Here is a 59524-nt window from a genome sequence, read left to right as displayed (position 1 = left end):
ATTGGGAGCTGGATATTGACATAATGAATAGGCCAGAGGTTCTCAAACATGGCCCTCAAGCCACCCAAATGGTCCAGATGTAAGTTTATCCATACTTGGTCACAGGTGACTTAATTAGTACCTCAGTCAATTTGAATGAACCATCTGTGCTGAGCCATGGATATACCTAAAACCTGGACCGTTGGGGTGCCTTGAGGACCACGTTTGAGAACCTATGGAATAGGCCCCTACATGAGCTATAAAAATGACCAACATTAGTTTACAAATCAATTCAGGAACATTTTAGTATTGCCCTATGTAACAAGTACAAAAGACACAGACAAAAGGAAAGAAAGCTAGGCAATAAAAAAGACAGAATTATCTGTTAGTTATTTTATTTGTTTTTTAATCCATTTTACATATTCTTTAGTGAGACGGGTATAGACATCCGCTCCGTTGGGAGTTCCACACAGAATTGATCCAAAAGAAATGATGGCCTTTTGGAATCCTCCACAAATTAGAGGCCCTCCAACATCACCCTGCAATGAACAGATTCTTATTAGTCACACACACATATACAGTATATATACAGTATATATATATATATACACTGCTCAAGAAAATAAAGGGAACACTAAAATAACACATCCTAGATGTGAATGAATGAAATATTCTTATTAAATACTTTGTTCTTTACATAGTTGAATGTGCTGACAATAAAATCACACAAAAATGATCAATGGAAATCAAATTTATTAACCCATGGAGGTCTGGATTTGGAGTCACCCTCAAAATTAAAGTGGAAAAACACTACAGGCTGATCCAACTTTGATGTAATGTCCTTAAAACAAGTCAAAATGAGGCTCAGTAGTGTGTGTGGCCTCCACGTGCCTGTATGACCTCCCTACAACCCACACAAGTGGCTCAGGTAGTGCAGCTCATCCAGGATGGCACATCAATGCGAGCTGTGGCAAGAAGGTTTGCTGTGTCTGTCAGCGTAGTGTCCAGAGCATGGAGGCGCTACCAGGAGACAGGCCAGTACATCAGGAGACGTGGAGGAGGCCGTAGGAGGGCAACAACCCAGCAGCAGGACCGCTACCTCTGCCTTTGTGCAAGGAGGAACAGAAGGAACACTGCCAGAACCCTGCAAAATGACCTCCAGCAAGCCACAAATGTGCATGTGTCTACTCAAATGATCAGAAACAGACTCCATGAGGGTGATATGAGGGCCCGACGCCCACAGGTGGGGGTTGTGCTTACAGCCCAACACCGTGCAGGACGTTTGGCATTTGCCAGAGAACATCAAGATTGGCAAATTCGCCACTGGCGCCCTGTGCTCTTCACAGATGAAAGCAGGTTCTCACTGAGCACATGTGACAGACGTGACAGAGTCTGGAGACGCCAAGGAGAACGTTCTGCAGCCTGCAACATCCTCCAGCATGACCGGTTTGGCAGTGGGTCAGTAATGGTGTGGGGTGGCATTTCTTTGGGGGCCGCACAGCCCTCCATGTGCTCGTCAGAGGTATCCTGACTGCCATTAGGTACCGAGATGAGATCCTCAGACCCCTTGTGAGACCATATGCTGGTGCGGTTGGCCCTGGGTTCCTCCTAATGCAAGACAATGCTAGACCTCATGTGCAGGAATGTGTCAGCAGTTCCTGCAAGACGAAGGCATTGATGCTATGGACTGGCCCGCCCGTTCCCCAGACCGGAATCCAATTGAGCACATCTGGGACATCATGTCTCGCTCCATCCACCAATGCACCAAGTTCAAGTTCAATTTATTGTCATCAGCCAAACAATTTGACAGACGAAATTACAATAGTACATAGCATCAAGTAGCAGGCGACATCATCAAAACTAACAAAACATACAATCATACATTTAACATGCGTACTGCAGATGGAATAAAACTGATCCTAAAACGACTGGTTCGGGTTAACAAAGCATGAAACCTCTTTCGGGAGGGAAGTTTGACAAAGAACTCACTAAAAGGATGCTCGCTTTCCGATAAAATACACCTAGCTTTGCTTAAAACCCTACACCTATACAACTCGTCAAAGCTAGGCAATGGCATGCCAATGATTTTACTGGCAGTTTTCCTGATTCTCTCTAATGCACACCGATCTTTTAAAGTGCAACCACCATACCATGCCACAATACCATAACTAAGGATGCTCTCTACCGAGCACCTATAGAAGTTTAACATGGTCTGAGCACCAACACCAGCCGCCCTTAAACGTCGCAGGAAAAAAAGTCATTGTTGTGCCTTTTTTACTGTAACTAACAGGTGCTCTGACCATGTCAAACATGACGAAATCTGAATGCCCAAAAAGCGGAACGAAATAACCATTTCGACAGCCTGATCACAAACAAACACTGGCGTTTTCTGCGACTGTCTTCTCCTAAAGTCCACAACCAGTTCTTTAGTCTTCCCGCTATTTAAAAACAAATTATTTTCATTGCTCCAATCGACTAACTTCGCAACTTCCGCCCTGTAAGCTAACTCGTCATCATCCCTAATTAACCCTACTACAGCAATATCATCCGCAAATGTAATCATTTTGACAGATGCATCTGCTGACACACAATCATAAGTGAACAACGAATATAGAAAAGGGCTGAGAACACAGCCCTGGGGTACACCTGTATTTATCTGCGCCTCCCCGGACCGAATGCTACCCATTTTAAAAGTCTGAGGACGATTAGTCAAAAATTCTAAAACCCAATTACAAAGTAAAACTATCAATGCCTAGCGCAGATAGTTTGTTTATCAAAGATACCGGAATCACTGTGTTAAAAGCAGAACTAAAATCAACAAATAATATCCTGGCATAAACAGTCCTCTCTTCCAAAGGAGACAAAATAGAATGCAACAATAAAATAATCGCATCATCAGTACACCGATTCCGTCTATAAGCGAACTGGAACAGATCAAACCCAGTGGTGAAGAAGGATTTAATATGATTCAATACCAGTCTCTCAAAGCATTTCATTATGAGAGATGTTAATGCTATAGGCCGGTAGTCATTAAGACACCACAGACTGTCCAGGACTTGGCGGATGCTTTAGTCCAGGTCTGGGAGGAGATCCCTCAGGAGACCATCCGCCACCTCATCAGGAACATGCCCAGGCATTGTAGGGAGGTCATACAGGCACGTGGAGGCCACACACACTACTGAGCCTCATTTTGACTTTTTTTAAGGACATTACATCAAAGTTGGATCAGCCTGTAGTGTGTTTTTCCACTTTAATTTTGAGGGTGACTCCAAATCCAGACCTCCATGGGTTAATAAATTTGATTTCCATTGATAATTTTTGTGTGATTTTGTTGTCAGCACATTCAACTATGTAAAGAACAAAGTATTTAATAAGAATATTTCATTCATTCATTCAGATCTAGGATGTGTTATTTTAGTGTTCCCTTTATTTTTTTGAGCAGTGATATATATATATATATATATATATATATTGGAAATAGTGTTGCGCTCAATCCTGTTGCCTTAATTAATTGATTAATGATCTTAATGATACCCCTTAATTTAAATGAATTAATTGATGTAGTGGATATCTCATTAAGCAATATGCAGAGCAAGCAAATAATGTGTGGTCCTCTGTTGGACAGAAACAATGATTAGAAACATATGACAAATTAAAGAGTAAACAGGTACTAACTGGTACAGTTAGTACCTGTTTACTGTTTAATTTGTCATATGTTTCTAATCATTGTTTCTGTCCAACAGAGGACCACACATTATTTGCTTGCTCTGCATATTGCTTAATGAGATATCCACTACATCAATTAATTCATTTAAATTAAGGGGTATCATTAAGATCATTAATCAATTAATTAAGGCAACAGGATTGAGCGCAACACTATTTCCAATATTTCTGTAGCTTGAATCAGGTTGGTCACCTGAAAGTGTAGCAGCTCGTCCGCGTAATAGATCCCGATGCGCAGATAATTCCATAGTGTATATATATATTTACACATACACACATACACACACACACACACAGGTTGAGTATCCCATATCCAAAATGCTTGGGACCAGAGGTATTTTGGATATGGGATTTTTCCGTATTTTGGAATAATTGCATACCATAATGAGAGATCATAGCGATGAGACCCAAGTCTAAGCACAGAATGTATTTATGTTTCATATACACCTTATACACACAGCCTTAAGGTCATTTTAGTTAATATTTTTTAAACTTTGTGCAATAAACAAAGTTTGTGTACATACACACAATTAATTTATCTTCCATGCACAGCTTATTATACACAAAGCATGAAGGTCATTTAATACAATATTTTTAATACTTTTGTGTATTAAACAAAGTTTGTGTACATTGAGCCATCAGAAAACAAAGGTTTCACTATCTCACTCTGACTCAAGATATTCTATATTTTGGAATATTCTGTATTTCGGAATATTTGGATATGGGATACTCAACTTGAATATTATTTTTGCCAATGTTTTGTACAGTCTGATACAGAAGTTTGGCTCTCCGGTCAACTTGCATTCTTCTGTAAGGGGATATTTATCTAAATAAATTGCAAAAATGAGGCATCCCTGTGATGCATGTACTGTAGGGGGGCCGCAGCATAACTGTATTCGGCTAAATGAATAGCAATACATGGACACCTTGATGGTAATCTGATTTTATACACGTTTCCAATTCTGAACTTTATATTGCACGTACACTTTCTATTTTCAATATTTCACAGATACTGTTAATGAAGGACAACCATCCCCCTTTTTACTAATTCAATTATTAAAAGCTATGTTTTAATAAATGGAAGGACATCTAGAAATGGAATATTACTTATTAAAATAATATCAGAAATGTTATCATTACTCACTCCTGAAGTGACCCTAGAATACTCCGTCTATTTCTTACAAAGAATTGCCATATAACATACAGATCTACACACACACACACACACACACACACACACACACACACGTACGGATTGCAGGCGGCACTCACGGTCTTATATCAAATAAATGACCCGGACACTCCTGGGTTCAATACAACGTTTCGGTTTTTATAAACCTTCGTCAGGTATGAAAGAAATACAAAGAGTAAGCTTACCTTTATACACAAACTGAAACACCAAGTGAGAAACTCGTGCAGTACCACTTCCCATGCTTCCGCTGACGTCATCACTTACAGACGGCGCCAATGCGGTGACTGGGACAAAATTAAAGTGAAGCCGTCACCATGGATACATCTACATAATGTCAGTATTATACATATCACACAGTTGATCTTAACATAATCACTAGGATCATAAAAGCATGACGTTCACAGGAAACAGTTAAAGGAAATCATTTCATTTAATCCATGCGGGGAAACGGTATTCAATAAGTGAATCCACTTGATCTCAAGTTGCAAGAGGATTCCCCCTCTGCCCCCCCCCCCCCCCCTAATATCTTCCTTTACATGGTCCACCATCATGTAACGAAGTGAAGAAAGGCTATGTTTGCAAGCTTTGAAATGTTTAGCAACGGGCTGATCTACATTCTTCCCCTCTAGTATCTGCTTGATGGCACTACGATGCTGTGCCATCCGTTCTTTAAACTGGCATACCGTCTTGCCTATATAGTATAAACTACAGGGGCACCTGATGCAGTAAATAACATACTTGCTAGTACATGTGAATACGTGTCTTAATTTAATCTGTTTTCCATTATGTGGGTGTCTAATATAATCACCAGTATCTAAGTAAGTACAAGTGGTGCAACCTAAGCATCTGTAATTGCCCGGTTTTCTTGTCATAAAGTGCCCAGGGTGTACGGTTGAAAGATTGGCAATATCAGTGTGCACCACATGATCTCCGATATTCTTTCCGCTTGTGTAACAAGGGAGTAAAGCCCGATCGGACAATTCTGAAAGATCTGGGTCAGTTTGCACTACTGGCCAGACCCTTTTAGCAGTATTGACAATTTTCTTAGTTGATACTGTGTAATTGTTTACCCAAATCATAGTAGTATCCATCTTATTGAACTTGTTACTAATGTTGTCCTTCACTTTAGGTGCTGCAATTGCCTTCGTTCTAGCTAGTTGCAAATCTTTATTGCTATATCCCCTTTCCAAGATTTTTTTTGTCATTATGTCCATCTTACTCACTTCATCCGCGGGATCAATGCAAATGCGGTGAACACGCAGATACTGTGAGTAAGGGAGACCTCTTTTAAGCGAGCTGGGGTGATGACTGGAAGCATGAAGCATATTGTTACAGTCAGTGGGTTTTTGGTAAATGGATGTAATGAAATCCGCACCACTAATTTTCACTTCTACATCAAGAAAATGTATACTCTCCTTGTGGATATTCCAAGTAAACTTGATGTGCTGATCCATGGTGTTAACCTGTAACATCATGACTTTAAATATCTCCTCAGTGCCCCTCCACAGGAGGAACACGTCATCTATGTATCTCGTATACAGGGGTATAAGGTGAGCAAATTCCTGCCTACCAAAAAACAATTGATTCTCAACTGAGAACATAAAAGCATTCGCATAGGTTGGTGCGACACAAGCTCCCATCGCACAACCACGGGTCTGCAAAAAAATTCATTATTAAAGATGAAATAATTCCTTTCTAAAACCAATCTCAATAGTTGCAAAAAAAATTCCACATCAGGACCATTATAAAGAGTATTATCAGTGATCAAATGTTGTACAGCCTCCAGCCCTCTATCATGGGGGATGTTCGTATACAGGCTTACGACATCAGCAGTGCACAACCAGCAATCTTCTGGAATGGCACCAAAATAACTCAATTTATGCAGAAACATGGTCGTATCCTTAAGGTATGTACTTCTATCTTGCACCACCGGCTGAAGGTAGTAATCAAGATATTTGGAAACTTGATAGTATAAGGAGTCCCTGGCAGACACTATGGGTCTGCCAGGCGGCTTCTCACTATTCTTGTGCAACTTGGGAAGCAAATTGAAGATTGGTACCCGGGGGTGTTCACAACACAGAGCTTTTTTCACAGACTCTGTTATGTGACCAGCCTCCACAGCAGACAACAAAACATCCTCAAGCTCCCTTTGATAGACAGCCGTAGGATCATTCTCCAATTTAACATACACATATTCATCACATAACTGCCTGTAAGCCTCATCTTTATAATTACTTATATCTTGCATCACAATACCCCCACCTTTGTCGGCAGGGCGTATCGTTATGTCTTTGCAAATAGAAAGATAACGCAAAGCCTTCCATTCTGCTGATGATAAATTCCTATTACAACTGACATTTTCTCTATCACATGAGTCAATACAATTAGTAATCGTTCTAGTGAAAGCTTTAATAGCTATATTAGAAGAATAAGGGTCGAAATTAGATTTCAATCTGACAGGACATACTGGTTTTTCAAATCTCACCAAAGACTTATCAGAGTCATTCTTACTAAAAAACTCTTTCAGTCTCAGTTGCCTGTTCAGGCGACTCAAATCGATTTTGCTATTGAGACCATTATGGGGATTCGTTGGGACAAAGTTGAGACCTCTGCTCAGTACCGCAATCTCACAGTCAGAAAGTGGGCGTGATGACAAATTATAAATCATTTTTTGTTTGTTTTTGCAGCTCGCTTTGATCTCCCTTTCACATTGGCCGCCTCTTCGGGTTCTTTGTCTCCTCCTCCGTCCACCTTGGCTCTCGTTTTCACCCCTAAAAGGGATCGGCCCCTCGGTTTAGCACGACTAGTGCTCGGTAGTTCGGATTCACTGTATGAAGTTCCACTGGAGGTATCAGTCTCTTGGGATGATCGTCCTGCTTGTTTGTTGAATTTATTAAACCTCTTACGGTATGGTCTCCGCCCACCAGTTTGTGGGTTAGCCCAGTAATAAACCCGGTTTTCATCATAATCTCTGTTTACAGTAGCTAATTTCTTAGTTTTAAATTTAATTAATTCGGATTTATATTTTTCCACCTCTGTGTTTAACTTAGAGACCCAATCTACAGATGTATCTGAGATCAAAATGTCCAAGCTGTTCTGCTCCAAGATTTTAATTCTCTCTCTAGTCACAGTCAGCTCCCTCGTGGCCTCCTCTATAACGAGCAACATCAAATCAAACGAGGCTTTGTTAAGTACAGCTGCCCATTTCTGACAGAAGTCGGGGTTATAACGCCCAATCGTGGGCATGTTTTTTATGCGGAAACCCCTTGGAATTTTTTTGTCCCGAAAATAATCAGATAAACATACTCCATGTAGATAAAAGTCAGTTTCCCTGTTCCTGAGTCTCAGAAAATCAGTGTAAATTTGTTCATTAGTTGCGGCCCCAGTAGTCTGTGCCAGTCTGTCCGTTACCAGAATACGATTTGCATCAATATCGGATAAGGACAGAGTTTCCCCCGTCGGTAGTGTGGTGGCTCTGTATCCTATATTATCCTCTGAGATCGTATCCATGGTGCACAGCCAAGTGAAAATTTAAAAACAGTCAAAAGAAAGTACTGACCCACGTGGTTCTAGTGGGCGCGGGTGCCCTAGTAATGGTATGGATATGGCAGTCCAACCTGTAACAAGGTAGCAGATACACTCGGCACTCCGCTGTCACAATCAAAGCATCTTGCCCGGTGCCCTCCTTCTGTGTGAAGTACAAGTACGGATTGCAGGCGGCACTCACGGTCTTATATCAAATAAATGACCCGGACACTCCTGGGTTCAATACAACGTTTCGGTTTTTATAAACCTTCGTCAGGTATGAAAGAAATACAAAGAGTAAGCTTACCTTTATACACAAACTGAAACACCAAGTGAGAAACTCGTGCAGTACCACTTCCCATGCTTCCGCTGACGTCATCACTTACAGACGGCGCCAATGCGGTGACTGGGACAAAATTAAAGTGAAGCCGTCACCATGGATACATCTACATAATGTCAGTATTATACATATCACACAGTTGATCTTAACATAATCACTAGGATCATAAAAGCATGACGTTCACAGGAAACAGTTAAAGGAAATCATTTCATTTAATCCATGCGGGGAAACGGTATTCAATAAGTGAATCCACTTGATCTCAAGTTGCAAGAGGATTCTCCCTCTGTCCCCCGCCAGATTAAATTAAGACACATATTCACATGTTCTAGCAAGTATGTTATTTACTGCATCAGGTGCCCCTGTAGTTTATACTATATAGGCAAGACGGTATGCCAGTTTAAAGAACGGATGGCACAGCATCGTAGTGCCATCAAGCAGATACTAGAGGGGAAGAATGTAGATCAGCCCGTTGCTAAACATTTCAAAGCTTGCAAACATAGCCTTTCTTCACTTCGTTACATGATGGTGGACCATGTAAAGGAAGATATTAGGGGGGGGGGGACAGAGGGAGAATCCTCTTGCAACTTGAGATCAAGTGGATTCACTTATTGAATACCGTTTCCCCGCATGGATTAAATGAAATGATTTCCTTTAACTGTTTCCTGTGAACGTCATGCTTTTATGATCCTAGTGATTATGTTAAGATCAACTGTGTGATATGTATAATACTGACATTATGTAGATGTATCCATGGTGACGGCTTCACTTTAATTTTGTCCCAGTCACCGCATTGGCGCCGTCTGTAAGTGATGACGTCAGCGGAAGCATGGGAAGTGGTACTGCACGAGTTTCTCACTTGGTGTTTCAGTTTGTGTATAAAGGTAAGCTTACTCTTTGTATTTCTTTCATACCTGACGAAGGTTTATAAAAACCGAAACGTTGTATTGAACCCAGGAGTGTCCGGGTCATTTATTTGATATAAGACCGTGAGTTCCGCCTGCAATCCGTACTTGTACTTCACACAGAAGGAGGGCACCGGGCAAGATGCTTTGATTGTGACAGCGGAGTGCCGAGTGTATCTGCTACCTTGTTACAGGTTGGACTGCCATATCCATACCATTACTAGGGCACCCGCGCCCACTAGAACCACGTGGGTCAGTACTTTCTTTTGACTGTTTTTAAATTTTCACTTGGCTGTGCACCATGGATACGATCTCAGAGGATAATATAGGATACAGAGCCACCACACTACCGACGGGGGAAACTCTGTCCTTATCCGATATTGATGCAAATCGTATTCTGGTAACGGACAGACTGGCACAGACTACTGGGGCCGCAACTAATGAACAAATTTACACTGATTTTCTGAGACTCAGGAACAGGGAAACTGACTTTTATCTACATGGAGTATGTTTATCTGATTATTTTCGGGACAAAAAAATTCCAAGGGGTTTCCGCATAAACAACATGCCCACGATTGGGCGTTATAACCCCGACTTCTGTCGGAAATGGGCAGCTGTACTTAACAAAGCCTCGTTTGATTTGATGTTGCTCGTTATAGAGGAGGCCACGAGGGAGCTGACTGTGACTAGAGAGAGAATTAAAATCTTGGAGCAGAACAGCTTGGACATTTTGATCTCAGATACATCTGTAGATTGGGTCTCTAAATTAAACACAGAGGTGGAAAAATATAAATCCGAATTAATTAAATTTAAAACTAAGAAATTAGCTACTGTAAACAGAGATTATGATGAAAACCGGGTTTATTACTGGGCTAACCCACAAACTGGTGGGCGGAGACCATACCGTAAGAGGTTTAATAAATTCAACAAACAAGCAGGACGATCATCCCAAGAGACTGATACCTCCAGTGGAACTTCATACAGTGAATCCGAACTACCGAGCACTAGTCGTGCTAAACCGAGGGCCGATCCCCTTTAGGGGTGAAAACGAGAGCCAAGGTGGACGGAGGAGGAGACAAAGAACCCGAAGAGGCGGCCAATGTGAAAGGGAGATCAAAGCGAGCTGCAAAAACAAAACAAAAATGATTTATAATTTGTCATCACGCCCACTTTCTGACTGTGAGATTGCGGTACTGAGCAGAGGTCTCAACTTTGTCCCAACGAATCCCCATAATAGTCTCAATAGCAAAATCGATTTGAGTCTCCTGAACAGGCAACTGAGACTGAAAGAGTTTTTTAGTAAGAATGACTCTGATAAGTCTTTGGTGAGATTTGAAAAACCAGTATGTCCTGTCAGATTGAAATCTAATTTCGACCCTTATTCTTCTAATATAGCTATTAAAGCTTTCACTAGAACGATTACTAATTGTATTGACTCATGTGATAGAGAAAATGTCAGTTGTAATAGGAATTTATCATCAGCAGAATGGAAGGCTTTGCGTTATCTTTCTATTTGCAAAGACATAACGATACGCCCTGCCGACAAAGGTGGGGGTATTGTGGTGCAAGATATAAGTGATTATAAAGATGAGGCTTACAGGCAGTTATGTGATGAATATGTGTATGTTAAATTGGAGAATGATCCTACGGCTGTCTATCAAAGGGAGCTTGAGGATGTTTTGTTGTCTGCTGTGGAGGCTGGTCACATAACAGAGTCTGTGAAAAAAGCTCTGTGTTGTGAACACCCCCGGGTACCAATCTTCAATTTGCTTCCCAAGTTGCACAAGAATAGTGAGAAGCCGCCTGGCAGACCCATAGTGTCTGCCAGGGACTCCTTATACTATCAAGTTTCCAAATATCTTGATTACTACCTTCAGCCGGTGGTGCAAGATAGAAGTACATACCTTAAGGATACGACCATGTTTCTGCATAAATTGAGTTATTTTGGTGCCATTCCAGAAGATTGCTGGTTGTGCACTGCTGATGTCGTAAGCCTGTATACGAACATCCCCCATGATAGAGGGCTGGAGGCTGTACAACATTTGATCACTGATAATACTCTTTATAATGGTCCTGATGTGGAATTTTTTTTGCAACTATTGAGATTGGTTTTAGAAAGGAATTATTTCATCTTTAATAATGAATTTTTTTGCAGACCCGTGGTTGTGCGATGGGAGCTTGTGTCTCACCAACCTATGCGAATGCTTTTATGTTCTCAGTTGAGAATCAATTGTTTTTTGGTAGGCAGGAATTTGCTCACCTTATACCCCTGCATACGAGATACATAGATGACGTGTTCCTCCTGTGGAGGGGCACTGAGGAGATATTTAAAGTCATGATGTTACAGGTTAACACCAGGGATCAGCACATCAAGTTTACTTGGAATATCCAGAAGGAGAGTATACATTTTCTTGATGTAGAAGTGAAAATTAGTGGTGCGGATTTCATTACATCCATTTACCAAAAACCCACTGACTGTAACAATATGCTTCATGCTTCCAGTCATCACCCCAGCTCGCTTAAAAGAGGTCTCCCTTACTCACAGTATCTGCGTGTTCACCGCATTTGCATTGATCCCGCGGATGAAGTGAGTAAGATGGACATAATGACAAAAAAATTCTTGGAAAGGGGATATAGCAATAAAGATTTGCGACTAGCTAGAACGAAGGCAATTGCAGCACCTAAAGTGAAGGACAACATTAGTAACAAGTTCAATAAGATGGATACTACTATGATTTGGGTAAACAATTACACAGTATCAACTAAGAAAATTGTCAATACTGCTAAAAGGGTCTGGCCAGTAGTGCAAACTGACCCAGATCTTTCAGAATTGTCCGATCGGGCTTTACTCCCTTGTTACACAAGCGGAAAGAATATCGGAGATCATGTGGTGCACACTGATATTGCCAATCTTTCAACCGTACACCCTGGGCACTTTATGACAAGAAAACCGGGCAATTACAGATGCTTAGGTTGCACCACTTGTACTTACTTAGATACTGGTGATTATATTAGACACCCACATAATGGAAAACAGATTAAATTAAGACACGTATTCACATGTACTAGCAAGTATGTTATTTACTGCATCAGGTGCCCCTGTAGTTTATACTATATAGGCAAGACGGTATGCCAGTTTAAAGAACGGATGGCACAGCATCGTAGTGCCATCAAGCAGATACTAGAGGGGAAGAATGTAGATCAGCCCGTTGCTAAACATTTCACAGCTTGCAAACATAGCCTTTCTTCACTTCGTTACATGATGGTGGACCATGTAAAGGAAGATATTAGGGGGGGGGGGGGACAGAGGGAGAATCCTCTTGCAACTTGAGATCAAGTGGATTCACTTATTGAATACCGTTTCCCCGCATGGATTAAATGAAATGATTTCCTTTAACTGTTTCCTGTGAACGTCATGCTTTTATGATCCTAGTGATTATGTTAAGATCAACTGTGTGATATGTTTAATACTGACATTATGTAGATGTATCCATGGTGACGGCTTCACTTTAATTTTGTCCCAGTCACCGCATTGGCGCCGTCTGTAAGTGATGACGTCAGCGGAAGCATGGGAAGTGGTACTGCACGAGTTTCTCACTTGGTGTTTCAGTTTGTGTATAAAGGTAAGCTTACTCTTTGTATTTCTTTCATACCTGACGAAGGTTTATAAAAACCGAAACGTTGTATTGAACCCAGGAGTGTCGGGGTCATTTATTTGATATAAGACCGTGAGTGCCGCCTGCAATCCGTACTTGTACTTCACACAGAAGGAGGGCACCGGGCAAGGTGGTTTGATTGAGACAGCGGAGTGCCGAGTGTATCTGCTACCATATTATATATATATATATATATATATATATATATATATATATATATATATATAAGAGTGATGTGCACCAGAAATTTTTCGGGTTTTGTGCTTTGGTTTTGGATTCAGTTCCGTGGCCGTGTTTTGGATTCGGACGCATTTTAGCAAAACCTCCCTGAAAATATTTTGTCGGATTCGGGTGTGTTTTGGATTCGGGTGTTTTGCTTTACAAAAAACCCTCAAAAACCGCTTAAATCATAGAATTTGGGGGTCATTTTGATCCCATAGTATTATTAACCTCAATAACCATAATTTCCACTCATTTCCAGTCTATTCTGAACACCTCACACCTCACAATATTACTTTTAGTACTAAAATTTGCACCGAGGTCGCTGGATGGCTAAGCTAAGCGACCCAAGTGGCCGACACAAACACCTGGCCCATCTAGGAGTGGCACTGCAGTGTCAGACAGAATGGCAGATTTAAAAAATAGTCCCCAAACAGCACATAATGCAAAGAAAAAAAGAGGTGCAATGAGGTAGCTGTGTGACTAAGCTAAGCGACCCAAGTGGCCGACACAAACACCTGGCCCATCTAGGAGTTGCACTACAGTGTCAGACAGGATGGCAGATTTAAAAAATAGTCCCCAAACAGCACATGATGCAAAGAAAAAAAGAGGTGCACCAAGGTCGCTGGATGGCTAAGCTAAGCGACCCAAGTGGCCGGCACAAACACCTGGCCCATCTAGGAGTGGCACTGCAGTGTCAGACAGGATGGCAGATTTAAAAAATAGTCCCCAAACAGCACATGATGCAAAGAAAAAAAGAGGTGCATTGAGGTAGCTGTGTGACTAAGCTAAGCGACGCAAGTGGCCGACACAAACACCTGGCCCATCTAGACAGAATGGCAGATTTAAAAAATAGTCCCCAAACAGCACATGATGCAAAGAAAAAAAGAAGTGCAACAAGGTCGCTGGATGGCTAAGTTAAGCGACCCAAGTGGCCAACACAAACACCTGGTCCAACTAGGAGTGGCACTGCAGTTTTCTAGCGAGAGGATGAGTGCTTCCATCCTCATGTGAATTTGAACCACTAGCCATGAACATAGGCCAGGGCCTCAGCCGTCCCTTGCCACTCCGTGTCGTAAATGGCATATTGGCAAGTTTACGCTTCTCATCAGACGCTTTTAATTTTGATTTTTGGGTCATTTTACTGAACTTTTGTAGTATACTTGACGACACAGAGGTAGAGCAGTGGACTACTGTACCGTACTGCTATATATATACTGGTGGTCAGCAAAATTCTGCACTGTCCTCCTACTATATACTGCGCACAACTAAAATGCAGCACAGGTATGGATGCATAGTAAACTTGACGACACAGAGGTAGAGCAGTGGACTACTGTACCGTACTGCTATATATATACTGGTGGTCAGCAAAATTCTGCACTGTCCTCCTACTATATACTGTGCACAACTAAAATGCAGCACAGGTATGGATTCATAGTATACTTGACGACACAGAGGTAGAGCAGTGGACTATTGTATCGTACTGCTATATATATATATATATATACTGGTGGTCAGCAAAATTCTGCACTGTCCTCCTACTAGTATATACTGCTCACAACTAAAATGCAGCACAGGTATGGATGGATAGTATACTTGACGACACAGAGGTAGAGCAATGGACTACTGTACCGTATTGCTATATATATACTGGTGGTCACAGCAAAATTCTGCACTGTCCTCCTACTATATACTACAATGCAGCACAGATATGGAGCGTTTTTCAGGCAGAGAACGTAGATATTTTCAGCACACTGAGCACAGATATTTGCAAGCAAACTGAGCACAGATATTTGCAGCACACTGAGCACAGATATTTGCAGCACACTGAACACAGAAACTGAGAGAACGCAGCCATGTCCTCTTGCTATCATCTCCAAAGCACGAGTGAAAATGGCGGCGATGCGCGGCTCCTTATATAGAATCCGAATCTTGCGAGAATCCGACAGCGGGATGATGACGTTCGGGCGCGCCCGGGTTAACCGAGCAAGGCGGGAAGATCCGAGTCTGCCTCGGAACCGTGTAAAATGGGTGAAGTTCGGGGGGGTTCAGATCCCGAGGAACCGAACCCGCTCATCACTAATATATATATATATATATATATATATATATATATATATATATATATATATATATATATATATATATATATATAGGTTCACTACGATATGCCGGGGGTCGGGCTCCCGGCGACCAGCAAACCGGTGCCGGGAGCCCGACCGCCGGCTTACCGACAGTGTGGCGAGTGCAAATGAGCCCCTTGCGGGCTCGCTGTGCTCGCCACGCTACGGGCACGTTGGCGCGATTCTCCCTCCAGGGGGGTCGTGGACCCCCACTAGGGAGAATAAGTGTCGGTATGCCGGCTGTCGGGATCCCGGCGCCGGTATATTGTGCGCCGGGATCCCGTCAGTTGGCATACTGAAGACCACCCATATATATATATATATATATATATATACACATATACACTGCTCAAAAAAATAAAGGGAACACTAAACACATCCTAGATCTGAATGAATGAAATATTCTTATTAAATACTTTGTTCTTTACATAGTTGAATGTGCTGACAACAAAATCACACAAAAATTATCAATGGAAATCAAATTTATTAACCCATGGAGGTCTGGATTTGGAGTTACACTCAAAATTAAAGTGGAAAAACACACTACAGGCTGATCCAACTTTGATGTAATGTCCTTAAAACAAGTCAAAATGAGGCTCAGTAGTGTGTGTGGCCTCCACGTGCCTTTATGACCTCCCTACAATGCCTGGGCATGTTCCTGATGAGGTGGCGGATGGTCTCCTGAGGGATCTCCTCCCAGACCTGGACTAAAGCATCCGCCAACTCCTGGACAGTCTGTGGTGCAATGTGGCGTTGGTAGATGGAGCAAGACATGATGTCCCAGATGTGCTCAATTGGAGTCAGGTCTGGGGAACGGGCGGGCCAGTCCATAGCATCAATGCCTTCGTCTTGCAGGAACTGCTGACACACTCCAGCCACATGAGGTCTAGCATTGTCTTGCATTAGGAGGAACCCAGGGCCAACCGCACCAGCATATGATCTCACAAGGGGTCTGAGGATCTCATCTCGGTACCTAATGGCAGTCAGGATACCTCTGGCGAGCACATGGAGGGCTGTGCGGCCCCCCAAAGAAATGCCACCCCACACCATTACTGACCCACTGCCAAACCGGTCATGCTGGAGGATGTTGCAGGCAGCAGAACGTTCTACTTGGCGTCTCCAGACTCTGTCACATCTGTCACATGTGCTCAGTGAGAACCTGCTTTCATCTGTGAAGAGCACAGGGCGCCAGTTGCGAATTTGCCAATCTTGGTGTTCTTTGGCAAATGCCAAACGTCCTGCACGGTGTTGGGCTGTAAGCACAACCGCCACCTGTGGACATCGGACCCTCATATTACCCTCATGGAGTCTGTTTCTGATCGTTTGAGTAGACACATGCACATTTGTGGCTTGCTGGAGGTCATTTTGCAGGGCTCTGGCAGTGCTCCTCCTGTTCCTCCTTGCACAAAGGCAGAGGTGGCGGTCCTGCTGCTGGGTTGTTGCCCTCCTACGGCCTCCTCCACGTCTCCTGATGTACTGGCCTGTCTTCTGGTAGCGCCTCCATGCTCTGGACACTACGCTGACAGACACAGCAAACCTTCTTGCCACAGCTCGCATTGATGTGCCATCCTGGATGAGCTGCACTACCTGAGCCACTTGTGTGGGTTGTAGACTCCGTCTCATGCTACCACTAGAGTGAAAGCACCGCCAGCTTTCAAAAGGGACCAAAACATCAGCCAGAAAGCATAGGAGCTGAGAAGTGGTCTGTGGTCACCACCTGCAGAACAACTCCCTTATTGGGGGTGTCTTGCTAATTGCCTATAATTTCCACCTGTTGTCTATTCCATTTGCACAACAGCATGTGAAATTGATTGTCAATCAGTGTTGCTTCCTAAGTGTACAGTTTGATTTCACAGAAGTGTAATTGACTTGGAGTTTCATTGTGTTGTTTAAGTGTTCCCTTTATTTTTTTGAGCAGTGTGTATATATATATATATATATATATATATATATATATATATCTATCTTATATGGCTAGACATCAGTAAATGTCACGGATTAGGTAGTGGTGACGTTTAAGGTAAATTATCACTCAGGGCCAAATGTAATAGAGTGAGAGTTTAAAAAGTGAGAGATTTGGTGAAGTTTTTCAGTTTTTTTTTAAAGTGGCAATCATTTACACAGCAAAACCAGGTTGATCTTGACTGCAAAACCTCACCAAATCTCTCACTTTTTGAAACTCTCACTCTATTACATTTGGCCCTGAGTGATAATTTACCTTAAACGTCACCACTACCTAATCCGTGACATTTACTGATGTCTAGCCATATAAGATATATATATATATACACATTTGGCCCTCAGTGTATTGATCAGATACTCACATTACAAAAGCCCCTAGCTGCTTCTTTCCCGCTGGTGCACATCATGTCCTTAGTGATTCTCACTGTTGGCTTCCACTGTGCGGCACACACCTTCCTGTCCAGGACAGTCACTCTGGCCTCCATTAACTTATCTGAAGTGCCAGGCTTTTTGTTGTCCGTCCTCCCCCATCCAATTATATCACAGACACTGCCGGGCTTAGCGTCAGTGAATCTCTCAGGGAACGTGACAGTTTTCACAGTCTTCGTTAAATCTGCCTTACCCGACAGCTATAAAAAATAAAAGCAAAGTTACTTCAGTAAAAATTCTAACGCGACAAGGGTAGGGCTACATTTAGTGTGATATTGGGGGTGCGGAGTGGAAATATACCATCATTTATAGACCACCCTTCCATGCATCTGTTGCTGCCGATAAGGTGGTGCAACAGTCATTATTGGAGGCTTTCCTATACCCCCTAGTAGATGTAATAAATTAATACATGGCCATCTGTGAGTACTCTCATTGTTATGAACATCCTATTTGAGGAACAGGCTTGAAAGTGGGTGAATGTATGCAAATTATATTTGCTTTTTATTATTTTCTAAAAGTAGTTTTACTTATTTTTTGTTGTTGCAAGGGGTTGGGTTCGGGTGACCGGCAGTTGGGAGACCACCAGTCACCGTACTGATGCCGGAAATCCCGGCTGTTAGAAGGCCGGCAGGGACGAGTAGAAAAAAGCCCCTTGCGGGCTCAGTGGTTTGCTGCACTCACCACTGGTTCTATTCCCACTCTATTGGTGTCGTGGACACCCACGAGTGGGAATAGTCCCTGTTGGTCGGTATGCCGACCGGCGGGCTATTCAGCATTCGGGATCCCCGCGTCGGTATTGTGACAGGCAGTCATAACTGCATCCCGTTGCAAGCCCCTGAGTTTGAGCGGATTGTTAGATGTTGATCCTTTGGGTATGGGTCATTAGGTCGACCACACTTAGGTCGACAGTCATTAGGTCGACCACTATTGGCCGACATGCAGTAGGTCGATATGTACTAAGTCGACATGGAAAAAGGTCAACATGAGGTTTTTTTACTGTTTTTGGTGTTGTTTTCTTCGTAAAGTGACGGGGAACCACAATTAGTGCACCGTGTCCCCTCGCATGCCTCGCTATGCTTCGGACAAGGTGCCTCGCTCCACTACCACTGCGCTCGGCACAGGTTTCCGCTCCCAATTGTAGTCCACGTGGATCGGAAAGTAGGAAAAAGTTCAAATTTTTAAAAAAACTCATGTCAACCCTTTCCCATGTCGACCTAGTATATGTCGACCTATTGTCCATGTCGACCTAATGCATGTCGACCAATAGTGGTCGACCTAAGTGCTGTCGACCTAATGACCGTAACCCGATCCTTTGAAGCTTTCTGGTGTCAGAGTGCCATTATTATTCTGAACCCAAAAGTGTCTGTTCACAAGAGAGTGAATTGTATATGTTATTTTTTGAAGACACCAAAAAATCAGGTTCTAGGACCCCACTTATGGTCTTGACCCATAGGTTGCACTCCTCTGCTTGTGTGTTGGGCTACAGGAAATGCCCTAATTACATATATTTATTAAAATTATTGTAGCCAGTTTTAAAGGTCCAAGTCAGGCCCGGCGCTACCCGCTCAGCAAGGTCTGCAAAGCAGGGAGGCACTGTGCTAGAGAGGCGCTCTCCCTGCTCCGCAACCATACTGACGAGCAGCGCCTGTTTCACTGTAATGATGCTGCGCCTCCGGCCGTACAGAGGATCTTAATCTCCTCCTGCAATAGGGCCCTCCCCCCTTCCTGCTCACTCCTCCCTGAAGACACAGCAGAGCAGTCTTCAGCACCGCCCGCTCTCTCCCCTCCCTGTCCGTCACGTGATACACACTGACCTGTGTGTGGTGGAGGAGGAAGCAGCATGAGAAGAGGAGCAGCACTTACAGCCAGCCACACGAAGAGTGGAGGCTCAGGTTAGTGCAGCTGCTGCAGATAAACAAAGGGGGGAGAAGAAACTGTCCTATTACTGTGTGCTGGGATGGGGAGGGGGGACCTATTACTGTGTGCTGGGGAGGATGAGGAGGTCCTATTACTGTGTGCTGGGGAGGGGGGGTGTCCTATTACTGTGTGCTGGGGAGGGGGGGGGGGTCATATTATTGTGTGCTGGGGAGGGGGGGGGTCCTATTACTGTGTGCTGGGGAGGGTTCCGGTATGAATGGTCGACCATGTTATGGTCGACAGTCATTAGGTCGACCACTATGACATGAGTTTTTTTACTTTTTTTGGTGTCGTTTTTTGCGGAAAGTGATGGGGAACCCCAATTAGTGCACCGCGGCCCCTCGCATGGCTCGCTTCGCTCGTCATGCTTCGGGCAAATTACCGTTCCAATCGTAGTCCACGTGGATCATAAAGTATGGAAAAGTTCCACAAAAGAAAAAAAAAAATTGAAAAACTCATGTCGACCTTTCCACGTGTCGACCATTTTCATGTGTCGACCATGTGTCCATGTTGACCATGTCAATTTCGACCAATAGTGGTCGACCTAATGACTGTCGACCATAACATGGTCGACCATCTGAACGGATACCCTGGGGAGGGGGGGGTTCCTATTACTGTGTGCTGGGGAGGGTCCTATTACTGTGTGCTGGGAGGGGGGTCCTATTACTGTGTACTGGGGAGGGTGAGGAGGTCCTATTACTGTGTGCTGGGGAGGGGGGGTTCCTATTATTGTGTGCTGGGGAGGGGGGGGTTCCTATTATTGTGTGCTGGGGAGGGGGGGTCCTATTACTGTGTGCTGGGGAGGGGGGTCCTATTACTGTGTGCTGGGGAGGGGGGATCCTATTACTGTGTGCTGGGGAGGGGGAGGAGGTCCTATTACTGTGTGCTGGGGAGGGGGAGGAGGTCCTATTACTGTGTGCTGTGGAGGTCCTATTACTGTGTGCTGGGGAGGGGTGGGGTCCTATTACTGTGTGCTGGGGAGGGGGGTCCTATTACTGTGTGCTGGGGAGGGGCATCCTATTAATGTGTGCTTGGGGAGGGGGGTCTTATTAATCTGTACTTGGGGAGGGGGGTCCTATTACTCTGCGCTTGGGGAGGGGTGTCCAATTTATCTGTGCTTGGGGGGGGGATCCTATTAATGTGGGAGGTGGAGGGGTGCCCTATTCTGTGCTTGGGGAGGGGGTTCATACTAATGTGTGCTGGCAGAGGGGGGTGTCCTATTAATGTGTGCTTGGGGTTCATATTAATGTGTGCGGGGAGGCAGATGTAGGGTAGCGGCGATGTAGTGTGTGGGGAGTGTGGTTCAGGGTAGCAGCTGCAGTGTAGTATGCATGGAAGGGGGCAGGGGTAGTACCAGGGCCGGTGCTACCCACTCAGCAAGGTCTGCAATGCAGGGAAGCGCTGTGCTGGATAACGGCCAGCAACTATGCCAGCGTCTTGTAATGAGTCAAATTGACTCATTATAAGCCGTCTGTGCTGTGTGCGCCACCGGAGGAGAAGAGGAGCAGCGTCAGGGGAGGACCCGGAGAAGGAGGGATGGGGACTGGAGCCGCAGCATCGCTATGTAATTGGTAGCGGTGCCGCTGCAGCAGTCCCTCTCCTTCCGCATTGGCTGGTCGGCGCTGCTGTGAATGCTAGGATGCGCTTCCCTCATCCCAGCTTTCACAGCGGCGGCGGCCAGCCAATGCGGAAGGAGAGGGACAGCTGCAGCAGCGCCACCACCAATTATACTGCACTGTTGCAGCTCCCTCCTTCCCCTCCCTCCTCCTCCTTCTCCCCTGCCCGGGATCTGCCAGCACCGAGGAGCCTGATTGCCTGAGCCAGCGGGGAGAGATGGTAAGTATCTATCTATCTCCCTATCTCTCTATCTATTCTGTCTGCCGTAATGTGTAAAAAGGGGACTCTGCTGCCGTAATGTGTAAAAAGGGGACGCTGCCTGCCGTAATGTGTAAAAAGGGGGTCGCTGTCTGCCGTAATGTGTAAAAAGGGGGTCGCTGTCTGATGGAATGTGTAAAAAAGGGGGATGCTGTCTGCCGGAATGTGTAAAAAGGGGGATGCTGTCTGCCGTAATGTGTAAAAAGGGGGGCGGTCTGCCATAATGTGTAAAAGGGGGATGCTGTCTGCCATAATGTGTAACAAGGGGGACGCTGTCTGCCGTAATGTGTAAAAAGGGGACGCTGTCTGCCGTAATGTGTAAAAAGGAGACGCTGTCTGCCGTAATGTGTAAAAAGGGGGGCGCTGTCTGCCGTAATGTGTAAAAAGGGGCTGTCACACAAAGTTGCATCCAGCCATTGCCCCTGGACGCACCTGTGTGGTTTGTGGGTCCACCTGAAAATGGTGTAAAGAATGAAAAACAAGTCTGACCTATTCTCACTTTGGGACCTCTTCTTTAGCTGTTAACATTCGGTTGAACTCGATATTGAGAGTAGGGTACATCATGACGTGTTTGCATTGGTGCAGGTATGCGCAGAAATCTGCTTATCAAGTGCAATTGGAAGGTGCAATATACATCTAGTTATTAGTATGGTGATAGGGCCTCTGCCACCTCAAGGGATCAGAGCATTTGTGCAAATACTAGCGCTCAGTTTTGTCGTAAATGACCTTTATTAACTCAGTAATTAATTTTATTGCATCACACTGTGTAATGTGACTGATGGACACTATTGTGTGTTGTAATGTGAATTGGTACTATTATGTGGTCACGCCCCTTCCCCATTAAGCCACACCCCTAAATTTTTGCTGCGCGCCTTTGCCACGCATCTGTCCCTATTACATGTGTGTGAGGAAGGGCGCAAATTCATTTTTTGCAGGAGGGCGCCGAACACCCTAGCACCGGCCCTGGTCCAAGTTTTACTCAGTTACAATACTATCCATCTTACTGCAATTGCATACTGTAGCTTGGTTTTTGTGCATGTATAGCCGCTAAACTGTCATATTAATATAAGAACCAGGAAGGGAACATACAGTTTAAGGTATCCATTCGTAATATACTGCAAACATTATAAAAAGTTATTGGCTTCTTATTTTACTTCAAAATCTATTCAGTAGATTTTAAATTCTCATGAGCAGGGCCCTCCCTTCCACCTCCCCTCTCCTACTCATTAACGTTTTATGTACTTGCAATAAGCATTTGTTGAATTGCTAGCACCTCAGATGTTTAGGGGTATTAAATATACAGTATGTGTGTTTATTGATGACAGAGATGTAGCAAGTATAAATTAAATAGGGCGGGATTTACTAAAAGAAAATTGCTGTAAAATCCCCATTTTCAGGGTTTTTACCGCATTTTCAAATGTACTAAGACCCGTCCAGCTGCTTATCGAAGCAGAGGGTATTGCCAGCTTTTTCTGGTGGAACCCTATAGAAGCCTATTGGCTTCTTACCACATCCCACCTCATCTTGCTGCCCAGTGCCGCTCATGCCGTCCCTGCATACCTGACTACAGGCAGCCTCCCCATCATAGGGGGTAATTCCAAGTTGATCGCAGCAGGATTTTTTATAGCAATTGGGCAAAACCATGTGCACTGCAGGGGAGGCAGATATAACATGTGCAGAGAGAGTTAGATTTGGGTGGGGTGTGTTCAATCTGCAATCTAATTTGCAGTGTAAAATTAAAGCAGCCAGTATTTACCCTGCACAGAAATAAAATAACATGTTATATCTTCCTCCCCTGCAGTGCACATGGTTTTTCCCAATTGCTAACAAAAATCCTGCTGCGATCAACTTGGAATTACCCCCATAGTCCCAGATCCCAGCCTCCTCCTGCCCCATGAACACAGCTGGCTGTACTTCCGGCTGCAGGGAGGAGGAGCCGGGGACTGACTACAGACGACAACTCCTGGGGCTAGGAGGTGACAGAAACCCCAGCAAACCCTCTCCCTCGGCAGCGCAGGTAACACAGGAGACAGCTTTTACCGCATTGCGATACTAACTTAATAGCATATGTTAGTACATATGCGATAAAGTATCAATGCGGAATGTGGCAGAATGTTACCACTGTCTTAGTACATCCCGCCCATACTCTTTATTGATGAGAGTCACACTGCCCTCTAACCTCTGTGTGTTGTAGCTTATTTCAGATTTAGGGCGGGATGTATTAAAATACATTGCCACCCCTCGCTGCCCACCAAAGCGAGGCTAATCGCATATGTACTAATATATGCAAATAACATTGCAATGCGATGACAGAGGCTCTCCACAATACCTGTGAGATGGTATGCGGGGGTCTCCGTCATCTCCCAGGGGTCTCTGTCAACTCCCAGCCCCGGGAGGTGACATCAGCAGTCAGTCTCGGGCTCCTCCTCTTACCTGCAGCCGGAAGGACCTATGGCTGTGTTGCTAGGGGAGGAGGAGTTTAGGTTCTGGGACTACGGACTGCCTGCACACATGCTGGGGGGAAGGGGGGGGGGGGGGGGGGGCGGTGTGATCGGCGTGGGGCGGCGATGGCGGCGGGATGCGGTAAGAAGCCAATAGGCTTCTATAGGATATCGCCATAAAAAGATGCTGATACCCTAGGCGTCGAAGACCCGTTGGCCGGGGGCTAGTACATATGAAAATGCGGTAAAAACCCCCCGAAAATCGGGGCTTTACCGCATTTTCCTCTTAGTACCCTTTTTTGTGTAGTGTTGGGCACAGCGCAGAACAACACATACAGACCCACATTGCCATCTGGCTATGGTACAGAGGAATTCCCCCCTCTCCCCTTCCCACACACATCTGCTTGGATATCAGCAAGCAATTGGACTTACTGTTAAGTGCAATATTGTGTGCAAGACACTGCACACAAACCCACACGCCTGCTCATAGACCTCAGTGGCTAGTTCAAGCTACACAGTAGCTAACAATCAGGGACATATAGCAAAGACACACAAGTCTGGGCTACACGATTAAGGTTCTCCCTGAAGGAGCAACCGAATATCTGCAGCAGGTCCCGTCCCACACACTCAGTGGGTCCCCACCACTTCACCAAAACTGTGATTCTCTTTAAAAAAAAGACTAATTTACATTTCTAACATCTCCATCATCAATAAACACACACCATACACTAAACAACATCTGGTACCACACCAAGGTGCTAGCGCAACTGGTTATCATAGTTACATTACTAGGAGACCTGGCATCTCCAGCTGCTCCAGATATATATATGCAATCCATAACCAACTACAAGAAAACATCGAAGTCCACCACCATGCACCTAGCAGGCGAGCTGAACCACTTTTATTGCAGGTTCGCAAAAGCAGTCCCCTGCGACCCAAACAATCACCTCTACGATGCCCCGAACACCGATGGCCAACTCCAGACACTGCAAGTCGCCCAAGAAGAGGTAGAGGCACCGTTCAAAAGAGCCAAACTCAGGAAAGCTCCGGGTCCTGACGGAGTGTCACCATCTGCCCTGAGAGCATGTGCGGGTCAGCTTGCCCCCATATTCACCAAGATCTTCAACAAATCGCTGTCCCTTCCTGCCTCAAAAAGTCCACTATCGTGCCGGTCCCCAAGAAACCCTCTAACACGAACCTGAACGACTAAAGGCCGATAGCACTGACGTCTGTGGTCATGAAAACGTTCAAGCGTCTGGTTTGGAATCACCTAAAAACTGTGACTGGTCCCCAACTGGACCCCCTACAGTTTGCCTATCGATCGAATCAATATGTCGAGGATGCAGTAAACTTGGGCCTGCACTACATTCTACAGCACCTAGACATTCCCGGTACCTATGCGAGGATCCTATTTGTCGATTTCAGCTTGGCCTTCAATACAATCGTCCCCAGCATCCTCAACCACAAATTACTTCGGCTAGGGGTCCCTGAAGCTACCTGTTCCTGGATAGTAGACTTCCTGACAGATAGGACACAGGTGGTGAAAGCGGGGGAATTCACATCTCAAGCGCAGTCCATTAGTACAGGGCCCCCTCTGCTGTGTCCTCTCACCCCTATTCTTCTCCCTGTACACAAATGACTGCACCTCAGATGTGCAATCAGTAAAGTTCATCAAATTCGCCGACGACACCACCATCATCGGCCTCATCAAGGACAGGGACGAATCGACCTATAGACGGGAAGTAGACTGGTTGGCCCAGTGATGCAGCCACAACAACCTTGAGCTCAACCCCCTCAAAGCTGTCGAGATGATAGTGGTATCGCTAGTGGACTTCTTCAAGTTCCTGGGGACCACAATCTCCCAGGACCATAAATGGGGGTCCAATGCTGATGCCACTGTCAGGAAACGCAGCAGAGGTTGTTCTTCCTCAGGCAACTAAGGAAGTTCAACATCCCACAGAGCTCCTGCTCCTCTTCTACTCAGTGATTGTGTAGTCGGTACTATGCTCCTCGATACTGGTATGGTATGGCTCTGCCAGCGCAAGGGACAGATGCAGGCTCCAAAAGGTGGTCAGAACCACAGAGAAGATCATCGGGCCGACCTTCCCTCAGTCCAGGACCTGTACTTGTCCAGAGCTAAAAAGCAGGCCACGGAGATAGTAAAGGACCAGCTACACCCCGGCCACAGCATGTTTAACTTGCTTCCTTCAGGCAGGTGTTACAGGGTCATCCCTGCCGGGTCCACCAGAAGCCTCAAAAGTTTCTTTCCCCAAGCGTCCCTGCTGAACTCCTGAACATTGACTGACTAGACGTACATGTAACTCACTTGCGTCCCTATCTGACTGACTTTACTCCACCCCCACCTGCTTATCTGTTACCTACTTGACTGTTGTATAGCAAACCGAAGACAAATCACTAGTAGACGCAAGTATACCTGGCCAATAAAGCTCATTCTGATTCTGATATATTGTATGCAATCCAGAGTGTGGGATCCTTACACTCCCCTTGTATATCCATGTGTTACACTGTATGTACACCCTGCTTTTCCTACTGTCCGAGACTTGGTATATTTTGGTACACTATAAACAAACGTATAATAATAATAATAATAATAATAATAATAACAACAATAAAAAAAAAATGATGTACATCTCCATGGAAAAAAAACAATCAAATTTGCTTTATAAAGGCATACTGCATTCCATATACTGTAGCGGACAGTAACGTGAGAATTTACCTTTAAAAGCTGGAGATTATTCATGTGTTTTTCTTTGTTAAATTTTGGATGTGGAATTGCTTGTATAACTGTGAAACGCTGTCTTTGGCTGTCTTTGGTATTCTTTATAGAGTGAACTCCGAGATCAACAGTAGTCGTCTTATCTCTACAAACACAGAGGTAAAGTGTTTAATAAATGTGTGACATCTCCTTTCCAGAACTGTCAGCACTTTTATGCAGTGACATCACAGGGATCACGTTAGCCACAATTAGTGTTGGTGCCCTATCGTTGGAAAGTGAATTCTTTAATTAGAACAAAACCGTTAAATGAACATGAAGTTAGAGCATATGCAAAGCACTGGCAATACTCCAAAGTAATATAATGCACAAAAACCTCACAAAAGCATACCGTAATAAGTGGCATAATACATTTATTTATAATGACATATGGACCTCATAACCACCCCAGGCCCCCCTTTGTCAGGGGGCCCCCTGGCCGGAGCACCGTGACATCACTAGCTCTCTTTCTTGTGCAGTAGCAGAACCAGCCAGCAAGAATGTGAGCAGGACAGTATGCAGTGCAGGCAGAGATACAGGAGTATCAGGTTTCATGAGTTACCAATGGAGCTTCCCGACCAGAGGAGAGCTAAAAGGGGGAAAGAGCTGTAAGTGACCAAGGGATCCCAGCTTCTCCTTCTTCCCCCCCATCCCAGGTCCTTTGTTACCTCTTATGTAATGAGAACATTTGGGTCTACAGAGAGACAAACAGAACGTCCTCCTGATTCCTGTCCCAGTGTGTAAGTAGTACAGAGGCTTCTGCTATTCTACATGTGACAAATAGATGATAAATTTTATTTTTCTATGTGTATTTTAAGGTTGTTTAAGTTTTTGTTCCACTACAAGAAAAACTTTATAAAGTAGTTGTCTCTCAAATAGCTGAACCTATAAACAGTACCCAGGCATTAGTAAACTATTCGTTTAAATCTAATATACACCATTGATTTAAATTTAATATAAACAGTCCATACCTCCCAACAGGAACCATTCCAGAAGGGACAAAATGTTCTCTACCGGGACTTCCTTCTTAATTTATGACTGTAATCACCTGTGTTGAAACACCTTTCTTATAAATTAAATAGTTCAACACAGGTGACACTAATCATATATTAAGAGGGAAATCCAGGTAGAGAGCATTTTGTCCCTCCTGGAATGGGTCATGTTGGGAGGGGTGTGGTTCATCAAATCGACAGTGTCTAGGTCGACAATGTTTAGGTCGACCACTATAGGTCGACAGTCACTAGGTCGACATGGATGGAAGGTCGACAGGGTTTCTAGGTCGACATGTGCTAGGTCGACAGGTCTAAAGGTCGACATGAGATTATTTTTTTTTGTGTCGTTTTCTTCGTAGAGTGACCGGGATCCCAAATTAGTGCACCGCGTCCCCTCGCATGGCTCGCTTCGCTCGCCATGCTTCGGGCATGGTGCCTTCGCTCCGCTACCGCTTCGCTCGGCACACTTTACCGTTCCAATCGTAGTCCACGTGGATCGTTAAGTATGAAAAAATTTAAAAAAAGAAAAAAATGTGAAAAACTCATGTCGACCTTTAGACCTGTCGACCTAGCACATGTCGACCTAGAAACCCTGTCGACCTTCCATCCATGTCGACCTAGTGTCTGTCGACCTATAGTGGTCGACCTAAACATTGTCGACCTAGACACTGTCGATCTTCAGACCGGATCCCGTTGTGAGGTATGCACAATCTTATAACCCACCCCCCCCCCCCGCTTCCACCAGGGTCCCCTTGTCTTAAGTGCCCCAGGCGCCCCTAAGGCTTAATCCGGCCCTAAAGAACCTTACATGCAAAGTTCCATGTTTTGCAGCATAGAAGTTAAAGCCTAATAATAACGTGATTACAGCAAAATTGAAGATTTATTCTCCTCCTAAATTTGCTTAAAGCCTATTATGTGGAGATGGCTTACTATCATCGTGAGAGCCACCTCCAAACACTCTACTAATATATGGAGCTGCGCATTATCTGCACAAGCGGCTGGTCATTAGCAATGAAGCCGCCGGAGGCACATGGCGGAATGTATCATGTATCACATATGCTATGGGATACATCCCACCTCTTATCACTTGCTTACCAATGTTTATTCACTGTATGTATAAATAATTAAGAGCTGTCCCTCGTGATGTGAGGTCTTACGGGTTTATGAGTCAGGAATCTTATTGTACATGTACAGTCGCACAAACATTTTAGCAGCAGTATTTAGCCGGCAGTATACTCATATAGTATTCCACTTAGAACACAGTGGAAAGATGTATCAACGCTTGGAGCATACTTACCTACATTGCCTATTTCCTCCCCGAGAGATGCCTGGAGAGGGGTAGCAGGTGGGCAGCAACAGGACTGTTGAGAACCATGCTGGGCCCCGGTAAAGGGCCGGAGGCATGGCTTAAGAAAGTTGGCGTTACTATGCCTTTCAATATAAAAGTATTTTCTAAATAAAACAATTGTGCGGCCCCGCATGCTGCACGAAGAGGGCTCCGTTTTAACACACGGGTGGCAAGGGGGGCACGGGGAGGGCACCCACTTCCTACCTAACTTGATCTGGAAGTGGGTCACTCCTTCCCGGCCAGCGCCATCTTCCCAGTGTTATATGGAAAGATGACGCTGCTCACTAGAGAGCAAAGATTCTGGCACAGTGCCAGAGTCATTGCTCTCTATGTGTGGCTCCATCTTCCTGAAGATATCACCTGGAAGATGGCGCCGCCGTCGGCAGGCCACAGCACATGTATACTCGGAGGGGAAGGGGGGTGGCGAGGTGTTAGCAGCCTCCTTCCCCGGGCCCATCCAGCAGGCCAGGCACAGATAATTTGTACCTGCTACCCTGCCTCTTGATGCCACTGGGCAGCAATGGGGGCACGGCCGTGTTAACTGTGTCATTAGACCCCACCCTCTCATGGGGAAAATGCTGCGATTGGAGCCTATCTGCGTAGGGGACGGTGCAAAAAGGATAGCGTAGAATCCTGAATCTAGGGGCTCTACCGGACAACCGGTAAAGTCTCCTGCAGCCCTTCTAGCCGCTCCTTGCTGCCAACTTCCCAAGTTAATTGGGGTTCTGGGCAGTTTGATGGCATGATTAGGGCTGTATTGCATCATCATGGCTCCATAGTGGGAGATAGGACCACGATGATGCAAACCTGCCATCACGCCGTAGCACCACCTACTTAGCCACACCTCACCCCTGCACCTCCCACCTGGCTGTCCCCTGCCGGAGGTGACAAGGGGAGATGTGTCATGTCATGGAGAGTGATCAAGTGGAGAAATTGCCCAAAGAATCCAGTCATCTTCCAATTGTCATTTGTCTAGCACAGTCTTTGAAATGACAGAAGTTGTTTTTCCACTTTATCACAACAGCCAGAAAGTTGGTAAGTACGCCTCTACCTATATGCCCCCTTGTGTACTGCCATGTAAAGACCAGAAGGAGGCAAATATGGAGGTACTGTAAATGTGGAATGCGCCATTATTTTACCCATATTTGTCTTAGTACATAAATGCCAATAAGTTTATGAGTGTGAATAATTGTAAAAATGTTATCAGCTATTTTTTTTCTGTAAAGAGATGTAAAGAACTTTGAGAGAAAAGTGTTGAGCGGAAAAAACACACATTTTGCCTGTTGGCATCTGAGCTTGTGTTTCACACCTCTAACATGAAAAGTCTCACTTCTAACTCAGGATGTTTCACGTCAGCTCATCATATTATCACCATTCTTTTTAACAAGTAAAAATGTACAAACGGGGAACATTATCACAGTACATGTTACTGCTGTCTACACATTGGGGGAAATTTACTAAGCTCCCGATTTTGACCGAGATGGTGTTTTTTCTTCAAAGTGTCATCTCGGGAATTTACTAAACTCAAATCACGGCAGTGATGAGGGCATTCGTATTTTTTTGGAACTCAAAGAAAAAAAATACGAATGAATACACCATCGGTCAAATACGCCTGTTATTTGGTAGAACTCGGTAATTTACTAAAAAGTGTAATTCACAAACACTGCCGGCAATAGCCAAACACTGCCGTGAAACAATACAAATCGTAAAAAAATGCTAAAATAAAACAGACCTGCTTTTTTTTACCGTGTTCTGATAGGCATGCACGGATCCATGAGATCCGTGCATGTTTATCAGTGGGAAGGGGTGGGAAAGTGTTAAATTTGCAGGAAAAAAATGCGTGGGGTCCCCCCTCCTAAGCAAAACCAGCCTCGGGCTCTTTGAGCCGGTCCTGGTTGAAAAAATATGGGGAAAAAAATGACAGGGGTTCCCCCATATTTAATCAACCAGCACCGGGCTCTGCGCCTGGTCCTGGTTCCAAAAATACGGGGGACAAAAAGCGTAGGGGTCCCCAGTATTTTTGAAACCAGCACCGGGCTCCACTAGCCAGGTACATAATGCCACAGCCGGGGGACACTTTTATATTGGTCCCTGCGGCCCTGGCATTACATACCCAACTAGTCACCCCTGGCCGGGGTACCCTGGAGGAGTGGGAACCCCTTAAATCAAGGGGTCCCCCCCCTCCAGCCACCCAAGGGCCAGGGGTGAAGCCCAAGGCTGTCCCCCCCATCCAAGGGCGGCAGATGGGGGGCTGATAGCCTTTTTGTAAAGATGTGAATATTGTTTTTAGTAGCAGTACTACAAGTCCCAGCAAGCCTCCCCCGCAAGCTGGTACTTGGAGAACCACAAGTACCAGCATGCGGTGGAAAACCGGGCCCGCTGGTACCTGTTGTACTACTACTAAAAAAATACCCCAATAAAAACAGGAGACACACACCTTGAAAGTATAAGTTTATTACATACATGCACACCGCCAAACATACATACTTACCTATGTTCACACGAGGGTCGGTCCTCTTCTCCATGTAGAATCCATGTGGTACCTGTTGGAAAAATTATACTCACATAATCCAGTGTAGATCGGTCCTCTTCTGTTCTTTGTATAATCCACGTACTTTGCAAAATAAAAAAACGAACACCCGACCACGCACTGAAAGGGGCCCCATGTTTGCACATGGGACCCCTTTCCCCGACTGCCAGGACCCCCCCCCCCCCCCCTGACTCCTGTCTAAGAGGGTTCCTTCAGCCAATCAGGGAGCGCCACGTCGTGGCACAATCCTGATTGGCTGTGTGCTCCTGTAGTGTCTGTCAGGCAGCACACGGCAGTGATACAATGTAGCGCCTATGCGCTCCATTGAAACCAATGGTGGGAACTTTGCGGACAGCTGTTGACCGAAAGTAACCTGTCCACCTCCTCCTCATCGTCCGATTCCTCACCCCTTTTTACTGTGTACATCCCCCTCCTCACAGATTATTAATTCGTCCCCACTGGAATCCACCATCTCAGGTCCCTGTGTACTTTCTGGAGGCAATTGCTGGTGAATGTCTCCACGGAGGTATTGATTATAATTCATTTTGATGAACATCATCTTCTCCACATTTTCTGGAAGTAACCTCGTACGCCGATTGCTGACAAGGTGAGCGGCTGCACTAAACACTCTTTCGGAGTACACACTGGAGGGTGGGCAACTTAGGTAAAATAAAGCCAGTTTCTGCAAGGGCCTCCAAATTGCCTCTTTTTCCTGCCAGTATACGTACGGACTGTCTGACGTGCCTACTTGGATGCGGTCACTCATATAATCCTCCACCATTCTTTCAATGGTGAGAGAATCATATGCAGTGACAGTAGACGACATGTCAGTAATCGTTGGCAGGTCCTTCAGTCCGGACCAGATGTCAGCACTCGCTCCAGACTACCCTGCATCCCCGCCAGGGGGTGGGCTCGGAATTCTTAGCCTTTTCCTCGCACCCCCAGTTGCGGGAGAATGTGAAGGAGGAGCTGTTGACGGGTCACGTTCCGCTTGACTTGACAATTTTCTCACCAGCAGGTCTTTGAACCTCTACAGACTTGTGTCTGCCGGAAAGAGAGATCCAACGTAGGTTTTAAATCTAGGATCGAGCACGGTGGCCAAAATGTAGTGCTCTGATTTCAACAGATTGACCACCCGTGAATCCTGGTTAAGCGAATACCTAGCGGAATCGCTCTGTTTTAGCTCCTCCTTCAATGTCTCCAGCTTCTTCTGCAAAAGCCTGATGAGGGGAATTACCTGACTCAGGCTGGCAGTGTCTGAACTGACTTCACGTGTGGCAAGTTCAAAGGGTTGCAGAACCTTGCACAACATTGAAATCATTCTCCACTGCGCTTGAGTCAGGTGCATTCCCCCTCCTTTGCCTATATCGTAGGCAGATGTATAGGCTTGAATGGCCTTTTGCTGCTCCTTCATCCTCTGAAGCATATAGAGGGTTGAATTCCACCTCGTTATCACCTCTTGCTTCAGATGATGGCAGGGCAGGTTCAGGACTGTTTGCTGGTGCTCCAGTCTTCGGCACGCGGTGGCTGAATGCCGAAAGTGGCCCGCAATTCTTCGGGCTACCGACAGCATCTCTTGCACACCCCTGTTGTTTTTTAAATAATTCTGCACCACCAAATTAAATGTATGTGCAAAACATGGGACGTGCTGGAATTTGCCCAGATGTAATGCACGCACAATATTGCTGGCGTTGTCCGATGTCACAAATCCCCAGGAGAGTCCAATTGGGGTAAGCCATTCTGCGATGATGTTCCTTAGTTTCCGTAAGAGGTTGTCAGCTGTGTGCCTCTTCTGGAAAGCGGTGATACAAAGCGTAGCCTGACTAGGAACGAGTTGGCGTTTGCGAGATGCTGCTACTGGTGCAGCCGCTGCTGTTCTTGCTGTGGGAGGCAATACATCTACCCAGTGGGCTGTCACAGTCATATAGTCCTGAGTCTGCCCTGCTCCACTTGTCCACATGTCCGTGGTTAAGTGGACATTGGGTACAACTGCATTTTTTAGGACACTGGTGACTCTTTTTCTGAGGTCTGTGTACATTTTCGGTATCGCCTGCCTAGAGAAATGGAACCTAGATGGTATTTGGTACCGGGGAAACAGTACCTCAATCAAGTCTGTAGTTGCCTGTGAATTAACGGTGGATAACGGAAACACGTTTCTCACCGCCCAGGCTGCCAAGGCCTGAGTTATCCGCTTTGCAGCAGGATGACTGCTGTGATATTTCATCTTCCTCGCAAAGGACTGTTGGACAGTCAATTGCTTACTGGAAGTAGTACAAGTGGTCTTCCGACTTCCCCTCTGGGATGATGATCGACTCCCAGCAGCAACAACAGCAGAGCCAGGAGCAGTAGGCGTTACACTCAAGGATCCATCGGAGGAATCCCAGTCAGGAGAGGACTCGTCAGACTTTCCAGTGACATGGCCTGCAGGACTATTGGCGTTCCTGTCTAAGGAGGAAATTGACACTGAGGGAGTTGGTGGTGTGGTTTGCAGGAGCTTGGTTACAAGAGGAAAGGATTTAGTGGTCAGTGGACTGCTTCCGCTGTCATCCAAAGTTTTTGAACTTGTCACTGACTTATGATGAATGCGCTGCAGGTGACGTATAAGGGAGGATGTTCCGAGGTGGTTAACGTCCTTACCCCTACTTATTACAGCTTGACAAAGGCAACACACGGCTTGACACCTGTTGTCTGCATTTGTGTTAAAATAATTCCACACCGAAGAGGTGATTTTTTTTGTAATTTGACCAGGCATGTCAATGGCCATATTCGTCCCACGGACAACAGGTGTCTCCCCGGGTGCCTGACTTAAACAAACCACCTCACCATCAGAATCCTCCTTGTCAATTTCCTCCTCAGCGCCAGCAACACCCATATCCTCATCCTGGTGTACTTCAACAGTGACATCTTCAATTTGACTATCAGGAACTGGACTGCGGGTGCTCCTTCCAGCACTTGCAGGGGGCGTGCAAATGGTGGAAGGCGCCGCCTCTTCCCGTCCAGTGTTGGGAAGGTCAGGCATCGCAGCCGACACAATTGGACTCTCCTTGGGGATTTGTGATTTAGAAGAACGCACAGTTCTTTGCTGTGCTTTTGCCAGCTTAAGTCTTTTCATTTTTCTAGCGAGAGGATGAGTGCTTCCATCCTCATGTGAAGCTGAACCACTAGCCATGAACATAGGCCAGGGCCTCAGCCGTTCCTTGCCACTCCGTGTCGTAAATGGCATATTGGCAAGTTTACGCTTCTCCTCAGACGCTTTTAATTTTGATTTTTGGGTCATTTTACTGAACTTTTGTGTTTTGGATTTTACATGCTCTCTACTATGACATTGGGCATCGGCCTTGGCAGACGACGTTGATGGCATTTTATCGTCTTGGCCATGACTAGTGGCAGCAGCTTCAGCACGAGGTGGAAGTGGATCTTGATCTTTCCCTATTTTACCCTCCACATTTTTGTTCTCCATTTTTTAATGTGTGGAATTATATGCCAGTATCAATAGCAATGGCCTACTACTATATATACTGCGCACAACTGAAATACACCACAGGTATGGATGGATAGTATACTTGACGTCACAGAGGTAGGTAGAGCAGTGGCCTACTGTACCGTACTGCTATATATTATATACTGGTGGTCAGCAAACTGTGCAAAACTGAAATGCACCACAGGTATGGATGGATAGTATACTTGACGACACAGAGGTAGGTAGAGCAGTGGCCTACTGTACCGTACTGCTATATATTATATACTGGTGGTCAGCAAACTGTGCAAAACTGAAATGCACCACAGGTATGGATGGATAGTATACTTGACGACACAGAGGTAGGTAGAGCAGTGGCCTACTGTACCGTACTGCTATATATTATATACTGGTGGTCAGCAAACTGTGCAAAACTGAAATGCACCACAGGTATGGATGGATAGTATACTTGACGACACAGAGGTAGGTAGAGCAGTGGCCTACTGTACCGTACTGCTATATATTATATACTGGTGGTCAGCAAACTGTGCAAAACTGAAATGCACCACAGGTATGGATGGATAGTATACTTGACGACACAGAGGTAGGTAGAGCAGTGGCCTACTGTACCGTACTGCTATATATTATATACTGGTGGTCAGCAAACTGTGCAAAACTGAAATGCACCACAGGTATGGATAGATAGTATTCTTGATGACACAGAGGTAGGTAGAGTAGTGGCCTTCTGTACCGTACTCCTATATATTATATACTGGTGGTCAGCAAAATTATGCACTGTACTCCTACTATATACTACAATGCAGCACAGATATGGAGCGTTTTTCAGGCAGAGAACGTATAATACTGGTGGTCAAAACTCTGCACTGTACTCCTCCTATATAATACTGCTGGTCCCCAGTCCCCACAATAAAGCAGTGTGAGCACAGATATATGCAGCACACTGAGCACAGATATGGAGCGTTTTTCAGGCAGAGAACGTATAATACTGGTGGTCACTGGTCAGCAAAACTCTGCACTGTACTCCTCCTATATAATACAGCTGCTCCCCAGTCCCCACAATTAAGCAGTGTGAGCACAGATATATGCAGCACACTGAGCACAGATATGGAGCGTTTTTCAGGCAGAGAACGTATAATACTGGTGGTCACTGGTCAGCAAAACTCTGCACTGTACTCCTCCTATATAATACTGCTGGTCCCCAGTCCCCACAATAAAGCAGTGTGAGCACAGATATATGCAGCACACTGAGCACAGATATGGAGCATTTTTCAGGCAGAGAACGTATAATACTGGTGGTCACTGGTCAGCAAAACTCTGCACTGTGCTCCTCCTATAATACTGCTGGTCCCCAGAATAAAGATATTTGCAGCCCCCTGAAAGTTCTGAAACAAAGTGAGAGGACGCCAGCCACGTCCTCTCACTATCATTTACAATGCACGAGTGAAAAATGGCGGCGACGCGCGGCTCCTTATATAGAATCCGAATCTCGCGAGAATCCGACAGCGGGATGATGACGTTCGGGCGCGCTCGGGTTAACCGAGCAATACTGGAGTATCCGAGTATGCCTCGGACCCGTGTAAAATGGGTGAAGTTCGGGGGGGTTCGGATTCCGAGGAACCGAACCCGCTCATCACTACTCCTCACAGGATAGCAAGTGAAACAATTAGCTCCACCCCTGGGTCTTTTAAAATGTGTCAGTGAGTAATAAATACACCTGTTCAACTGCTAGGTGACCTGGAAAACATTAACTGTTGGGGGTACTTGAGGACCGAGGTTGAGAACCACTGGATAAACCACCAGTGGTGGATAAGCAAAGGCTAGGGTAGCAGTTGTTTTTTTTAAAGAAATGTAGGACTGTACTGAGTATGATGCGACCTGTGCCAGAGAGAAGTGTTTTGGCACCCTGTCTGCCAAGGGCACTGACATGTGCAGATATAGCCCTGGATGGAAGCGAAGCTGGGCTGTCCGGAACTGTTGAGATGCAGTTGCTAAGGGGCTGAAGGGAGCCTGTCAATGAGATGCAGTTGCTAAGGGGCTGGAGGGAGACTGTCAATGCCAAGCCACCCATCTAAGACCACTGCTCTCTTTCTGAAAAAGAGCCATGTTTTCAAACACATGCAGAGCTGTCAAGACTTCGTATGGGCCCCGTTACTAGTGGTGTGTGACTAAACCTTGTCAGGGGCTTTGTGCAGTAGCTGCCCATTATACAGAGGCGGGCACGGTGTGGCCATGCCATGGTGGGGTTGTATACTCCGTCCTTGCACTGTCGGGCTCTCATATAGGCCTAACAAGTTTGTCCAGCTCCCCCCTCTCACACCTTTGATGCAGAGTTGTTAACAAATTGGACATACAGCAAAAAAAGCACAGAACAATAGCAGTGAAGTACGGTCATACTCCAAATACTCCTGAGTTTCGACGGGATCCGGACTATGGGTCGACATGCATTAGTTCGACAGTCATATGGGGACGCGTTTCAACATATGGTGATTCCAGATGAAAAAACTACCCACACTAACCCCAAAAATGGAAAAAAGTGTGTTGACCAATTTTGTGTTGACAATTGACATGTTGACCTTTTGACCCAGCTGACCTTTTGTCCATGTCAACTTTTTCTAGTGTCGACCTTTCATATGTCAACCTTTTTTCAGTGTCAACATTTTTTTTCTGTCTACCATATGGGGTCGACCTAATGACTATAGACCTAATGCATGTAGAGCTTGTATACCTCACCCAGTTTTGATATATAAATTATTTGAATAATACAAAGGAGATATTGCTTAACTTATAAATATATGTACAGTATGTGTAAGGCTGTGTACACACTTGGCGATGTCACATTAGGGATGTGACATTGCGCAGGATCCCCCCCACAAATGCTGAACGATATAGTTTGCATCTCGGCAGTGATGACATGCACCCACATCCAGGTGCATGCCGTATTATACAATATCTTTAGGTTTCAAGTTGAAAACGAAAGATATTGTACCTTGTTAACGACCCGCAGGAGCATGCATTGTTAACGATATATGGGATACACACTTGCCGATGTGTACGATATATCGTCCCATCCGCCGGATCGGACAATAGGTCGGGTGCACATCGGCAAGTGTGTACCCTGCCTAACTCTGGCTCCGATACTAGCCAGTGCCTCCCCAGCCACTGACCTTACTGCACCTCACTGAAACATAGAATGCCTGTATGTAAAGCTGAACACAAGAGATGCATAAGCAGAGGCGGAACTACCGCCAGTGCAACCAGTGCGTTGCACTGGGGCCCGCCTCTGTCCAGGGGCCCAAAGCATGTAATGAGTCAAACTGACTCATTACATGCCGCTGTGTGCTGCGGGCAACCGCAGCCCGCAGCGCACAGCCGCCCGGAGAGGAGAGGAGCAGCGGTACGGGGGAAGGAGGAGGAGGGAGGTGGAGGAGGGAGCCGCAGCAGCGCTTTGTTACTGGTGGAGGCGCTGCTGCTGCTGCCCCTCTGCTTCACTATAGGCTATCTTCCGAGAACAGCCTATAGTGAAGCAGAGGGGCAGCAGCAGCAGCAGCGCCTCCACCAATAACACAGCGCTGCTGCGGCTCCCTCCTCCACCTCTCTCCTCCTCCTTCTCTACCAATAAGGTCATTAAAAGGAATCAACATGGGTTTATGAAGGACAGATCCTGTCAAACCAACTTACTTGGCTTTTATGAAACAGTAAGCGCAAACCTAGATCAGGGTAAAGACGTGGATGTAATCTTTTTAGACTTTGCCAAAGCGTTCGATACTGTACCACACATGAGACTTATCTACAAGCTACAAGAATCAGGGCTAGGAAGCACAATATGCACTTGGGTCAAAAACTGGTTAGATAATAGGAAGCAGCGCGTTGTGGTTAATGGATCTTTTTCAACTTGGACTGAAGTGCTAAGTGGTGTGCCGCAAGGCTCAGTATTAGGACCGCTATTGTTCAATATTTTCATTAACGACCTAACAGAAGGTCTAGAGAGCATGGTGTCAATTTTTGCAGATGATACCAAATTGTGTAAGGCTATAAATACAGAGGAGGATGCCAAGTCTCTTCAGAACGACTTAGTTAAATTAGAAGCATGGGCAGCCAAATGGAGAATGCGCTTCAACACAGACAAGTGTAAGGTAATGCACTGTGGTAACAAGAACATAAATTACACCTACCTACTAAATAAGGTAAAATTAGGGGACTCTGTACTGGAAAAGGACTTAGGTGTCCTCATAGATAGCAAGCTAAGCAGTAGTACCCAAAGTAGGACTGCAGCAAAGAAGGCTAATAAGATATTAGCATGCATAAAACGGGGTATTGATGCTAGGGACGAGAGTATTATACTCCCGTTATATAAATCACTAGTGAGGCCACACCTTGAATACTGTGTACAATTCTGGGCACCGTACTACAAAAAGGATATCCTGGAGCTTGAAAAGGTACAGAGGAGGGCGACCAAACTAATTAAGGGCATGGAGACGATGGAATACAAGGAAAGGCTTGAAAGACTAGGCATGTTTACATTGGAAAAGCGGAGACTAAGAGGGGATATGATCAACATCTACAAATATATAAGGGGACAATACACAGAGCTTGCGCGGGACCTGTTTTTGGTTAGATCAACACAGAGGACTCGTGGACACTCGCTCAGGTTAGAGGAGAGGAGATTCTGCACAATACGGCGTAAAGGCTTTTTCACGGTAAGGACAATACATGTTTGGAATTCCCTGCCCGAGGGAGTTGTAATGGCGGAATCTGTCAACACCTTTAAGAATGGGTTAGATAAATTCCTAATGGATAAGGATATCCAGGGGTATGGTGCATAGTCATGCATTATAGTTACTATAAATAGGGATAAAATGTAACGGCTGACAGCAGCATCAGTCAGAAACTTTAGTCAAATCATCATGCATAGGAGACCACAAATAGGTTGAACTCGATGGACAATTGTCTTTTTTCAACCTCAGATACTATGTTACTATGTTACTGCCCGGGAATCGTCAAGCTGCACCGAGGAGCCTGAGCCACCGGAGAGGGTAAGTATAATTCTGTCTGTCTGTCTCTTTCTTTCTTTCTTTCTTGGGACTGCCTGCCGCAATGTGTAAAAAGGGGGAATCTGCCTGCCGCTATGTGTAAAAATGGGGAATCTGCCTGCCGCTATGTGTAAAAATGGGGAATCTGCCTGCCGCTATGTGTAAAAATGGGGAATCTGCCTGCCGCTATGTGTAAAAATGGGGAATCTGCCTGCCGCAATGTGTAAAAATGGGGAATCTGCCTGCCGCAATGTGTAAAAAGGGGGAATCTGCCTGCCGCAATGTGTAAAAAGGGGGAATCTGCCTGCCGCAATGTGTAAAAATGGGGAATCTGCCTGCCGCAATGTGTAAAAAGGGGGAATCTGCCTGCCGCAATGTGTAAAAAAGGGGGAATCTGCCTGCCGCAATGTGTAAAAAGGGGGAATCTACCTGCCGTAATGTGTAAAAAGGGGACGCTGTCTGCTGTTATGTGTAAAAGTGTACGCTGTCTGCCGTAATGTGTAAAAAGGGGACGCTGTCTGCCGTTATGTGTAAAAAGGGGGGCGCTGTCTGCCGTTATGTGTAAAAAGTGTACGCTGTCTGCCGCTATGTTTAACAAGGGCACGCTGTCTGCCGTTATGTGTAAAAAGTGTACGCTGTCTGCCGCTATGTGTAACAAGGGCACGCTGTCTGCCGTTATGTGTAAAAAGGGGAAGCTGTCTGCCGTTATGTGTAAAAAGGGGACGCTGTCTGCCGTTATGTGTAAAAAGTGCACGCTGTCTGCCGTAATGTGTAAAAAGGGGGACGCTGTCTGCCGTAAAGTGTAAAAAGGAGACGCTGTCTGCCGTAATGTGTAAAAAGAGGAATCTGTCCGCCGTAAGGTGTAAAAGGGTCTCTACCTGGTGTAGTGGTGCTACTGTGCGGCGTAATTTGAATAATGGAGACTACTGTGCACCGTTTTATGAATTGGTATTATTTTGTGGCCACACCCCTTCCCCACGAAGCCACGCCACTATGTATTTTTGCGCGCGCCTATGTCGCGCACTGCCCCTGTTTTGCATGCAGGGGTGGGGCTCCGATGCCGTTTCTTGCACACAGTGCTTAAATGTCTAGTTACGGCACTGTTGCTAGGTATCCATTTCTCTGGCCCTGAGCAGGTCCCCCTCACCAGATCCTCTCCAGGGGTGAGGGGGTGGACTTGGATGGGATGGGATGGGGGGGGGGGGGCAAAGCATTTTGTCGCACCTGGGCCCACCGCTCGCTAGTTCCGCCACTGTGCATAAGCCTCCTAACTGGCAGCATATGTGTCTGATGTAAGACAAGTCGGCATTATGAAAGGGTATGTGTGCCTGCCCTGTATCTGATGCAAGTGATACTCCTGCTAATGTGTATACATGTATGTGTGGCTCTGAAGGTCTGCAAGAGACACATTTTGGGAAACATCCCTTTACTGTACTTACACTACTTTCCTCCTATTTGCTTGCCTCTCTAGGCGCAAGTGGCCGTATTGCGCAGGCTTGCATAGGCCCAAATGTGTACACCCATTTTACACAAGGGGGGTCATTCCGAGTTGTTCGCTCGGTAAATCTCTTCGCATCGCAGCGATTTTCCGCTTAGTGCGCATGCGCAATGTTCGCACTGCGACTGCGCCAAGTAAATTTGCTATGCAGTTAGGAATTTTACTCACGGCTTTTTCTTCGTTCTGGTGATCGTAATGTGATTGACAGGAAGTGGGTGTTTCTGGGCGGAAACAGGCCGTTTTATGGGCGTGTGGGAAAAAACGCTACCGTTTCTGGGAAAAACGCGGGAGTGGCTGGAGAAACGGAGGAGTGTCTGGGCGAACGCTGGGTGTGTTTGTGACGTCAAACCAGGAACGACAAGCACTGAACTGATCGCACTGGCAGAGTAAGTCTCGAGCTACTCAGAAAATGCACAGAGATGTCTTTTCGCAATATTGCTAATCTTTCGTTCGCAATTTTAAGAAGCTAAGATTCACTCCCAGTAGGCGGCGGCTTAGCGTGTGTAAAGCTGCTAAAAGCAGCTTGCGAGCGAACAACTCGGAATGAGGGCCAATATGCAATATATAGCTAATTATAGGCCCTATTGTAGACCCAATCCATGCACATGTGTACAGTATATAATAGATCATATGATAATAAAACTAATGACGAGACATACATTTGTTTCCATAATAGACTCTTTCTCTCTCTCTCTCTCTCTCTCTCTATATATATAGCACACAGACATGTACACATTGTTGACCAGTGTAAGGAAATCCATATCACACATATACAGTATAACAATTACCTAAGATGTTACTCACACTATACAATCGGCTGATGTTAACACCCAGATGGGTCTGATCAGTGTTCCTCCACAGAATGCCTTCCCAGCTGTTCTCACTAGAGCCATGTACGGCCTGGAGTGAGGAACCACTTCTTTTCCTCCAGTAATTTCTGCTGCATCACCTGTAAATCACATATCTCTGATGTAAATGAGAATGAGCGCTGTCACCGTCGTCATTGCTTAGAATGTATTTTCAATGTTGTATAGTACAAGGAATACACCCCTCTTTTCTTCTGACTCCTTATACAGGATTCAGTATGAATCCCGACGGTCGGGATCCTGGTGGTCATAAGACTGATGCCGGAATGCCGTCAGGTGGGATCCCGATGGCGAGCGCAGCGTGTCCCCTCGCCGCACTAATTAATTTTCCCTCAAGGGGTGGCGTGGGCCACAACCACCCGCCGAGTGGGGATTCTTTGCCCCGGTCAGGATTCCGACTACCGGGATTACCTTGGCTGTCGGGATTCCAGCGTCGGTATCCTGACCGCCGGGATCCGACAGCTGGGAAACTAACTGCTTCCGCTCATATACAGTAATGTATTCCTGTGTTTTCATTTTATGTCAGTATTGTATATCCCTCCTTTTCTGAATCATTCCTGAATATGCTGGCGACATATAAAGTATAATAGTAGTAGTATTTGCAATACTACAACTACTACTATTAGAAACTTATAACCATTTTAACATCAGTGATTAAATTGAGTTCTTGTAATCTCAATACATTGAGGTTGACATTCTACTCAACAGATCACAAATCCCTCCAACTGTTAACACCTCTAAAAGGTCACTTGCTGTCAAACACTTCTCCATGAAATCCTCACTGCGAGCGAGATCACAGCAGCACCTTGATGCATGCGCATTGCGATCACATAACACGCGCAGTCTGCCGATAATCGCTTAGTTGCGTGTGCATAGGCCATTGCGTACAAACACGAATTAGGCCCATACTCTGTTTACAGAGTTAATATTTCACATTTTAAATGTATATTATGTAGATAATAATTTGTGTCTGAAGTAATAGATGTAATAGAGCTATAGTACTTACATTTTTGGATCGGCAAAACTATTGCTACAAGCACTAGAATCCTTAGTAGGCTCATGTTGCTCATTTGTCTTCCTCTTGTAACTGACTTGAATGCGGTGTATACTTGCTATGTTATTGCAGTAGCTTGCTGAGATGTGGTTTGGGTGTAGTGCTATAGATTCATTGGTTACTTTCATGTTTTCTTCACTCTGACTGATCACATGATGGGAACACCTGCTGTGTTAGTTTTGTTTCATGAACTTAATTAAATGGAATAATATATATATATATATATATATATATATATATATATAGAGCTTTTAAACTAACAGCCTGGGGGGAGGGTTTAGTTAGAAAATACGGGTCATGCAGCGAGAATAGTAAAGATGGTGGTGGTGAGCTAAATGGGGGTGGAGAAGAAGGAGGGGGGGGGGGGGGGAGAGCAGCCGGAAAGGGCAAGGGTATTAGCATGGGTTCTAAAAAGGGTATTAACAAATGTATTGCAAAAACATTAATCAACAACATCTATGTGTCATCTTTACAGCATATAGAAAAAGATGTACGTAGCATAAGGGAAAATACTTATGTCAGGGCGGAGAATGTAGGCCGAAGCACTGGGATGATCAAAGAGACGAGTGAGGTGGGCAGTATTAAGTATGGTGGGGATGGAAAGGGAGCGAGAAGGACAGACAGTAAGAGTAACTCTAGGGAGGCTCTAGTAAACCATGATAGGATACCTTTAAAAATACAAGCAGATAAGGGAACCACTAGCATGGGTTCTAAAAAGGGTATTAACAAATGTATTGCAAAAACATTAATCAACAACATCTATGTGTCATCTTTACAGCATATAGAAAAAGATGTACGTAGCATAAGGGAAAATACTTATGCCAGGGCGGAGAATGTAGGCCGAAGCACTGGGATGATCAAAGAGACGAGTGAGGTGGGCAGTATTAAGTATGGTGGGGATGGAAAGGGAGCGAGAAGGACAGTCAGTAAGAGTAACTCTAGGGAGGCTCTAGTAAACCATGATAGGATACCTTTAAAAATACAAGCAGATAAGGGAACCACTAAACTAAAATGTATGCTTGCAAACGCATGAAGTCTAGCAGGTAAAATGGGGGAATTGGAATTGTTATCATCAAAGGCTGAGTATGATATTATAGGTATTACGGAAACATGGTGGGACGACTCTCACGACTGGGTTGCAAACTTGGAGGGGTATTCTCTTTTCAGGAGGGACATTGTAAAGAAAAGAGGAGTAGATGTATGTCTTTATGTTAAACCGTCTCTTAAATCGTACCTAAAGGAGGTTATTTATGAGGGGACAGGCGATAACGTGGAGTCATTATGGGTTGAAATCTCAAGTGGGGGTATAGATGCAAAAAAATTAGTTATAGGCACGTGCTACAAACAGCCAGATATTAGCATACATGAGGAAGAACAACTCTTGCAGCAAATCGAAAGGGCTGCGGGATTGTGTGACAACCTAGTGATTGGGGATTTTAACTATCCTGATATTAATTGGAGTAACGATTCATGTGTTAAAGCTAGGGGCAACAGGTTCTTAAATATGTTAAAAGATCACTACTTGTCTCAATTAGTCGAGGACCCAACTAGGGGTACAACTATTCTAGATCTAGTAATTACTAATAATGTGGACATCATATTGGATACTAAAGTTGGGGAGACCTTGGGTAACAGTGATCACTATATGATCACTTTCGACATCAGTTTCAGGAAACATAGCTATAAGGGTTCAACAAAAACATTTAACTTTAGGAAGGCTAAGTTCAGTATGCTGAGATGTGCATTAAATGACATTGAATGGGAAGTTTTGTTTCATGGTAAGAACACTTCGGAAATGTGGGATGCTTTAAAAGGGTTGCTAGATAGCAATATTCACAAATTTATCCCCATGGGCAGTAAGCGCAGGAGTACCAAACTCAAACCTATGTGGCTTAACAAGAAGGTCAAGGCCGAAATCGATAAAAAGAGGCGTGCTTTCAAAGCATTTAAATCTAATGTAAAGGAGGATTCATTCCAGTACTACAAGGAATGCAATAAAATAAGCAAAAATGCAATAAGAGCAGCTAAAATTGAAAACGAAAAGCAAATTGCTATAGAGAGTAAAACCAATCCTAACATTTTTTTAAATACATAAACAGTAAAAGGTTAAAAAAGGAGAACATAGGTCCATTAAAAGATGAATTTGGAGTATTGTTAAATGATGACGAATCAAAAGCAGAAATACTGAACACATTTTTTTCATCAGTGTTCACCAGAGAAGAACTAACGGTGGGAGTAGTGCATAGCGATAGTGACAGTAATGATTTGTGGCTAGATACCTGTTTACGTGAAGAAGTAGTCAGGGAGAGATTACTCAAAATAAAGATTAATTAATCACCTGGCCCGGATGGACTTCATCAGAGGGTTCTTATGGAATTTAGGTCACAACTAGCAAGATCCCTGTACTTGATTTTCAATTGTTCAATTAGATCTGGCATGGTACCAAAGGATTGGCGTATAGCGGAGGTAGTGCCATTATTTAAAAAGGGATCCAAAAATCATCCGGGTAACTACAGGCCAATTAGTTTGACATCTACAGTGGGGAAAATATTGGAAGGAATTCTAAGGGATAGCATACAGGAGTATCTGCAGACCACTAAGATTATTAGCAAGAACCAGCATGGGTTTTTGAGGGACAGATCATGTCAAACTAACTTAGTTAACTTCTACGAGGAAGTGAGCGACAATCTTGACCAAGGAAAAGCAGTGGATGTGGTCTACTTAGATTTTGCAAAAGCCTTCGATACAGTGCCTCACAGGAGATTAATCATCAAATCAAAAGAGCTTGGCCTAGGAAAAACTGTTTGCACATGGATAAGTAACTGGCTGGAAAACAGGGTAAAGCGAGTAGTGGTCAACGGGAAGACCTCAAGCTGTACACCAGTTTTCAGCAGAATACCACAGGGGTCCGTACTCGGGCCACTACTGTTCAACATATTTATCAATGACCTAGAAATAGGCCTGGAAAGCACAGTGTCAACCTTTGCAGATGATACTAAACTGTGTAGGATAATTAATTCAGAAAAAGATGTGGAGTCTCTGCAGAATAACTTATCTAAACTTGAAATCTGGGAGTCTAAATGGAGAATGAGGTTCAGTATAGAAAAATACAAGGTTATGCATTTCGGGACTAAAAACAAACTTGCATCCTACATATTAAACGGGGAAAGTCTAGGGGTATCAGTTTTGGAAAAGGATTTGGGGGTACTCATTGATAAACTTAATAACCGTATACAATGTCAAAGCACAGTAAAGAAGGCAAGTAAGGTGTTAGCGTGCATAAAACGGGGAATTGAGACAAGGGACAAGGATGTAATCCTGCCGCTGTACAAATCATTGGTACGTCCGCACCTGGAATATTGTGTTCAGTTTTGGGCACCACTGTATAAAAAAGATATTGGTGAACTCAAGAGGCTTCAAAGGCGAGCTACTGAATTTATTAAGGGGCTAGAGGGACTGGATTACGAGGAAAGGCTTACTAGGTTGAACATGTATACACTGGAAAAGAGGCGTCTAAGAGGAGACATTATTAATGTCTTCAAATATGTAAAGGGGCACTACAAAGAGTTATCAGAGGAATTATTTATTAAAAGAACTCTGTTTAGGACACGCGGGCACTCGCTGAGGCTGGAGGAGAGAAAATTCCGCACGCAACGGAGGAAAGGGTTCTTCACTGTTAGGGCAATAAGGATTTGGAATTCCCTTCCAGGGAAGGTGGTAATGGTGGACACTGTAAATGCATTTAAAAGGAGATTGGATGAATTTCTGATTGAAAATTATAACCAAGGTTACAACACTTAAAATATTGAAGTTGTTAATCTGGGTGTAACATGATTTGTAGTTGTTAACTAGTCATAAAACATTCTTCAGCAGGTACAGTAAAATCAACTCAACTTAATACAATAAACAGGCTGAACGCGATAGGCATTTTGCCTCTTTTCAACCTCGAATACTATGTTACTATACAGTATATATATATATATATATAAATTTTTTTTACACCCCTATGTCATTTTAGTAACTCTCTAATGTTGGGAACACAAAGGTGAAGAATAAAAAAAATAGGAAATATGCATTGAGCACATTGAACATTGGGTACATTTAGCTGGATACGGTTCACTTTAATACAAAGAAACAAAACATGATATTGGGGATTATTCGGAGTTGATCGCTCGCTAGCTGCTTTTAGCAGCCGTGCAAACGCATAGTCGCCACCCACGGGGGAGTGTATTTTCGCTTTGCAAGTGTGCGAACGCCTGTGCAGCCGAGTGGTACAAACACATTTTGTGCAGAACAAGACCAGCCGTGTAGTTACTTATTCTGTGCGATGATTGCAGCGACGAAGGTCCCGGAATTGACGTCAGATACCCGCCCTGCAAACGCCTGGACACGCCTGCGTTTTTCCAAACACTCTCAGAAACAGGTCAGTTGACACCCATAAACTCCCACTTCCTGTCAATCTTCTTGCGATCGGCTGCGCGAATGGAATCTTCGCTAGAAGCAGTGCAAAACAACGATGCTCTTTGTACCCGTATGCCACGCACACGCATTGCGCCCCATACACATGCGTAGTTTCGCCATTTTTTAAAATGATCGCTATGCAGCAAACATCGGCAGCTAGCGATCAACTCGGAATGACCCCCATAGTCACATTGAAGAAAAGCTAGATTTTATCTTTCTTTATTTCTTAATCCATTTGATGTAGTCTTAAGTGAGGAAAGTTCAGACACTTGGCTGGTCTGGGCTTCTGCTTTGCTTTTGAGCACATGCAGAGCCGGCCTTAGGCATAGGCAAACTAGGCAAATGCCTAGGGCATTTGGTATGCTTAGGGGCACCAGCAGCTTCTGCTGATTAAAATAATATGCTGCACGCCTATAGTCTGTGTGTATTCCTGGAAATCACTGTAATGTAGCATTTCATATACAGATACAGCCGCACACAGTATATAGGCATGCTGCATATCATTTTAATCAGCAGAAGCTGCTTGTGCATCCTAGCCACACAGTAATGCAAATAATATGCATTTTCATAAACAAAAGGCGCCCGACGTTAGCAGAGCTGCCAGCTGACTCATGCCAGACATCTCTTGCAGAACTAGCGGCGGTGCTAGGGGGCACCAGCCAAAGTCTTGCCTAGGTCATCATATTGGTTAGGGCCGGCTCTGAGCACATGAAACAATACCCTGAACAATTCTTTGCAGATTAATGGTCCTCCAGAATCACCCTAGACCAGGGACGTAGCCAGAACTTTGTGGGCATCATATCATAGCAATATTTTGAAGGGGCCCCTTTCCCAATGTTTCTACTCTAGAGACACCTCTCCTCAGTAGGTGTTAATTTTATGTCCCATCTTAGTGCCCTAGTTCATTTTTCTAACCCATCGTAGTATCCTAGTTAATATTATGCTAAACTACAACATTATTTTATGACAGTGTCTCCTATTTCCATTAAAAAGATGTTGGAAAGTAAATTCAAAAGAATTTTACAGTGAAATTGCATAATAAATAATATTCTTTAAAATAAAAATCTGGGCCATTTGCAATTAATTGCAAATTTTACCAAGTGCGAGCACATTGGGGGTCATTCCGAGTTGATCACTAGCTGCCGTTGTTCGCAGCGCAGCGATCAGGCTAAAAATCGGCATTTCTGCGCATGCGTACGGGCCGCAGTGCGCACGTGCGTCGTACTTTCACAAAGAACTATGCAGTTTTACAAAAGGTCGAGTGACTCTTTTCCGTCGCTCTGTTGATCGGTGAGCGATTGACAGGAAGTGGGTGTTTCTGGGTGGTAACTGACCGTTTTCCGGGAGTGTGCTAAAAAACGCAGGCGTGTCAGGTAAAAACGCAGGCATGCCTGGGGAAACGGGGGAGTGGCTGGCCGAACGCAGGGCATGTTTGTGACGTCAAAGCAGGAACTAAACAGACTGAAGTGATCGCAAGGAAGGAGTAGGTCTGCAGCCACTCTGAAACTGGTTGAAAAAATTTCAGCACTGTTCTGCTAACCTTTCGGTCGCAATTCTGCTAAGCTTAGATACACTCCCAGAGGGCGGCGGCCTAGCGTGTGCACTGCTGCTAAAAGCAGCTAGCGAGCGATCAACTCGGAATGAGGGCCCTTATCTTTATATATGCTGTAGGGCTAATGCAAAGTAAAGTTACACCCATTTGTGGGGCACATCTTGCATGGTTTCACACTGTGCATGCTCTAGAAAAGAGAATAGGCAGATATGGGTGCAGCAGAGTTTCAGTCACATTTACACTTGCAACTAAAGTGGTGTAACTGGACAGTAATTGGGGTGTATTCACGTAGGCAGTGTTCAGTTAGGGGGCATTGATGGAACTGGCAGACAAATAGGGGCGGTCTGTACAGGGGCATATTTGCCAAACATCGCTGTATTTGGTACAAAATAGTTCTATGCAGTGTAGGAGCAATTACGCCCAACTTGTGTTCAATGCTGTCAGCCCCAGTGTGTGTAACATGCAGTGTCTTTAGCTAACTTCCCAACAAGCTACTTTCCTGTCAACCTTCATCTACTGATTTCTATTTATCATAGCATTGAGAGAGATAAAGTACTAACCAATCAGATTCTAACTCTTATTTTACAGGTTGTGTTTAAAAAATATGACACGAGCTAATTGGTTAGTATTTGATCTCTCTACTTTATCTCTCTCCTTGATAAATACCGCTTAAATGAATATGTCTTTCTTCTTCCAATTCTCTACTGCATATTGGCTTAGAAATATTACTTTGAAAGGCACAAATGTTACTGTAGGATTTTAATTCTTTGATTTGCCCAACATCTTTGTACTTTTTCGTTCGCTATGCTAAGATACACTCCCAGAGGGCGGCGGCCTTGCGTGTGCAATGCTGCTAAAAGCAGCTAGCGAGCGAACAACTCGGAATGAGGGCCCATGTGCACTGCCGGGGGGCAGATATAACATGTGCAGAGAGAGTTAGATTTAAGTGGGTTATTTTGTTTCTGTGCAGAGTAAATACTGCCTGCTTTATTTTTACACTGCAAATTAGAGTTCAGTTTGAACACACCTCACCCAAATCTACTCTCTCTGCACATGTTATGAAATGGATAAGATACCGTAATTCTTTTGGGAATCTGAAACTTTTTTTGTCAGGAGCTTCCCAGAGTTTTTCAAATAGCGTGTTCAGTTCATGAGAGGGAGGAAACGTTACCTCAGGTTTCCTTTCCTTATACATACAGACCCTTTTATCAGGTACAGCCGGGTCCTCAGTGATATGCAATACCTCTTTAACCGCCACAATCATGTACTGAATGCTCTTTGCCAATTGTGGATCTAATCTGGAATCGCTATAGTCGACACTGGAATCAGAGTCCGTGTCGGTATCAGTGTCTGCCAACTGGGCCAACATACGTTTCTGTGACCCTGAGGGGACCTGACTTTGCAATAACATATCTTCTACAGATTTCTTCCATGCCTGGGTCTGAGACTCAGACTTATCTAGCCTCTTACTAATAAGAGTCACATTAGCATTCAAGGCGTTCAACACATTTATCCAATCCGGCGTCGGCGGTGCCGACAGGGTCACTCCCCCAGCCGTTTGTGTCCCCAATACAGTCTCCTCCTTCAGCCTCAGACATGCCGACACGGGTGGTCTTCTGTATGCCGAATGTCGGGATCCCGGCGCACAGTATACCGGCGCCGGAATCCGACACCCGGCATACTGACAACTATTCTCCCTCGTGGGGGTCCACGACCCCCCTGGAGGGAGAATAAAATAGTGTGGCGCACGTAGCGCGCCACCGTGCCCGCAGCGTGGCGAGCGCAGCGAGCCCGCAAGGGGCTCCTTTGCGCTCGCCACGCTGTCGGTATGCCGGCAGTCGGGCTCCCGGCGCCGGTATGCTGGGCGCCGGGAGCCCGAGCGCCGGCATACCGTATGACACCCGCCGACACACGGGTACCAAACACCCACAGACACACCGGGCAAATAGGGGACAGACCCACAGTAAAGTCTATCAGAGAGACACAGAGGGAGTTTGCCAGCTCACAACCCAGTGCTTAATCACCGGTTCTGAAACACTAAAGAATGCCCCAGACCTGCAGCGCTTTTATATTAAACGTATATTGCACCAATATTTCTGTGCGCCCCCCCCCCTGTTTTGCACCCTGCTACAAATTTAGAAGTGTGAGGAAGGACCAGCGTCTCTGCAACCTGTGTAGAGGAAAATGGCGCTGAGCTGTGTGAGCTGTGAGGACGAAGCTCCGCCCCCTTAATGGCGCGCTTCAGTCAGGCCATTTATACTGGCGGTGGTTAGGACAGTGCCTAGGCACTTATGTCCCCTCTTGCCAGTTTATTTTGAGGCTTTTCACCTGCCCAGGGCGCCCCCCCCCCACCCGCGCCCTGCACCTGTAGTGCTGCTGTGTGTGTGGGAGCATGGCGCGCAGCGTGTGATCGCTGTGCGGTACCTCAGAATGCCGTTACTGAAGTCTTCTGATCTTTTTCTACTCACCCGTCTTCTGACTTCTGGCTCTGTAAGGGGGTGACGGCCGGCTCTGGGAACGAGCATCTAGGCGTACCTAGCGATCAAACGGTGTCCTGACCTGTAGCCAGAAGCAGAGCCTTTGAAATCACTGGAAGTAGGTCATACTTCTCTCCCCTTAGTCCCACGAAGCAGGGAGACTTGCCAGCAGCCTCCCTGAACATAAAAAACCTAACAAAAGTCTTTTTTCAGAGAAACTCAGTAGAGCTCCTCAGAGTGCATCCAGTCTGCCAGGGCACAATTCTAAAACTGGAGTCTGGAGAAGGGGCATAGAGGGAGGACCCAGTTCACACCCTTTCAAAGTCTTAAAGTGCCCATGTCTCCTGCGGATCCCGTCTATACCCCATGGGTCTAATGGTGACCCCAGCATCCTCTAGGACAGTGTTTTTCAACCACTGTGCCGTGGCACACTAGTGTGCCCTGAGCAGTCTCCAGGTGTGCCGCCATAGAAGCACAGCCAGGCCTGTCAGTGTTTTGCCGCTACTGAGGCCCTGGAACGATCAATACTGGTGGGTTTAGTGGTTGCAGAGCCAGTTCTTATTTTGGACCCGGGCAGTGTTGGGCTCTTCTGGCTTTCTCAGATGTGGCTCAGGCGTTACCTATGGAGAAGCTGCAACATTACATCATAGGACATGCAACTGCACCATGCATCACCATTATATATGAATGTGCCTTGGCAATACTTAAATCTTGTTCAGTGTGCCGCGAGTTGTAAAGGGTTGAAAATCTCTGCTCTAGGACGTATGAGAAAGCTCTATTATCACAGTGCTTCCTCCGTTTTGTTTTTTTAACAATCAGATTTTAGCAAATCTGAAGCAGATCGCATTTCCCATTACAAGTATGGGAAATGTGATATTAAGGGCTTGGAGGAGAATTTTGCTCCTCCAATTGCACTGTAGTACATTTAGGTGATACTAAAATAATGTGAAAAGGGTGTGAAAACACCCCTTTTCACATTATTTTTGTAGAAATAATATTGATAAATATGCCCGTAAGACGAGATAATGTGTCTGATTGAGAGGTGCATGCAATTCATGTGCGCCCGTGATTACTCATGGATTCTCAAGTGCTAAAATATGCAAATGTCAGTTTAAGAATTCCTCTTGGATTCATACAGCAGACTGAGCAAACCCTGCGACGCTCACTTTTATCTAAGCATTGCTGAAGTGCTCTGGTGGATCCTATCTCTTTACCATAGATGCACCACCAGCCACAAGAAAAGCATGCTGGTAAATGCCCCTAACACGCCCATAGCACGCCCCTGACTCCTCCTCTTTTTCGCGATGATTTTAAGTCACCTTTCAGTCTCCACCTTGAACCACCCAGGGATTGCAGAAGCAATTTCAAGTAATAGCAATGTGGTACACAACTGCGTACGCCATCACTCACATTGGGTCACACATGTGCAGTAAGGGTTTCCAGGACTTGTGCACATGCGCAGTAGCAAATAATCACTCAACTGCACAAACATCAGCACTGTGTCCAGTGGCATAACTACTGCCCCCGCAGCCACTGCGGAGGCGCAGGGCTGCGAGGGCGCCGCCACTGATTCAGAGCAGATTGACATGCGGACTAGTCGTCCGCATGTCAATCTGCTAAATGTCCCTTCCAAGATGGCCGCCGCCATGGAGGAGATATGCTAGAGGTCATACTTGACCTCTAGCGCCTAGGAGGTGCCGAGACCCGCAGGAGCGCATATCGCTGGCCACGGCCGGTGGCACCCTGCCACCCTGCTACTGTGGAGCGGCAGGGGCAGCAGCAGCAACGGGGGGATCGGGCAGCGGTGCCTGCTACAACACACTAAACAGAAGGGAGCGGTTTGGGCTGCATTACTCCCCATGGCACCCAGTGCATGAAATCCCTGGCAACAAGCATTACCCCCTGGTAATGAGCTTGACACCCAGCGCATGAAACCTCTGGCAACGAGCATGTGTAATGGGCGTTGCGGTGTGTGGCATAATATATGACGGGCATTTCGGTGTCTGGCATAATGTATCACGGACATTGTGGTATGTGGTATAATGTATACCGGGCATTGCGGTGTGTGTCATAATGTGTCACAGGCATGACGGTGTGGTATACTGTATCACGGGCATTGTATGTGGCATAATGTCTTAGGGGCATTGCAGTGTGTGGTATAATGTATTCCGGGCATTGCGGTGTGTGGCATAATGTGTCACAGGCATGACGGTGTGTGGTATAATGTCTCAGGGACATTGCAGTGTGGGGCATAATTTATAAGGGGCATTACGGTGTGTGGCATAATGTCTAAGAACCATTGCAGTCTGTGGCATAATGTGTAAGGGGCATTACTATAAGGAGGAATAATGACAAATAATGTAAGGGGCATGAATCAGGATTATTTTTTTCTCCTATGGTCACCAATGTCTCGGCATGCAGGTTGCAAAACTGGGGTATAAGGTAGTCTTTTCCTGCAACGCCACGCCACTTTCAGCGAAGCCACACCCATTTTAATGAAGCCACACCCCTTTTTGGGTGCAAATTCTTCACTTTGATAGTGCCAATTATGAAGGAGGGTTGGGGGGGGGGGTGTGTGCAAGAGAATTTTTTGGCTTGGGGGAGAAAAATTTCTAGTTACGCCACTGACTGTGGCCCTCATTCCGAGTTGTTCGCTCGCTAGCTGCTTTTAGCAGCATTGCAAACGCTAGGCCGCCACCCTCTGGGAGTGTATCTTAGCTTAGCAGAATAGCGAACGAAAGATTAGCAGAATTGCTACTAAATATTTTCTTGCAGTTTCTGAGTAGCTCCAGACCTACTCCTAGATTGCGATCACCTCGGTACGTTTAGTTCCTGGTTTGACATCACAAACACGCCCTGCTTTCGGCCAGCCACTCCCCCGTTTCTCCAGCCACTCCTGTGTTTTTACCTGGCACGCCTTCGTTTTTTAGCACACTCCCTGAAAACGCCAAGTTGCCACCCATTAACACCCACTTCCTGTCAATCACACTACGATCCCTCGAGCGATGAAAAAACGTCGCTCGAGATTGTGCAAATCTCCAAAGTTTTGTGTTAAATTACGTAGCGCATGCGTGCTGCGTACCATGCGCATGCGCATTTTCCACCTAATCGCTGCATTGCGAAAAACGGCAACGAGCGAACAACTCGGAATGACCACCTGTGTCCACCTCTGAATCTGGCCAAACGTGAAGTGCACACACCACCAGGGTATCTCATGTAGGACAACTGGTAAATCCTGATGGTTTATATTTGGAGTAAGGGTAGATCTGCAGACTTGCACTTCTTTATAAATAGGTAGATCTTTTTGGCTGCGGCCTCATGTTTCAGCTGTATTTACTGGCAGAGGAGGCAACTCTTAGGGCGTCATCATTTTAAGGTTTCAGTTCTGACCAGTGATTCCAAGTAGGCAAGTATTCATGTTGAAAAAAAATATGAGTCATCATCCCTAAATGAATTGTGTCAAGACCCTCATAGCTGAGTTGAGGCTTTTGATGACATCCCAAGTTCTTTTAGAAAGAGGTGTCGCATACCGTATAAATTTGTGGTAGGCTTAACTGCAAAAAAAAAATTCTCTTAAAAGATAGAAATAACTGTGATACAATTCATAAACAATACCTTACACATTATGGTCCTGGTTCCGAGTTGGACGCAATTATCAGCTGTCTAGATAGCCTTTGCACCACATTGATTCAGATGTGGTTGGAGTACCTATCGCTGCTGCTTCCTTGGTAGCAGCAGCGATAGCTCTATATGTAAATGCAGTAGGAGGTGTCTATGACAAGTAGATGCCTCCTGCTGTAGTAGTGATTCGACCTGAGTTCTAAGATGCACATGATCACGTGCTACATTCGGACATATCCCATCCCTAGCATCAGGAGCATTGGGGAATAAGTCACAATCTGGACTTCCGTCACCTTCCATTGAGTACTATCTTCCCGGTCACGTGATCGGTAACCTATTGCTGAGAAACACTGACATAGTAATTATACAAAATGAGATAAATATTAATCTGTTACATTGTAAAAAATAAAATAAAAACAGTAATTAAACAATCTGTGTGATGTGTCCCATATTTGCATCATATGCACAATCGTATTACAATAGTAATATTATGTTGGAATATTAACTGTAATTTACCTAGGCACAATAGACAGTCTAGATACGCTAAATTTATTTGATTAAAGATGTAGGGGGAGATGTATCAAACCTTTGAGATAAAGTGGAGAAGTGACCCACAACAACCAATCAGCATCTGTCATTTCGTAGACTGTGCTAGATAAGTGATAGCTAGGAGCTGGTTGGTTGCTTTGGACAACTCCATTTTATATCTCTCCGAGGGGTATATTTCCTAAAATTTGATTTGACCGATTTTGTGTATTTGCAGATTTACTAAAGCAAAAAAAGCGATTGAAGCCGCTCATCGAAAAAACATTGGTACTTTCTCACAGAACTCAATGCAAATCAGAGATTGATTAACAGTCGGTTTGTAATATCGACCGACAATTGAACACAAAATTGACCAAACAATAGACCAAAGTAATAGCAGACAGGCGTTTTTCTCTTGTAAAACCCATTCTATTCAACAAACCTTCGTTATGATGCCTGTAATATACTAGCGTTGGCGGACACTATGCCAACATTTTTGCAAGCTATTATCGGTAAATTGGGCATGCCTATGATTCGCACTGCGCATGCACCAAAGTCTAATAGCTATGCCACTACTGTCAATCACGCTGAGTGATTGACAGTCAGGTACCGCTTGTGGGCATTGATAGGGAAGTGGTGGAAAAAATGCAGATGTGTCGCTGCCATGTTTATGGCGTGTTAATCCATACTAAAGCAGCGTGCCTCCGGCGCCTCTGTTCAGGCTGCAATGCTACGTGCCCATTGATTAACTCGAGTTGACAATTATCAATGGATCGGTGTGTGCTCTGCAAATGTGTACACAGTTGCTGTGCCTTTGCGATTGCTCAGCTGGGCATCTCTGCACTTTCAGGGCTGCTGGGGTTTTTTTCATAATATTTTTAATAATTAATCACGTCTACAGTCACCATAGCATCAGACAATTAATCAGGACAGATACTAATAATACTGTAAAGGATCTATGTCACAGGTCCAAATTACAGGTTTTTAGATTTTTTCATCACTTGTTAAAGAAATCAAGAAACGCTAGAGAATCTGCGCACATCTCTAAATCTCTAATAGAAAGGGACCTAACCATGTGGTTCACTGTGGCTGTAGAAACTACTGTATGGGCCACATTCAGGGATGGATGTATGGAATGCACATCACTGCTGCATCTTTAGATTACCTGCCCCCAAACAATGACAGGCTGCGGCTTAGGGGGCACTGTGTGCGACGACCCAGTTCTGCACATGTGTAGAATGGGTCCTGCACAGGCGCCCCACCATCAGAGATGTACTCAAACCATTGCAGGCGCCCCACCATCAGAGAGGTACTCAAACCATTGTAGGCGCCCCACCATCAGAGAGGTACTCAAACCATTGCAGGTGCCCCACCATCAGAGATGTACAGGTGCCCCACCATCAGCGATGCACACAAACCATTGCATGTGCCCCACCATCAGAGATGCACTCAAACCATTGCAGGTGCCCCACCATCAGAGATGTACCCAAACCATTGCAGGCGCCCCACCATCAGAGAGGTACTCAAACCATTGCAGGTGCCCCACCATCAGAGAGGTACTCAAACCATTGCAGGTGCCCAACCATCAGAGATGTACAGGTGCCCCACCATCAGAGATGCACGCAAACCATTGCATGTGCCCCACCATCAGAGATGCACACAAACCATTGCAGGTGCCCCACCATCAGAGATGTACACAAACCATTGCAGGTGCCCCACCATCAGAGAGGTACTCAAACCATTGCATGTGCCCCACCATCAGAGATGTACACAAACCATTGCAGGCGCCCCACAATCAGAGATGTACACAAACCATTGCATGTGCCCCACCATCAGAGATGTGCACAAACCATTGAAGGTGCCCCACCATCAGAGATGTACTCAAACCATTTCAGGTGCCCCACCATCAGAGATGTACAGGTGCCCCACCATCAGAGATGCACACAAACCATTGCATGTGCCCCACTATCAGAGATGTACACAAACCATTGCAGGTGCCCCACCATCAGAGATGTACTCAAACCATTTCAGGTGCCCCACCATCAGAGATGTACAGGTGCCCCACCATTAGAGATGCACACAAACCATTGCATGTGCCCCACCATCAGAGAGGTACTCAAACCATTGCAGGTGCCCCACCATCAGAGATGTACACAAACCATTGCAGGTGCCCCACCATCAGAGAGGTACTCAAACCATTGCAGGTGCCCCACCATCAGAGATGTACAGGTGCCCCACCATCAGAGATGCACACAAACCATTGCATGTGCCCCACCATCAGAGATGCACACAAACCATTGCAGGTGCCCCACCATCAGAGATGTACACAAACCATTGCAGGTGCCCCACCATCAGAGAGGTACTCAAACCATTGCATGTGCCCCACCATCAGAGATGTACACAAACCATTGCAGGCGCCCCACCATCAGAGATGTATACAAACCATTGCATGTGCCCCACCATCAGAGATGTGCACAAACCATTGCAGGTGCCACACCATCAGAGATGTACTCAATCCATTTCAGGTGCCCCACCATCAGAGATGTACAGGTGCCCCACCATCAGAGATGCACACAAACCATTGCATGTGCCCCACCATCAGAGATGTACACAAACCATTGCAGGTGCCCCACCATCAGAGATGTACAGGTGCCCCACCATTAGAGATGCACACAAACCATTGCATGTGCCCCACCATCAGAGAGGTACTCAAACCATTGCAGGTGCCCCACCATCAGAGATGTACACAAACCATTGCAGGCGCCCCACCATCAGAGAGGTACTCAAACCATTGCAGGTGCCCCACCATCAGAGATGCACACAAACCATTGCAGGCACCCCACCATCAGAGATGTACACAAACCATTGCCTGTGCCCCACCATCAGAGATGTACACAAACCATTGCAGGTGCCCCACCATCAGAGATGCACACAAACCATTGCATGTTCCCCACCATCAGAGATGTACACAAACCATTGCAGGTGCCCCACCATCAGAGATGTACTCAAACCATTTCAGGTGCCCCACCATCAGAG

At 45.3% G+C, this 59524-nt stretch overlaps 1 protein-coding gene across 1 annotated transcript; it reads right to left on the bottom strand.

The window, feature by feature from the left end:
- Positions 1-328: 328 nt before the first annotated feature.
- Positions 329-43894, bottom strand: LOC134974537 (granzyme A-like). The gene is made up of 5 exons (XM_063946510.1): positions 43805-43894; positions 42737-42881; positions 27021-27165; positions 17984-18250; positions 329-518 (listed from the first exon to the last, which is right to left on the bottom strand). The coding sequence occupies exons 1-5, from the start codon at positions 43866-43868 to the stop codon at positions 369-371; spliced, it is 771 nt and encodes a 256-aa protein (XP_063802580.1). The 5' UTR covers positions 43869-43894; the 3' UTR covers positions 329-368.
- Positions 43895-59524: the final 15630 nt, after the last annotated feature.

This window comes from Pseudophryne corroboree, chromosome 1 (genome assembly GCF_028390025.1).
Source record: "Pseudophryne corroboree isolate aPseCor3 chromosome 1, aPseCor3.hap2, whole genome shotgun sequence".
NCBI lineage: Eukaryota > Metazoa > Chordata > Amphibia > Anura > Myobatrachidae > Pseudophryne > Pseudophryne corroboree.
The sequence above is the reverse complement of the archived record's forward strand: the minus strand, read 5'-3'. Positions and strand labels throughout refer to the sequence as shown.

Bases quoted from the DNA above. Each gene is read 5' to 3' on its own strand.
- LOC134974537 (XM_063946510.1), bottom strand. From the start codon at position 43,868: ATGAGCAACATGAGCCTACTAAGGATTCTAGTGCTTGTAGCAATAGTT. The intron at 42,882-43,804 runs GTAAGTACTATA...TGTGATTTACAG, and splicing joins AGTTTTGCCGATCCAAAAAT to GTGATGCAGCAGAAATTACT. The intron at 18,251-27,020 runs GTAAATTCTCAC...TATTTTTTATAG, and splicing joins ATAATCTCCAGCTTTTAAAG to CTGTCGGGTAAGGCAGATTT.